This window comes from Triticum urartu, chromosome 2A (assembly GCF_056163025.1).
Source record: "Triticum urartu cultivar PI428250 chromosome 2A, HENAU_Tu73, whole genome shotgun sequence".
Lineage (NCBI taxonomy): Eukaryota > Viridiplantae > Streptophyta > Magnoliopsida > Poales > Poaceae > Triticum > Triticum urartu.
In genome coordinates this window covers 561043262-561115350 of record NC_141874.1, presented here as the reverse complement: position 1 = coordinate 561115350, position 72089 = coordinate 561043262, and the positions used below count along the sequence as shown (strand labels likewise).

The following is a 72089-nucleotide window of genomic DNA, read 5'->3' as shown; positions in this document are numbered from 1 at the left end:
CCAAAACTTCACCTTGGTGAGTACAAGAATAGTGGGAATCAGAGGAACTGGAATAAGAGAGGAGGACCAGACCTAAGAGACAAGATCAATTACAAACGTGATAGGGATCAAAGAAACTACAGAGATGACAGGAGGGACAGGGGGCAAAGCTGCAACGACAACTCTTTTCACATAACTGATAAGAGGAACTACAAGTGCCATAATTGTGATAATATGGGCCACTTCAGGTCAGAATGCACCAAGAAGAGGAAGCCAAACAACGAAAGGAATAATTTTCACAAGGATGACAGCCGCAAGGGGAATCAATCCCCTGAAGGTATTACTGATGTTTATGTTTGCACTGAATCCTTATTTACTACTACTTTTCAGAATAGTTGGGTAGTAGATTCTGGTGCAACTTCACACATAGCTAGAGAACTTAGCTCTTTTGCCACACTCAAAACAATTCCAAAAGGAACAAGACATGTCTATTTAGGAACTCAAGCTAAAGCAGACATACTAGGAATTGGAAACTATGTGCTTAAACTCCCTGATGGAGGAAACTTAGTGTTGGAAAATGCACTTTATTCACCCAATATGAGAAGGAACCTTGTTTCGGTGTCCAAGCTAGAGTCAATTGGATATAAAATTCTCTTTGCCGATGGGAAGGTGAAGATTATCTTAAATGGAAGATTAGTACATTGAGGCGATAGACATGATGGTCTCTATTTTCTAAATGACATCATGGAAAATAATTGCTTAGTAGGCGAAGATAACTCCGTTGTGAGGAATATAAATGGACAGAATAATTGTTTAGAATCTTACTTGTGGCATTTGCGTCTTGGACATATATCTAAGAACAGGATTAAGAGACTTATTAGTTCTGGAATTTTGAACTTTAAGTGGGAGGATTATGGTATTTGTGAAGCATGTATTATGGGTAAAATGACAAGGTTGCCTTTTCCCAAAGCAAATAGATCAACAGAACAGCTTGCCATTATTCACTCTGACATTTGTGGGGAATTTTCCACACCCACTTTGGGAGGGCAGAAAATCTACTTTATCACTTTCATAGATGACTATTCAAGATACGGTTATGTGTATTTGCTTAAACACAAATCGGAAGGATTTGATGCTTTTAAAGTGTTCAAAGCGGAAGTGGAAAATCAGCTAAACAAGAAAATTAAAATACTTAGAACTGACCGTGGTGGTGAATACACGTCAGGAATACTAGATGATTTCTACAAAGACCATGGCATTATTCATCACTATACCTTGCCATATACTCCACAACAGAATGGAGTGGCGGAAAGAAGGAATAGGACTTTAATGGATATGGTTAGGTCTATGATGGCTTATCCTGACTTGCCATTGTCTTTTTGGGGAGAGGCACTTCACACTGCTGTATATTTATTGAATCACTCACCTTCTAAAGCTGTAACAGTAACACTCTATGAGCTTTGGAAGGGAAGGAAGTCCTCACTTCGCCATTTGGCGGTTTGGGAGTGTAATGCTCAAATAAGGATACCTAACCAGTTGCGCACCAAACTACAATCTAAAAGTACCCCAGGAATTTTTATTGGTTATGCATCAGGTTTTAATGGTTACCGTTTTTGGGATCCTCAAAGAAAGAAATTGATTGAAAGTGGAGATGCAGTTTTTATACACCTCGCCGTGCTAAACGAGCTAGGGTGGAATTATTAGTAGAACCTGAAGATATATCTTTACCTGAAACTAGACCTCTAGTTCAGGAAAATAATGATGCTAGCCAATCTACTAACTCTATTTTGAATAGCATGCCTAGGAGAAGTGGGAGGAATACACAACCACCTGCATATTTAGATGAGTATTTTGTTTTTCTGGGGGAAGTGCACTCTAAAATTCAGAACTTAGAGGAAGAACCAAAATCATTCAAAGCTGCATTGGCAAGTCCTGAATCAAATCTTTGGATGGAAGCCATGCAGGAAGAATTAAACTCTATGAGGAAAAATAATGTTTGGGAATTAGTTGAATTACCAAACAATCGAAAGTCTATTGGTTCTAAATGGATCTTTAAAAGGAAACTGAATGCGACTGGTCAAGTGGATAAATATAAAGCAAGGCTTGTTGCTAAAGGATTTACACAAATGGAAGGAGTTGATATTATAGAAACCTTTTCTCCCGTTGCTAAATTTACCTCTATACGGATCATTAGTGCGTTAACCGCTTATTATGATCTGGAATTGCATCAGATGGATGTTAAAACAGCATTCTTAAATGGAATGTTTGAAGAAGAAATATACATGAACCAACCTGAAGGTTTTGTGGAAAGGGGGAATGAAGGGAAGGTCTGTAAATTAAACAGGTCCATATATGGTCTTAAACAAGCCTCACGTCAGTGGTATATTCTTTTCGATAATGCAATCACGTCATATGGTTTTTCAATGACGGAAGGTGACCATTGTATCTATTTTAAGATAATGGGAAATAAATTTGTATTGTTATCGCTTTATGTTGATGATATTCTCATTGCTTCAAATGATAAATCTACACTGATGGAAGTTAAAACCTGGTTATCCTCTAAATTTGACATGAAGGATATGGGGGAAGCTTCCTATGTTCTGGGAGTGGAAATACGTAGAGATAGAAGGAACAGAATGTTGGGTTTGTCTCAAAAGGCATATCTCAATAATGTACTTCAGAGATTCTCTATGGAAAATTGCAAGCCTGTTAAAGTACCTATTCTTAGGGGAACTAAACTTAGTGAGGAAATGTGTGCTAAAACTCCTGAGGAAAAGAAACAAATGAGCAATATTCCTTATTCATCTGCATTGGGTTCTTTAATGTATGCTATGCTATTTACAAGACCTGATATATGCCATGTTGTGGGTTTGTTGAGTAGATATCAAGTAAACCCTGGACCTGAGCATTGGAAACAGATTAGGAACACTTTGCGTTATGTCAAAGGAACTATGGACTATTTTTTGTGTTTTAATGGACACGGTCTTTAGCTGCAGGGGTTTACTGATGCTGATTGGCAAGGGGATCTTGATGACCGGAAGTCAACTTCTGGTTATCTGTTTACACTAGCAGGAGGAGCTATTTCCTAGAGTAGCAAGAAGCAAGATTCTGTAGCACTTTCATCTATGGAGGCTGAATATATTGCTACGTCGGAAGCTATGAAAGAAGGTGTGTGGTTAAAGGAGTTTCTTGCGTCTCTCGTGGTGGTGGAAAGCGCTTCATATCCTATTACTCTTTTCTGTGATAACCAGGCGGCAATCAAGGTCTCAAAGGATCCAAAGTTTCATAGCAAAACCAAACATATTGAGGGAAGATATCATTACATTCGTGGCGTCGTTAATAGATTAAGGACAGTTCGTTTAGATTATTTACCTAGTGTGGACATGGTTGCTGATCCACTGACTAAACCTCTTAGTCAGGAAGTATTTTGTAAACATGTTTGCAACATGGGTCTTCGTTTCTGGAATTAGAATGTTTTAGCCAAGTGGGAGATGTAGGAAATACTTTGTGTGGCTTGCAACATTTTTATATACTACATAGTTCCTGGAATATGTTTACCTCGATATGGAATATACAGATGCACTTGAATAGTGCTTGGAATACATGAATGGAATATAGTTCATGGAAGCCGGTACATATATGCTGGAAACAATATTTATTAATGCTGGAATATTTATTATACTATATGTATTTTTTCCCGGGCACATCATATTATGGAATGCCAGGTTGTTCATGGGATTGGCTCCATGAATTGGTAAAGCCTGTGAATTTGAAAATTCAAATTCAGCGTGCGACTCACACGTACGTGCTTATGGGATAGTTTGCAGATGAAACTCCTTGCTGCTTACTAATGATCGTGGTTGGTTAAGTTAACCTGGAGTCTTTGTTTAAACAGATTTTATCTGGACATTTGTCTGCAGTTTATACAGTTTGAAATTAACTAGAATAGCACTATATAAAGGTCCCTAACCTCTAGCCTCAATAGATCATTGTGAGTGGAACCACGGAAAAGGATCGAGGAATAGGGGTTAGACCGCGTGCGTATATTTCTTACATTGGCACCAGAGCCGATTAAGGGTTTGACGATTTTGTTAGTCGTCAAATCAATTACGATGTGGATTAGTATTCCGCTGCGTACTCTGTCTCTCTTTCACCTAAAGCTTTTCCTAAGGATTGCTGCTATCTATGGTGCTTATAAATGACCCAAGTTCTTCTTTTATCCTTCCGGTGAAATAAGTTTCTCGTTCCTTGTTCATATCAATCCAATCTATCATTTCCGTTAGTGGCAGAATTTCACCTCGTAGTTTTGAGATGTTCTCCATAAGCCCACTACAAGCTTAATCTTTTTGTTGTTGGTTTTCCAACAATTACGTTCGACCCTTTCTCCTAAGATGCTTTCAAGCTCATTCGAGATAAAATATATTGTTTTTTCTCCTCCGTTCATTCCATTACATTCTCTCTTTTCTTCCGGAGGCATTGTGATGTTGCTATTTTCTTCCATCTTCTTGTTTTGTCAAGATCATGTTATTTCCTATGCTTATCCATCTAACCGGAGTGTTGTGTCATCTCTTCTAGTTCTTTTCATCTTATAAAGTCTTGCGTCCCTCCTCAACCGGAGTGCTGCCCAAAGTTGTTCTTCCTTGTTCCTCTTTGCTAACGGAGTGCTTTTAACTTTGTCATCTCCGTTGTATTCTTTTCTCGAAATGGCTTAACCTTTTCAAGGTTCTTTGGTCTCACTCATTTGTCAAAGAAGCAACTTAGTTTTACCTCTTCTCTTTCTCTTCCGCTTTCCCTGCCATTCTAGATCTCGGGACGGGATCCTCTCGTAGTGGTGGAGTGTTGTAACGCCCCGAGACCGATGTGCCTGGTGTCTTCCAGTTATTCGCTGTTGTTGCCATGTCATTGCTTGCGTGTCATGCATCTCATATCATGTCATCATGTGCATTGCATTTGCATACATGTTCGTCTCTTGCATCCGAGCATTTTCCCCGTTGTCCGTTTTGCAATCCGGCGCTCCTACGTCACCCGCTGTCCCTTTCTACCTCTTTTCGTGTGCGGGTGTTAAACATTTTCGGATTGGACCAAGACTTGTCATGCGGCCTTGGTTTACTACCGGTAGACCGCCTGTCAAGTTTCGTACCATTTGGACTTTGTTTGATACTCCAACGGTTAACCGAGGAACCGAAAAGGCCTCGTGTGTGTTGCAGCCCAACACCCTTCCAAAGTGGCCCAAAACCCACCTAAGACCTCTCCATCATCTCGGTCGTTCGATCATGATCGCGTGGCCGAAAACCGCACCTCATTTGGACTCTCCTAGCTACCTCTACCTATATATATGTGATCCCCTCCCTAAAAATTCGCGCAGATGAACCCTAAGATTTCCCCCCGCATGCTGCCGGACATGTCCGTCCTGCCGCTGGACGTGTCCGCCGCCGCCACGTCGCTCCAGCCAATCGGGAGCCGCCACCTCAGCACCGCCGCCCCCCCTCCTCCACTCGTGCGCCGCCATGTGTCGCCGCCGCCTCCCCCCACCGCGCGGCCCGCGGGGCCCAGATCCGGCTCGCGCGGGCCCGGTCGCCGCCGCTGTCGCCCACAGGCGCGTGCCCGCACTCGCCTCTCACCGGAAACGCCGTGCTCCGCTGCCGACCATCGCCGGCGCCGCCACCTCCTCGCTGCGCTGCACTCCGCCGCCTTCGCCGGCCATGGCCGTCGTCCGGCGCCATCGCCCCTTCCCGCCGGCGCGGCTCCGCCGCCCCGCCGCGTTGAGCTTGCCTCACCACCGTCCTATTCCGGCTCCCGGCCGCTGCCAAGCCGCCGGAGCTCCACCGTGCCTCGCCGGAGTCGGCACCGCTCGCCGGAGCTCGTGAAGCTCGTCGGAGATCCAATTCCGACCGGATCGGGTCGCTAGGTGGATGAGATCCACCAGCACCCCCAACCAAACGCATCCTCGCCCGATCTGGATCTCGTCGTCCCGGATCCCTCCGTCCCGTTGACTTTCCCCGAGAGGTTGAAATTCTTCTAAGTCCCAAGATTCCAGTAATTTTATACATATTTCATCACATCATAACTCATCATCTGTGGCTCCGTTTTGGATGTGTAGCATATCAAAATGTTCGTCTCGACGAGTACATCATTTCGTCGCATTGCATCATTGTCATTTGAGCTCATCTTGATGCCCGAAATGCTGTTGGAAGAGGGCTATGTGATGAATATGTCAGATCTGTTTCAGCAAATGGCCTTTTGTCATTTTTGCCATGATTAATGTGTGCATGCTATGACCCTGAGCTCTACATATGTTTTGTTATATGCCATGCCATCTTTACAGGGGTGTATGCCATGTATTTTTATGATCTTTGTGGTGACTAGCACAAGCATGCAAAATAGCTTACTCAATGATGCTGATTTCAGGGACTTAGAATTTCACTGAGTCCTTGTCCTGTTTTTGTTGTTATGCCATATGTTCATGTTGTTTCCTAGTGATCCGTGCCTCTTTTGAGGATGATCAGTAAGGATGTTTTGTTAATATTGTGGTGCTCTATCCATCCATGTCTTTGTTTGCATTTATGGAGCACCCTAGCTTGAGTCAATCGAGCTCTACTTTTGCTATAAAATGTTCCTGGCAGATTGTTGACATGTTTAGCGATTTTGCCGAGGATGTTGCTATTGATCCGTGCATGCTATGTTGTTGTTCTTGCCATGTCTAGTTTCTATGCCATGTATTCTTGATGGGTGTATGCTTAGATTATCATGCAATGATTTGTAGTGAGTGCATTGAGCTCGCAAACGTGCCTACTTGTTAAGTTGTTTTGCATGCTCCAGTTTTTCAACGAGTCTAAATCTGTTTATGTTTTTGCTATGTTAACATGCTTGCAATTGTATTTTCTGATCCCTTTTGGCTCAAGGTCACTAAGGGACTTTTGTTAATTGCTTTGAGTAGCTTCATGCCATGCCTTGCTTTGCTCTGATATGTTCCTGTAGCATGTAGTTATCATGCTCTAAACATTGCTTCCTGATGATAAATTCCTGACATGCTGTTAATTCCACTAAGTCTGAAACCTGTTATCTTTTGCATTTTTGCCATGCTTGTTTGAACCTGTTAATGGATGAATTAGCCGTAGCTCAGTGTTCATCTTTTGTCAAGCATCATGAGTGGATCACTGCCATTTATTTTGTTGCCATGTTTGAGTGCTATAGCATATTTATCTTGATGCATTTAGATGGCTACTTGCTGTTTATCGCAGACCGGTGCCATGCTTGTTTTGCTTGCCATTTTCAGACCGTGCATCCGATTCCGGTGATCTTTATATCGATTTCAACCGAAATCAACTCCCCTTTCTAGTGGCACTCTTGGATTTCCATGTTGTGGCCAGGTTCAATCATTCCTTTCCAAATCATGCATATGCATCACATACCGCATCTCGCATATCATACCATGTTCCTGTGTTGGTTGTTTACTATGTTGTGTGCTTCTTTCCGGTGTTGCTTCTTCGGGTTGGTTCCGATAATGTCGCTTTTGTGAGGACCCGTTCGACTACGTCCGTTTGTCTTCTTCATGGACTCGTTCTTCTTCCTTGTGGGATTTCAGGCAAGATGACCATACCCTCGAAATCACTTCTATCTTTGCTTGCTAGTTGCTCGCTCTTTTGCTATGCCTATGCTGCGATACCTACCACTTGTTTATCATGCCTCCCATATTGTTAAGCCAAGCCTCTAACCCACCTTGTCCTAGCAAACCGTTGTTTGTCTATGTTACCGCTTTGCTCAGCCCTTCTTATAGCGTTGTTAGTTGCAGGTGAAGATTGGAGCTTGTTCCATGTTTGGAACATGGATATTTGTTAGGATATCACAATATCTCTTATTTAATTAATGCATCTATATACTTGGTAAAGGGTGGAAGGCTCGGCCTTATGCCTGGTGTTTTGTTCCACTCTTGCCGCCATAGTTTTCGTCATATCGGTGTTATGTTCCCGGATTTTGCGTTCCTTACACAGTTGGGTCATAATGGGAACCCCTTGACAGTTCGCCTTGAATAAAACTCCTCCAGCAAGGCCCAACATTGGTTTTACCATTCGCCACCTAGCCTCTTTTCCCTTGGGTTAGGCCAGCCCAAGGGTAATCTTTATTTTTTAACCCCCCGGGGTCAGTGCTTTTCTAAGTGTTGGTCCAACCGAGCGATGTCCGGAGCTACCAGGGGCAACTCTGGGCTGGCCCACCCGACGTCTTGCTCATCCGGTGTGCCCTGAGAACGAGATATGTGCAGCTCCTATCGGGATTTGTCGGCACATCTGGGTGGTCTTGCTGGACTTGTTTTACCATTGTCGAGGATGTCTTGTAACCGGGATGCCGAGTCTGACCGGATTGTCTTGGGACAAGGAATATCCTTCGTTGACCGTGAGAGCTTGTGATGGGCTAGTTGGGACACCCCTGCAGGGATTTGAACTTTCGAAAGTCATGCCCGCGGTTATGGGCAGATGGGAATTTGTTGATTTCCGGTTGTAGAAAACCTGAAGTTGACCTTAATTAAAATACATCAACCGCGTGTGTAACCGTGATGGTCTCTTCTCGGCGGAGTCTGGGAAGTGAACACGGTGTTGGAGTTATGCTTGACGTAGGTTGTTTTAGGATCACTTCTTGATCATAGTTTCTCGACCGTGCTTTTGCCTTCTCTTCTCGCTCTCTTTTGCGTATGTTAGCCACCATATATGCTAGTCGCTTGCTGCAGCTCCACCTCATACCTTTTACCCTACCTATAAGCTTAAATAGTCTTGATCGCGAGGGTGTGAGATTGCTGAGTCCCGTTGACTCACAGATACTTCCAAACCAGCTTGCAGGTTCCGAGGTTACTGTGCAGATGACGCAACCAAGCTCAAGGAGGAGCTCTTTGAAGATCTTGTCCTTTGTGTTGTTTCGTTCTAGTTGATCAGTAGCGGAGCCCAGTTGGGGTTGACCGGGGATCTGGATAGCATTTGGGGTAGTCTTCTTTTATTTTGGTTCCGTAGTCGGACCTTGAGTGTATTTGGATGATGTAATGCTTTATTCATGTATTGTGTGAAGTGGCGATTGTAAGCCAACTATGTATCTTTTTCCCTTATGTATTACATGGGTTGTGTGAAGATTACCTCACTTGCGACATTGCTTTCAATGCGGTTATGCCTCTAAGTCGTGCTTCGACACGTGGGAGATATAGCCGCATCGAGGGCGTTACAGATTATGAATTTCATCGAGTATGACGTAAGCGCAAATTATGAGCTCCGTCGCGTGAGAGCCCCCCCCCCCCCCGCGCGGGCGGCCGAGGAGCCCAAACCTTTGCCGCCGGTCATTCCCCTTCCCACACCTCTCCTCCGCCGTTGCTGGAGGAAGCCGCCGGTCACTCCCCCTCCCATCCCTCCCCTCCTCCGTCTGGAGGAAGCTGCCCGGGCGCCGCCGCCAACTAAAATTCAGTAATTAAGCATATATTTCATTCATAGATTAAGCAGTCGTTCTTAATTTATACAAACAGTCAACTCGACAGCTGAACCGACCAAACTTTTTTCCAATTGTTGCCAACCACGTACTGAAATAGCAAGTTGAACTATATATACTAGCTAATTTTAAGTACGTTGTACAGTTCCACCACATCTATAGTCAGATGAACTGAACAAAATAGCCCCTAAATACTACTACTACGGAGGGGCTTGTACTCTTCCGGCTGCCTCTCCTCTGCCGATCGCGCTTAGTAAGAGGCAGAGGAGGAGGAGCCTACCGACGAGCTGGACAACTGCAATACGGTGTCTGCCCCTGCTGCAGCTTCAACGACGCTCACCTTGAACGCCCTCTACCGCTCCAGATGACCCCTCTCGAAGCGGTGGTTCTCCTCGTAGATCTCCTAATTCCTCACCTCTGAGACGGCGTGTGTCACGGTCACGGCGGCGGTAAGGCTCTTTGCGTGCTTGACGAGGCGCTTGATACGTCTCCGACGTATCTACTTTTCCAAACACTTTTGCCCTTGTTTTGGACTCTAACTTGAATGATTTGAATGGAACTAACCCGGACTGACGCTGTTTTCAGCAGAATTGCTATGGTGTTATTTATGTGCAGAAATAAAAGTTCTCGGAATGACCTGAAACTTCACGGAACATCTATTCAGAAATAATAAAAAATCCTTGCAAAAGATGAAGACCAGGGGGGCCACCACCTGTCCACGAGGGTGGGGGCGCGCATGCCCCCTAGGGCGCGTCCCCTACCTCATGGGCCCCCTAGAGCTCCTCCGACCTCAACTCCAACTCTATATATTTGCTTTTGGGGAGAAAAAAATCAGAGAGAAGAATTCATCGCGTTTTACGATACGGAGCCGCCGCCAAGCCCTAAAACCTCTCGGGAGGGCTGATCTGGAGTCCGTTCGGGGCTCCGGAGAGGGGAATCCGTCACCATCATCATCAACAATCCTCCATCACCAATTTCATGATGCTCACCACCGTGTGTGAGTAATTCCATCGTAGGCTTGCTGGACGGTGATGGTTTGGATGAGATCTATCATGTAATCGAGTTAGTTTTGTTAGGGTTTGATCCCTAGTATCCACTATGTTCTGAGATTGATGTTGCTATGACTTTGCTATGCTTAATGCTTGTCACTAGGGCCCGAGTGCCATGATTTCAGATCTGAACTATTATGTTTTCATCAATATATGAGAGTTCTTGATCCTATCTTGCAAGTTTATAGTCACCTATTATGTGTTATGATCTGTTAACCCCGAAGTGACAATAATCGGGATACTTACCGGTGATGACCATAGTTTGAGGAGTTCATGTATTCACTATGTGCTAATGCTTTGTTCCGGTACTCTATTAAAAGGAGGCCTTAATATCCCTTAGTTTCCATTAGGACCCCGCTGCCACGGGAGGGTAGGACAAAAGATGTCATGCAAGTTCTTTTCCATAAGCACGTATGACTATATTCGGAATACATGCCTACATTACATTGATGAATTGGAGCTAGTTCTGGGTCACCCTATGTTATGATTGTTACATGATGAACCGCATCCGGCATAATTCTCCATCACCGATCCAATGCCTACGAGCTTTCCATATATTGTTCTTCGCTTATTACTTTTCCGTTGCTATTGCTATCATCACTACAAAATACCAAAAACATTACTTTTGCTACTGTTACCTTTTGCTACCATTACCACTACTATCATATTACTTTGCTACTAAATACTTTGCTGCAGATATTAAGTTTCTAGGTGTGGTTGAGTTGACAACTCAGCTGCTAATACTTGAGAATATTCTTTGGCTCCCCTTGTGTCGAATCAATAAATTTGGGTTCAATACTGTACCCTCGAAAACTGTTGCGATCCCCTATACTTGTGGGTTATCAAGAATATTTTCTGGCGCCGTTGCCAGGGAACATAGCTCTATTCTTTGAGTCACTTGGAATTTATATCTTCTTATCATTATGAAGAACTTGAGAGATCCAAAAACCAATATTTATCCCTCAACTACGAGGGGAGGTAAGGAACTGACATCTAGCTCCGCACTTGATTCACCTCTGTTTTGAGTAAGCTTGCGACACCTAAACCTGGTTCTGCTATTCGTTCTGATATGTCACATGTTATTGATGATGGCACTTCTGCTATTCATGATACTTATGATGAAACTACTTCTATGCTTGATACTACCGTGCCACTTGGTGAATTTCTTGATGAACAACTTGCTAGGGTTAGAGAGAATAAAAATATTGAATCTGATAATATTGATGAAAGTGATGATGAAGACTTGCCCGTTATTCCCAAGGGTTATGTTTTTGATAAAGAAGCTTCTTTAGCTATTTTAGCTTGCAAACATAGTTATCAACTTAAGAGGTTATTAGCTAAATGGAATAAGCAATCTCTAAATGCCAGGATGAAACCCGACCCTGCATTTGCTACTTCACCTATCTTTGTTACTGATAAGGATTATGAATTCTCTGTTGATCCTGATATAATTACTTTGGTTGAATCTGATCCTTTTCATGGCTATGAATCTGAAACTGTTGTGGCACATCTTACTAAATTAAATGATATAGCCACCCTGTTCACTAATGATGGGAGAACTCGTTACTTTTATATCCTTAAAATATTTCCATTCTCATTAAAGGGTGATGCTAAGATATGGTTTAATTCTCTTGATCCTGGTTGTGCGCGTAGTCCCCAGGATATGATTTATTACTTCTCTGCTAAATATTTCCCTGCTCATAAGAAACAAGCTGCCTTAAGGGATATATATAATTTTGTGCAAATTGAAGAAGAGAGTCTCCCACAAGCTTGGGGGAGGCTTCTCAAGTTACTTAATGCTTTGCCTGATCATCCTCTTAAGAAAAATGAAATACTTGATATCTTTTATAATGGACTAACCGATGCTTCCAAAGATTACCTGGATAGTTGTGATGGTTCTGTTTTCAGGGAAAGAACACCGGATGAAGCTGAAATCTATTAAATAATATGTTTACTAATGAAAATAATTGGACACTTCCTGAGCCTATTCCTAAACCAACCCCGAAGAAAAGAGGTGTTCTATTTCTCAGTCCTGAAGATATGCAAGCGACAAAGAAATCTATGAAAGAAAAAGGTATTAAAGCTGAAGATGTTAAGAATTTACCTCCTATTGAAGAAATACACGGTCTTAATTTACCGCCCACTGAAGAAATATATGATCTTAATCCATTACCTATTGAAGAAGTACATGGTCTTGATAACCCGACACATGTAGTAAAGGTAAATTCTCTCTATAAATATGATAAAGCTGAAATCCCATTTAGTAAGTTTGCTAGCCCATGCTTAGATGAGTTTGATAAATTTATGGTTAAGCAAGAAGACTTCAATGCTTATTTTGGTAGACAATTGAAATACAATTCAAATATGCTCGAACACTTGGGTGATCATATGGCTAATGTTAAAGGTGAACTTAAACTTATTAGTAAACATGCTTCTATGGTTACCACTCAAGTAGAACAAGTACTTAAGGCTCAAAATGATTTGCTTAATGAATTGAATAGTAAGGATAATGATAATGCTGTTAGAGTTGTGACTAGAGGTGGTAAAATGACTCAGTAACCTTTGCATCCTGAAGGCCATCCTAAGAGAATTGAGCAACATTCTCAGAGAAATAATATAGATGCACCTAGTCCTTCTAAAAGGAAGAAAAAGAAAAAATGATAGGACTTTGCATGCTTCTAGTGAACCTATTGCTCAACCACCTAAGAATCCAAATGATATTTCTATCTCTGATGCTGAAACACAATCTGGTAATGAACCTAAAACTAGTGATAATGTTAATGATAATATTCATGATGATGCTCAACCTAGTAATGATAATGATATAGAAATTGAACCTGCTGTTGATCTTGATAACCCACAATCAAAAATCAATGTTATGATAAGAAAGACTTTGTTGCTAGGAAACATGGTAAAGAAAGAGAACCATGGGTTCAGAAACCCATGCCTTTTCCTCCCAAACCATCCAAGAAAAAGATAATGAGGATTTTGAGCGCTTTGCTGAATTGATTAGACCTATGTTTTTGCGTATGCTATTAACTGATATGCTCAAAATGAATCCTTATGCTAAGTATATGAAAGATATTGTTACAAATAAAAGAAAGATACTGGAAGCTGAAATTTTCACCATGCTTGCTAATTATACTTTTAAGGGTGGAATACCAAAGAAATTTGGAGATCCCGGTGTACCAACGATACCATGCTCCATTAAAAGAAACTATGTTAAAACTGCTTTATGTAATCTTGGAGCCGGTGTTAGTGTTATGCCTCTCTCTTTATATCGTAGACTTGATTTGAATAAGTTGACACCTACTGAAATATCTTTGCAAATGGCTGATAAATCAACTGCTATACCTGTCGGTATTTGTGAGGATGTGCATGTTGTAGTTGCAAACGTTACTATTTTAACGGACTTTGTTATTCTTGATATTCCCGAGGACGATAGTATGTCTATTATTCTTGGAAGACCCTTTTTGAATACTGCAGGGGCTATTATTGATTGCACTAAAGGCAATGTCAATTTTCATGTTAATGGTAATGAGCATACGGTACACTTTCCGAGGAAACAACCTCAAGTTCATAGTATCAACTCTATTGGAAAAATTCCATCGATTATATTTGGAGGTTTTGAATTTCCTCTTCCTACTATCAAGAAGAAATATGATATTCTTATTATTGGGGATGTGCATATCCCCGTTGAGGTAAAATAGTGTTATTCGAAATTTCTCCAGTTCCATGTTATTCAGAATGAGTTCGTTAACAAGACTTGATCAACCTTGTTAGTGGATTCCTTTTGATGAGCATGAGATGGATGAAACTAGAAGGCACAACCTTCTGTACCCTCTTCTTACTTTCTGTTATTTATATTAAATAAAATAAAAATAGTATTTTCTGTCTGTTATCTGATTTATCCATGCAATATAAAAATACCCCGAAAATAAAAGTTCTCCAAATGCCCTGAAATTTAAATATGATTTTTTCTGAAATATTTGAGAATATTTGGCACCGAGAACACATCAGGAGGAGCTGGCACCTGGCCACGAGGATCAGGGGCGCGCCCCTGCCTCGTGGGCCCAGGGTGGCCCTCCTCCACTTATTCCTGCACCCACCCACACACTCCTTCTTCCTCCCACAAACATGAATATCCAACTCAAACCCGAGTCCAAGATCATTTTGCTGCCATTTTCGATCTCCTTGCTCAAAGCACCTCTCACAAAACTGCTTGGGGGAATTGTTCCTTGGTATGTGACTCCTTCATTGGTCCAATTAGTTTTTTGTTCTAGTGCTTTATTCATTGCAAATTTGTGCTACTTAGGTGACCCTGTTCTTGAGCTTGCATGTCAAATTTATATGGTCAAATGTAGTTTTGATGCATGATATAGGATCTAGGCACTTGTAGGAGTAGTTGCTATCAATATTATTGAGCTTTGTTCACTTTTATTTTGAAGTTACTAAAAATTTCAGAATTTTTCAGAAAATAATGAAGAGATTTTTGAGGGGCTCATCGAGCCGAAGCTCGAAGGAAAAGGCACAGAAGCCCAAATATAATCTGCCTCGCACCGCGGAGGTTCGGTCGTGTGAATGGCCTTCCGATGATTTCTTGAGAGCAGCCGGGATTTATGAAGATTTTTATGAATTGGCTAAGAATGCAGGCCTCACCGCTTTCCTCCACGACCAACGCGACCAGTATCTGTTACTCACAAATATCTTTGTGCAAAACTTTCATTTCCATTCTAGGAGCTCACCACCTATGGTGGAGTTTTATTTATATGATGAGCATAAGGAGATGTCACTTTATGATTTTTGTCGGGTTTGTTTGGTCCCTTTTGACGGCACGACAGAGGAACCACATCGCGACGATGTGGATGGGTTTATTGATACCATCACTGTAGGGGAAACGAGGAAGGTTTCTGATGCACGAATCACTAGCATACATTCTCCTGTTTTACACTACTTTGCAATATTTGCTAGTCGTTGCTTAATTGGTCGCGGAAACTATGGAAACCTTAGTGTTCCTGATATTATTATTTTGTTCCACGGTTTATTTGGTGATAACTCTGTTAGTATGGTGGTATTATTGCTAAACGGTTAAGTCTGAACCGTACAAAGGGCCCCATCTTTGGAGGAATCTATGCTTCACGCCTAGCTGCACATTTTAACATACCTATTAGGCATTATGAGAAGGAAGAAAAATTGTTGCCTCGTGTTTATTTAGATTATAAGAGTATGGTGGCACGCGATTTTATTGTTAAGAATAGGGAAGGGAAGCTTAAATACAAATTGTTCTTTCATAAACATCATCCTGAGACTTACCGTGCCTGCTCCTTCCTTGTTTGATTTATCTTCAGGCTAGTACGTTGTTCCGTTAGAGGCTATTCACGCCTACCGGAACCCTACATCAGCCACAGAGCCAGAGTCAGAACCACAAGTTGATCCTCCACGACAGTCTAATTACCATTGGGATCCAGAGATGATTGCCAACCAGTGGCAATCAGAGTCTTCTTCATCACAGTACGACTCCAATTATTATTATGGATATCCGTCAGGCCAACCGTGGCCATAGACCAACTTAGGCCAAAAGCCTAACCTTGGGGGAGTACGCATTTCTCACCGACATTACATTTATGTTCATACACTCATTGCTAGATGTCGGTGCTCGTACTTTTTCATTGTATCATCCATGCTAGTTTATTTTCCTTTTTATGCTTTCTTCTTGTGTGTTTAATAAAACCTTAGGAAATACCAAAAAAATTGGTTGTAGTTTTTAATTAGTTTACTTTCCATGCTTGTAGTAGTAATTAAAAAGAAAAGCTAAAAAGATTTCATGTTCTTCTTTTGTTTGTTAGGAGCTTTCCCGCGTAAATAGTTTTATTTCTTTTCTTTTCTTTGGGGGTTGATAGGAGAGAAGACCATGATTAAATTGTTGAAGTGGCTCTTATATGCATTATTGTTGAACTGACAAAAGAGTCCATATCACCTTGTCTTCTCTCTTGAATTGAATGCTTGCAGATTCCAGCGCAGTCCAATGCACGTGCACTATTATTATTCACATCGTTCGGTCGTGCAAGTGAAAGGCAATTATGACGATATATGATGGACTGACTGAGATGAGAAAAGCTAGTATGAACTCGACCTCTCTTGTTTTTGTAAATATGATTAGTTCATCGTTCCTGATTCGGCCTATTATGAATAAACATGTTTTCAATGACAACTAAAGATCATAGTTTCTTGTTTCATACTTGATTAGCTAGGAGCTTATAATGGTTTACCTTGCGTGCAACATGCTATTAAAATGGTTGTGATGTGGTATGATAGGGTGGTATCCTCCTCTGAATGATTTAAGTGACTTGACTTGGCGCATGCTCACGCATGTAGTTGAAACAAAATCAACATAGCCTTCATGATATTTATGTCCATGGTGGATTATGTCCTACTCATGCTTGCATTCGGTGTTGATTAATTTTAATGCATGTTCATGACTGTTGTTGCTCTCTAGCCGGTCGCTTCCCAGTCTTTTGCTAGCCTTCACCTGTACTAAGCGGGAATACTGCTTGTGCATCCAACTCCATAAACCCCAAAGTTATTCCATATGAGTCCACCATACCTACCTATATACGGTATCTACCTGCCATTCCAAGTAAATTTGTATGTGCCAAACTCTAAACCTTCAAATAAATATCCCGTTTTGTATGCTCGAATAGCTCATGTATCAACTAGGCCGGTCCGTATCTTCCATGTTAGGCGGGTTATTCTCAAGAGGAGTGGACTCCGCTCCTCACTCACGAGAAAATGGCTGGTCACCGGGATGCCCAGTCCCATGCTTTATGCAAACTAAATCAAAATAATTGCAAAAAAACTCCCCCTGGGACTGTTGTTAGTTGGAGGCACTCGTTGTTTCGAGCAAGCCATGGATTGATGCTTGTTGGTGGAGGGGGAGTATAAACTTTACCATTCTGTTTGGGAACCGCCTATAATGTGTGTAGCATGGAAGATATTGCCATCTCTTAGTTGTTATGTTGACAATGAAAGTATACCGCTCAAATATTATTCATCTCTATTTCAAAACCGAGCTCTGGCACCTCTACAAATCCCTGCTTCCCTCTGCGAAGGGCCTATCTATTTTTACTTTCATGTTGAGTCATCATCTTCTTATTAAAAAGTACCAGTTGGAGAGCACCACTGTCATTTGCATTCATTATTGTTAGTTTACATTGAGTATGACTTGACTGGATCTCTTTTACCATGAATTACAATGTCTAGTCAGTCCTTGATCTTTAAAGGTTCTCTGCATTTATGTTTTGCGGTCTCAAAAAGGGCTAGCGAGATACCATCTTATTATATTATATTATGATTGTTTTGAGAAAGTGTTGTCATCCGAGATTTATTATTATTGCTTGCTAGTTGATTATGCCATTGATATGAGTAGACTTGAGACCTAAGCGTTATTGTGAATGTGGTTAGTCATAATCTTTGTTGAAAACTTGAATGCTGGCTTTACATATTTACAACAACAAGAGCAAACAGAGTTTGTAAATTTTTTTCTTTATCTCTTTCAGTTTATCAACTGAATTGCTTGAGGACAAGCAAAGGTTTAAGCTTGGGGGAGTTGATACGTCTCCGTCGTATCTACTTTCCCAAACACTTTTGCCCTTATTTTGGACTCTAAGTTGCATGATTTGAATGAAACTAACCCGGACTGACGCTATTTTCAGCAGAATTGCTATGGTGTTATTTATGTGCAGAAACAAAAGTTCTCGGAATGACCTGAAACTTCACGGAACATCTATTCAGAAATAATAAAAAATCCTTGCAAAAGATGAAGACCAGGGGGCCCATCACCTCTCCATGAGGGTGGGGGCGCGCCTGTCCCCTAGGGCACGCCCCCTACCTCATGGGCCCCCTAGAGCTCCTCCGACCTCAACTCCAACTCTATATATTTGCTTTCGGGGCGAAAAAAATAAAGAGAAGAATTCATCGCGTTTTACGATACGGAGCCGCCGCCAAGCCCTAAAACCTCTTGGGAGGGCTGATCTGGAGTCCGTTCGGGGCTCCGGAGAGGGGAATCCGTCGCCATCGTCATCATCAACCATCCTCCATCACCAATTTCATGATGCTCACCGCCGTGCGTGAGTAATTTCATCATAGGCTTGCTGGACGGTGATAGGTTGGATGAGAACTATCATGTAATCCAGGTAGTTTTGTTAGGGTTTGATCCCTAGTATCCACTATGTTCTGAAATTGATGTTGCTATGACTTTGCTATGCTTAATGCTTGTCACTAGGGCCCGAGTGCCATGATTTCAGATCTGAACCTATTATGTTTTCATCAATATATGAGAGTTGTTGATCCTATCTTGCAAGTCTATAGTCATATATTATGTGTTATGATCCGTTAACCCCGAAGTGACAATAATCGGGGATACTTACCGGTGATGACCATAGTTTGAGGAGTTCATGTATTCACTATGTGCTAATGCTTTGTTCCGGTACTCTATTAAAAGGAGGTCTTAATATCCCTTAGTTTCCATTAGGACCCCGCTGCCACGGGAGGGTAGGACAAAAGATTTCATGCAAGTTCTTTTCCATAAGCACGTATGACTATATTCGGAATACATGCCTACATTACATTGATGAATTGGAGCTAGTCCTGTGTCACCCTATGTTATGATTGTTACATGATGAACTGCATCTGGCATAATTCTCCATCACCGATCCATTGCCTACGAGCTTTCCATATATTGTTCTTCGCTTATTTACTTTTCCGTTGCTATTGCTATCATCACTACAAAATACGAAAAACATTACTTTTGCTACTGTTACCTTTTGCTACCATTACCACTACTATCATATTACTTTGCTACTAAATACTTTGCTGCAGATATTAAGTTTCCAGGTGTGGTTGAATTGACAACTCAGCTGCTAATACTTGAGAATATTCTTTGGCTCCCCTTGTGTCGAATCAATAAATTTGGGTTCAATACTGTACCCTCGAAAACTGTTGCGATCCCCTATACTTGTGGGTTATCAGCGCTCCTCCTCCTCCCGCAGGAACTCAGTGTAGCACGCAAGGTCGCTGACGCACGTGCGGGCATCCACCTCTGCCTCCCGCCTTCGGGCGGCCATGGCGGAGCGGTAGATGACCCCGGCGGTCGACGGTGGGCTGGCGGCCACGGCAGCCGATGATGGGGTGGCGGCCAGGATCACCACCTACCGCCTTCGGGCTGCGGTGGCGGAGCGAGTGATGGCCACGGTGGCCGGTAGTGGGGTGGTGGCCACGACGAACACCTCCCGTCTTCGGACTGCGGCGGCGGAGCAGAAGATGGCCCTGCTTTTGACGGTGGTGTGGTGGCAACGGCGACCGGCAACAGCTGCCTACGGGCAGCGGCGACAGTGCTTGTGGTGGGTGTTCCGCGCACACCCAACAGGACGCCACGCGCACTACACTATGCCGGGGACTGCGCCGCCGCCGCGGTGTAGCCTCCCAGTTGAAGCTGTCCTCTGATGATGGCGGAGTGACTGAGCAATGACGACAGACCGGTGCCATTGGCGATTGTGGGAGAAGCAGACGAGATAATCTACAGGGAGGGAGGGGAAAATGCGACGCAGGACGCGTCGGCCGTGAGGGTTTATATAGCAGGCCGATAAGCATTGGGATTTTGGGGGATTTCACCGAACCGGGCAGGAAGCTTGCGCGGGAACCTGCGAGGTTGCGCGGGAACAGGCTCACCGATGATTCATTGGCGTCACCGTTTGGCCAAAAAAACGCCCCCGCGCGCTGCGCAAGCTTGCGTTGTAAACCGTATGCGGCAACGGGGTGACAAGACGTGCGAGAGAACGACGAAAGGCCACATACACATACGGTTAATAAAAAAACGTTTGTGATTTAATGATCTATTATACTCCCGTCCTGGTTTATATGCATAATTTAACTAATAAAATATAAACGCATATCGCCAAAGATTATATAGTTAGATTTATATTTAAACATAGTGTGCAATGTCCATGGCCAGGCTGTTTACGGGCGGTGCCCACTCCATGGCCGTGGCCCCTTGCGGCCCAAGAGCATAAACGGTGACGTTCTTGGAGTTCGTCTTGCTTGTGGTTAGAACGACAACAGTGTGCAGATCGTCCGACACCACCACCTTGCGGATGTCCTTGTGACACCTGAGCTCCAGGTGATCTGGGTTGATCTGTAGAGGGATTGTCTTCCCGGAGGAAGGGCTCATGAGGGAGCACCTACCGTCGTGGTCCACCAGGAAAAGCATGCTGCCGATGGACACGCGGTAGAGGACGTCGTCATCGTCGGGGACAGGCATGCGCTGGACTGCACCGTCGGGGAGGCTGAGGAAGTTGCCCTCGCGTAGGGCGAACCAGGGGAGCAGCGGGGGCAGCGGCTGCAGCCGCGCACCGGAGCGCCACGAGCGGCAAACAGCGCAGATGCGGACGCGGTCGGCGCGCGATGGCATGCGCGAGAGCACAAGGCCCAACAACTCTGGCGGGAGGTTCGGCCAAGGAGTTATCCTGATTGGCGCAGCGCATCCAAGCATCCGGCGGAGCCGGGCTGCCATCGCCGCCTTCTTTCTCAATGGACCGAGGGCGACGCCGAGCCACTGGAGCAGGAGCACCATCAAATTCTTGCTTGGCCGAACGGAAGCGAGGGAAAGGCCAAGCAAGAGCCACTGTGTCATCGCGCCCAAGATGCTTGGTTCACGGAAGGCGGTGTCAAGGGTAAAGCCGAGACAGGGCAACCGGAGCATGTTTGCGAGCGGCGAGCGCTGCCATCGCCGTCTTCTTTCGACCGTCTAGGAAAGGGTGTTGGATAAGGATCTGTCTCCCCTTCTCTTGGCCATATATATACAAGCTGGCCTTCAGGCTCAGATATGAACTCTGTCGCGTATGTCATAAGCGCAGATTATGAATTCCGTCGCGTATGACATAAGCACAAATTATGAGCTCCGTCGCGTGAGAGCGCCGCCGCCGCCCGCTGCTTCCTCCCTTCCTCTCCTCTTCGCCGCCCCCCGCGCGGGCGGCCGAGGAGCCCAAACCTTTGTCGCCAGTCATTCCCCTTCCCATCCCTCCCCTCTGCCGCCTCGAGGAAGCCGCCCGGGCTTATGGCTAGCGGAGGAGCCTCTTCTTCTCGCGCGCGAGGGTGGCGCGCACCCGGGCGAGCGTAAATGTGCCTTGGATCCAAGCCTCCGCGGCGGTGGCTCGCTCCCGGCAGCGAGCGGCGACGGATGGCCGCGGCGTTGTGGCACCTCGGCTCGGCGGCGGCGACGTAGAGGGCTTTGGTGGACTGGTCGGCTGCGGGCGTCATTGGCCCTCCGGTCAGATCTGATCTGCCCAGAGTGGCTTGCTCGCTCCGCGGCGGCAAAGATCGGTGGCGATTCGTGCGCACGATGCGAGATGGAGGTTCATCGAGCGGATTTGGATGAAAACCTCGTTCTCGGCTCGTTACCAAGACCGACGATGGTGGCACAATTTTCTGTTGTTACCTTTTAGAAGGCATCGCCGTGGAGAAGCTCCAGACCTTTGTCCGCTATCACCGGGGGAAACCCTAGATCCGTAGATCGGATGGCAGTGACGCTCTGGTGTCGTTTCCCTCTTCGGAGCGTCATTCTTGGAGATGTATACGGGCTTAAGGGACTAGTGGACGACTTCTTTGCTGAAGTGGTGCTTCATCTTACTCATTGATGGCGGCGAATCTTGGCGACGTGACGTAGTGGAGACTCGGCATCCGATGAGCGGAGACCGACTCGTGTAGAAGGAGGACGCTGTCTGGCGTCATTATGGCGTCGATGACAGAGGTCTGGCAAGGTCGGTGCGTTAGTTTCTTCTCTGAAGATAGATTGGTGGAAGACGGCGCCGATGACACATGAGAGCGCGTAGGACCGTTTTGTACCCCAAATTCAGTATGTGACTCGGTTGGGGTATCCAGGTTTAGTTGTTAGGCTTTGGTGTGATGTTTGTTTGGTATTGGGCTCGGACTATCGACACCCTTTCATCAAGTGAATAGGAGTAGCGACAGTTGTTGTTAAGATGGTGATTTTAGACTACCTAATGTACTACTTTATAAAGTCTCGGTAAATAATTAATAAAACGGATGCATACAAAGGCCAAGGGTAATCACCATTTCATAAAAAATATGAACTCCGTCGCGTATATAGTACTCCGTATAACATAAGCACACACAGAGGACAAGAAAAACCAATTGAAGTAAGGCGTGAAAAAGTAAAAAAGAATGCGTTAAGAGCATCTCCAAACTTGACGTGATATAATTCTTTTACAGTGTCAAAGTAGCTTTTTTACGTGTTGGAACAACAAAGAGATTTTTAAGATGCAAAAAACACGATGCCCAATCTGGCGGTCTCACCTGCAGCAGACCGCGCGCACAATTCAATGTCCCAAATTTACAGTCCAGCAGCTCGCACGTACATCCATGTGCTAAAGTTTTATCAAGATTGTAATAAGGCCTCTGAAGGTCAAAACGGGCCGCAATTTGCTTACTTTTTTCCTGACAGAGAGAGCCATAAGGCCTTGGCTGTATTTGGCCCAGTATTTGCCTGACCTAAGGACAAAGAGGCGCTTGGCCCGATCTCTTTTATGCCCTAGCTGCAGCTCGCCTCTGGTCTCCCTCGTTTCCTTTTCCCGGGAACTCCTCAACTCGCCTGGCGCCGATCTCATCTGTTGTTCAGACATGACTGCTTGCAAGCAGACCGCATCCACGGGCGCCGCCGCCACGTACGAGGCCGACAGCAAGTAAGAATCAAATCTGAATCTTGTTTCTGTGATGCACGAGACATCCCTAGTTTTGGTGCGTCGATCCATAACCTTGGATTCCTACGCAGGTCGGCAGCGAAGAGAGATGGAGCGGAGGAGCGGAAGCCCTCGACCAAGTGCAGGAAGGGGAAGAAGGCCAAGGGCAAGTAAGAATCCAATCGATTTGTGTGATGCAATAGAGGTTAATTTTGGTGCGCCGACCCATGGCCTTTTCGATGTTCCACGCAGGTTGGCGGTGAAGAGCAATGGTAGGGAGAAGCCCAAGACCCATGACCTTTCCGATGTTACACGCGGGTTGGCGGTGATGAGCATTGCAATGGAGAAGCCGTTGGATGAACAGCTCGCCCAGCACGCCCTGTTCATCTACCAGTGAGATTTGATCCTCCACACGTTTTCAGATTGTTGTTCTGTTTCTTGCTTTTCTGGACGGTGCTGATTTGACCATCATTTTGTAAGGAACTACTTCTGGATGGACAACTTCAAAGGCGTCTATGACAAGCCGTCCGTAGATGCTGTCAGTTCGATCCTTCAATGCCTCGTTACAGGTTTCTTTCCATTGTTTTGTGGATGAATCGATAATTTGTTTCTCGTGGAAAACTTTCAGATTAAAAGGAAAGCTGCTGAAAACTGGAAATCCTTTAGCGATTCGGTAAGTGAGTGTCGAGTGGTAGGTGCGACATATGCCAACGGGTGGCTTATCATTGTGGGAGCCAGTAAGACGTCGCCGGTGCCTGGAAACGGGATGAGGCGAAGACATGCACGCCGGCGAATCTTACCCAGCTTCGGGGACCCCCGCAGAACAGCAGTAGGGTTGTTATATTCATGGAGAGCTCCGAAGCTGGGTAAGATTCGCCGGCGTGCATGTCTTCGCCTCATCCCGTTTCCAGGCACCGGCGACATTTTACTGGCTCCCACAATGATAAGCCACCCGTTGGCATATGTCGCACCTACCACCCGACATTTGGCGCCCACTGTGGGCCAGGTGCACCGTCGTCCGGAGACCTGTTCTGGACGGGAACCCTCTTCCTCCCCAGCAAGCGTAGCCAGCCCGGCACGCCCGATGGCGCTTGCCACGACGCGCTGCAAGGCGTCACAAGCATCTGCGCGGCGAGCAGCCTCGCCAATCTCCTCGACGAAACCCTCATCTCCGACGAGCTCGCCTCCGATGCGGGCACCGACCACCTCGCCAACCTCCTCGGCCAGCTCCATGTCTCCAGCGAGCCCGCTGTGGATCTGGAGTCGGTTGGCTCCACCGACCCGATGCCTGTCGACTCCGACGCGGCCTCCTTCGACACCTTCCCCACCAACGTCGCGATCTACAACGACCCGCTTCCTCGGACCGACGGTCGCGATACTGTCACCACCGAAGTGATGGTCGTCGGGCACGGCGGCCCGGCCGACGAGAGCGCCCATGACGCCCCGCACGCGGCAGCCCACGACTTGTCCACCCCCCTCCCGGCTGATGCCGACGACGAAGCACTAGAGGCGCGCCGCCTCGCCCTCCTCGCAGAGGGCCGGAGGCTGGCTTCTGTGAGACGCCTCACTGAGGCCTACCAGCGCGAAGCTGACTGCGCCGCCTTCGGCACGCCGGCCCCGGGCGGGCCAAGCCGGTCCGGCATTGTCAAACAACGCGGCACCGTCATCGCCGACATGCTGGGAGCCGACCGCCCGGTCTATGCCACTCCGCTCGAGAACTTGCGTGCCGCCCAGGCGGCCATGGACGAGTTGGACGGCTTGGAGGCCGAAGAACTCCCCCACATGACCCGGCGCATCCAGCAACTGATTGACGCGGCCGCACGGCGGCACGAAGCCGTCGCCCGCGCGGGAAGCCCTCCCCCGCGCCGAGATCACGGCGCGACGTCCCGGACACCGACTACGAGCAACGCCCGCGCGCGGCGCGAGAAAGAGCCGGCGGCCAGCCGAAGCCGGACCCGAATCTCCATCGAGCGAGACGCGGACGGCCATCCCCGAGCCATGGAATGGCGGGGCAACCCGCCTCCGCCTCGACCCCGTGGAGAGAGATATCCCACCCCGCCGCCAGTGGCGCACCCGACTCTCAGCGGCCGACTAGGTCGCCGTGAAAGAGTCGGCGAGAACGACGCCCGCCATCGGATCGACCGCCTGGCGCGATCCCTGGCGCTGGAAGAAGAAGACGATGTCGGCCCGCCTTGTTTCGGCCCCCGCATCCGCGATGAGCCTTTCCCCAAAGGGTTCTCGCTCCCAAGAGACACGCCCAAGTACAACGGCTCCGTGAAGCCGAAAGATTGATTGATCGACTACTCCACGGCGGTCAGCATAGCCAACGGCAACCGGCGCGTTGCCGTGAAGTACGTGCCCCTCATGCTGCAAGGCACGACGCGGACCTGGCTCAACAGTCTCAAGCCTCTCAGCATCAACAGCTGGCTAGATTTCACCGAAGCTTTCATCCGCAACTTCACCAGCACCTACAAGCGGGCCCCCAAGCCCAGGCAGCTCTCCCTGTGCGTACAGGGCCCAGCCGACTCCACTCGCGACTACCTCACGCGTTGGGCCGAGCACCGCAATTCTTGCGAGGGGGTGCACGAGGTGCAAGACATCGAATACTTCACTGCCGGGTGCCGAGAAGGTACCCTCCTCAAGCACAAGCTCCTCTGCGACGAGCCGACTACCCTCGACGAGCTTCTGGACATAGCAGACAAATACGCCACCGCCGACTCTTCGATGAAGACCGAGCTCCGGGTAGACGCGTCCGGGAAAGTACTCAACCCGGCGCCCAAGACGCCGGCAGGGGATTCCGGCCGACGCCCACACCCGAACGACCACAAGCGCAAGGGCCCTGCGCCGCCTCCCGCCAGTCGGCAGGTGGCCCCGGTCGAAGACGCGCTGCCTGAAGGGCGACCCGCGCCCAAGAAGCCCAAGGGCGGCCGGCCGGCTTGGCAGCCGGCTTTCTCCTACGAGCAAACTCTCGACGCCCCGTGCAAATTCAATAGCGGCGCGAAGCCGTCCAACCACACAACCTGGAAGTGCCATTGGCTCACCCGAATCTCTAAAGGCGAGGGGCTCGCGCCGCCTCCGCCTGCCGGCCCGCCGCCTCCGGCCGCTCGGCCCGCAGTCGGAGCCGTGCACGACGAATTCCTCGACGAGCAAGCAACCTACATCGTCTTTACAAGCCAGCTCGAAGACCGGCGCGGCAAACGCCGAGAACACCAGGAAGTCAGCGTGGTCGCTGCCAACCCCGCCGGACACATGCATTGGTCAGAAAAACCCATCAGCTGGAGCCGGGCCGACCATCCAGAGGTGATGCCGTCTCCCGGCTGTTATGCGTTGGTCCTGGAAGCCACCCTCGCGACGGACAGACGCGCTGCCCGCTTCTCCCGCGTGCTGATAGACGGCGGGAGCAGCATCAACATCCTGTACCGTGACACCCTGGAGAACCTAAATGTCAAGACGAAGCAGCTCATGCCTACTCGGACAGTGTTTCATGGCATCGTACCCGGCTTGTCCTGCGCCCCCATTGGCAAGATCAAGATTGATGTACTCTTTGGGGAGGAGCATTTCCGCCGGGAAGCAATATGGTTTGAAGTGGTGGACCTGGAGAGCCCCTACCACGCGTTGCTTGGCCAACCCGCCTTGGCCAGGTTCACGGCAGTTCCCCACTATGCATACCTCAAGATGAAGATACCAAGTTCCAAGGGCGTCATCACCGTAGCCGGCGATTACAAGAAGTCTTCCGAGTGCGCTGCCGCCAGCAGCCGGCTAGCCGAGTCCCTTGTGATTGCCGAAGAGAAGAAGATGTTGGACCGGGTCGTGGCCATGGCCAGCAAGCAGCCGAACCAGTCCCCCGGCCCCAAGGAGTATGATGCCCAAGGATCTTTCCAGCCGGCCAAAGAAACCAAGAAGATACCCCTTGACCCCGAGCACCCCGAGAGGTTTGCCGTCATCGGGGCAAGCCTGAACAGCAAATAGGAAGGCGAGCTCGCCGATTTCCTCCGTGAGAATCGGGACATCTTTGCATGGTCCCCCAAGGACATGCCGGGTGTTCCGAAGGAATTCGCCGAGCACAAACTACACGTCCGAAAAGACGCGAAACCAGTCAAGCAGCCCCACCGCCGACTATCAGAGGAAAAGAGAAGGATTGTAGGGGAGGAGATAGCCCGGCTTCTGGCAGCCGGCTTCATTATGGAAGTCTTCTTTCCAGAGTGGCTTGCCAACCCGGTCCTCGTGTTAAAGAAGAACAACAAGTGGCGCATGTGTATAGACTACACAAGCCTCAACAAGGCCTGCCCTAAAGATCCCTTTACCCTGCCGAGGATTGACCAAGTGATAGACTCCACGGCCGGATGCGAGCTGTTGAGTTTCTTGGATGCTTACTCAGGATATCACCAGATAAAGCTAGATCCGGACGACCGCCTGAAGACCGCCTTCATCACGCCATTTGGAGCCTTCTGCTACCTGACTATGACACTCGGCTTAAGAAATGCCGGTGCCACTTTTCAGCGTTGCATGCAGAAGTGCCTCCTCAAGCAACTCGGCAGAAACGCTCACATCTACGTGGACGACATTGTGGTGAAGACGGAGAAGCGCGGCACCTTGCTGGAAGACCTCAAAGAAACGTTTGAGAACCTACGTCGGTTCCAAATCAAGCTCAACCCCGAGAAATGCGTGTTCGGAGTGCCAGCCGGCCAGCTCCTAGGCTTCCTGGTCTCCGAACGCGGCATCGAATGCAACCCGGTGAAGATCAAGGCCATCGAGAGAATGGCGATCCCCACCAAGCTCCGAGACATCCAAAAGTTCACCGGATGCTTGGCCTCCTTGAACCGCTTCATCAGCCGGCTCGGAGAGAAAGCTCTCCCCCTCTACCGCCTCATGAAGAAGAGCACTCACTTCGAGTGGAACGACCAAGCCGACCAAGCTTTTCACGAGCTGAAGAAGATGCTGGCCACGCCGCCCGTCCTAGCGGCGCCGACTGAGAAAGAGCCCATGCTCCTTTACATTGCCGCAACCAGCCGGGTGGTCAGCACCGTCATCGTAGTCCAACGCCCAGAAGAAGGCCGAGCCCAGCCGGTCCAGAGGCCGGTGTATTATTTGAGCGAGGTGTTGTCCGCTTCAAAGCAGAACTACCCGCACTATCAGAAGATGTGTTACGGCGTGTACTTCACCGCCAAGAAGCTGAAGCCCTACTTTCAAGAGCATCCCGTCACGGTCGTATGCACCGCCCCGCTAGCCGAGATCATAGGCAACCGGGACGCATCCGGCCGGGTGGCGAAATGGGCCATCGAGCTGGCCCCTTACACAATCTTCTACCAGCCCCGCACCGCCATCAAGTCCCAAGCACTGGCCGACTTCCTCGTCGACTGGGCCGAGACCCAGTACCTGCCACCGGCTCCCGACTCCACCCATTGGCGCATGCACTTTGACGGGTCCAAGATGCGCACCGGCTTGGGAGCCGGCGTCGTCCTTACCTCTCCCAAAGGCGACAAGCTCAGATACACGCTGCAGATTCACTTTGCCGCCTCCAACAATGTAGCCGAGTATGAGGCACTCATACACGGGCTCCGGCTTGCCAAGGAACTCGGCATCCGCCGGATCCTATGTTATGGCGACTCAAACTTGGTGGTTCAGCAATCATCCGGCGACTGGGACGCCAAGGACGCAAATATGGCAAGCTACCGCTTCCTGGTTCAACAACTCAGCGGATACTTTGAAGGATGCGAGTTCCTCCACGTACCGCGAGCCGACAACGAGCCAGCCGATGCCCTGGCTCGAATAGGCTCCACTCGGCAAGCAATACCAACCGGCGTCGCTCTACAACGCCTCCTCAAGCCGTCCATCAAGCCATCTCCAGAGTCCGATTCCATCTTCGTACCGCCTGACCCCGACGCCGCCGGGTCCGGCTCGAAGAACCAAGCAGGCGACCCCGGGACTTCAGTAGTCGGCCCGGGGACTTCGGCAACCGGCTCGGGGACTGCCACACCCGGCTCGGGGACTGCAGTAGCCGGCCCGGGGACTGCACCAGCACAAGAGCCGGCGGCCGACTCTAGCATTTCACCACCCAGCCCGCCCACCCTGGTGGCAGTAGCCACATTGGCAGTAGGAGAAGTCGCGGCTCCGTCATGGGCTCAGTCCATCCTCAACTTCCTAGTAAACCAAGATCTGCCGGCTGACGAAACAGAGGCAAGACAAGTCCAACGTCGAGTCGGAGCATACACAATCGTCAACAGAGAACTCGTCAAGCGCAGTGTCACTGGAGTCCTCCAACGGTGCGTCCAGCAAGAGAAGGGCATTGCAATCCTCAGAGACATTCACCAAGGAGAATGCGGCCACCATGCGGCTTCAAGATCACTCGTCGCCAAAGCTTTCCGCCATGGTTTCTTCTGGCCGACTGCTTTGGATGACGCCAAAGAATTAGTTAAATATTGCAAAGGGTGCCAACTCTTCAGCTCCAAGCAACACATGCCGGCTTCAGCACTCAAGACCATTCCCCTCACCTGGCCCTTCGCCGTTTGGGGACTGGACATGGTGGGCCCATTCAAGACGGCGCGCGGCGGCATGACGCATTTGCTCGTCGCCGTGGACAAATTCACCAAGTGGATTGAGGGAAAGCCGATCAAGAAGCTGAATGGGCCGCCTGCTGTGACATTCATCGCAGACATAACAACTCGGTACGGTGTGCCACACAGCATCATCACCGACAATGGCACGAATTTTTCCAAAGAAGCCTTGGCACGTTTCTGCGCAGCCCAAGGTATCCGACTGGACTTAGTGTCCGTCGCCCACCCGCAGTCAAACGGCCAGGTCGAGCGAGCCAACGGCCTCATCCTCTCCGGCATCAAGCCCCGACTGGTCGTACCACTGGAGCGTTCAGCCGGCTGTTGGCTCGATGAGCTGCCGGCTGTCCTCTGGAGTCTGCGCACTACCCCAAACAAGTCAACCGGCTTCACTCCTTTCTTCCTCGTGTACGGTGCCGAGGCGATCATCCCAACCGACATCGAGTTCGACTCGCCCCGGGTAACCATGTACACGGAGGCGGAGGCCAAGGAAGCACGAGAAGACGGCGTCGACCTGCTGGAAGAAGGCCGTCTGTTAGCCCTCAGCCGGTCTGCCATCTACCAGCAGGGTTTGCGCCGCTACCACAGTCGGAAGGTCAGGCCAAGATCTTTCCAAGAGGGCGATCTTGTGCTCCGGCTGATCCAGCGAACAGCCGGCCAGCACAAGCTCTTGGCCCCTTGGGAGGGCCCCTTCGTCATCAGCAGAGCTCTAGGCAACGACTCCTACTACCTAATCGACGCGCAGAAGCCCAACACACGCAAGAGAGACGACTCCGGTAAGGAGTCGGAACGACCATGGAACGCCAACCTCCTTCGAAGATTTTACAGTTGAAATGCAGTATGTATCACGCTAACTTTTGTACTAAATACGAGACAATAGGCCCCCCGAGGAGGGCTCGGGGACTGCCATCTTTTATCTATGAATGAAAAGTATCATGCTTATGACCTTGTCATTTCATTTACTTGTTCCGTCCGGCACCGGGTTCGACTAGTCGGCCCGGGGACTGGCCGACTGGAGTTATATTAGAAGTCCTACCCGCGGTCAGACAAGTAGTGTGCCGACACCCAGGCTTAGCTCTTGCCAAAGTCGTAGTTCGAAGAACCGGCTGTCCGGCTGACAAGAGTCAAAAGCAGGAAAGGATGCCCACATGAAAAATGGCCAGGGACTAACGGACTAATATAACGAAAGCCGGTTTGCCGCCTACCACCGACCGACTACCAAAGTAGCCGGCCGGCCGATTTCCATTCACTTCACTTCAATCCAAGAAAGCTCGAGTACTTGCCTCCCCAAAGAGGGAAGGCGGCAAAGGAAAAAGCCTAAGGATAAAAAGCATACGCGAATGGAAACCAAACATGCACATAATAATATTTACATAAAAGACCTCCAAGAGTCCAGCATTCAACATAGTTTGGATACAGCCCCAGTGGGTGGAACTGCGAAAGCTTAATAAAGATTGTTCAAAAGGCAACAAGCAGGAAAAATAAGGACGGCAGGTCAAGCTGGCGGAGCGACCGACGAGCCGGGCTGGTCGGCGGAGACGGTTGTGCCGGCTGAAGGAGTGGCCGGCTGGCGAACCTCGGCTTGATCACTGCCTCCCGCAGAGGGCGCGCTTCCACGCGCCTCGTTGCTGGATGCACGGTCAGCCTGAGGCCGGCCGGTTGTTTCACTAGCCGGCTCGACGTCTTCACCGTCCTCTTCTTCGTTATCCTCGCCCTCGTTGCTGGAGGCGATCTCCTCTGCCGAGTCCTCGCCCACCGCCGGGTTCAGCCCGAACCACTCCTCCGGCTGGGCAACGCCGTCATCATTGATTTCAGGTGCAAAAACATTGATGTCGGTGCACTCGGCGATCGTCAAAGCACGCTGGGCGATAGCCGACCGCACCTCCTCCAGCTCCGCGTCGGCCTCCAGCCGCCAAGTGCGCAGCTGGTCCAGGTTCAGCCCTAGGTACCAAGCTCGAACGAACTCCAACGCCCGCCCGGCTCCAAGACGGGCCGCTGACGCCTTCCAAGCTTCAAAGCGACCGACTACGATCTCCAGCCAGTCGGCAGTCCGGCTTGGGGTGCGGGGGATCGTCTCGCCGGGCCAGAGGGCGGCCAACACCTGCGCCCCGGCACGTTGGAGCCGGCGAAGCATCCGGTGAGCCGGCTGCAGCCGCGCTTGGACAGCCAAGAGCTGCTCCTCAAGCGTCCGATTCGCGTCCGGCGCGATGTTGACCCCCGCCTGACGGCACGCCTCGCGATGGGCCTCGATGGTTTGGGCGGCGAAGGCGGAGTAGCCGGGAAAGTAGTCTGCACAAGAAAATAGGCAGCAGCACAAGTCAGGCCAAAAACCAGGCGGCAAGGGGCAGGAGAGGAGCGAGGAAGGCGGTTTACCGTCGATCAAGTCCTCGATGCGGCCGAAGCCTTCATCCAGCGCTCGCCGGGTCTCAGCCCAGCTCGCCGCCTCGGTCTCAAACTCTGCCTTCAGGGCGGCCTCGCTATCCTGCGCTTTCTGCAGGGCCGCCTTGTGGCTCTCCTCTTGGTCAGCCAGCTTCTTGGCCAGGCGGTCATGCTCCTGGACCAAGGCAGCGTACTCAGCATCCTTGGTACGAAGGGCGGCCTGCGCTTCACCGAGCTCCCTCCTCAAGTCGGCGTTGGCCCCTGAAAGCACGAAAAAAAACCAATAAGGAAAAAGTCGTCAAGGAAGATCCGACCCGACTGCTCAGCAGTCGGCCCGAATCTCGGGGACTACACCCAGTGGGTGCGCTGACGCGCCCCCACAGGAGACAGACAAGATCAAGCACTTCGGCTGTTGGCCAGGTCGTTGGTCTTCCGACCCAACTCCTGAGCCTGGGAGTTGAAGGCGGCATCTCGGGAGTTATGATATTCCTGGAAGTTCAGACAGGAAGCAAAAATAAGGTAGTCGTCAAGAAAGATCCGACCCGACTGCTCAGCAGTCGGCCCGAATCTCAGGGACTACACCTAGTGGGTGCGTTGACGCGCCCCCACGGAAGAAATCAAGAGATCAAAGCGGCCAAGAATGAAAGACTCACCCGGATGGCGGCCCGCGTCGACAGGAACTCCTGGGTGTACTGCTGCAGCAGGGCGGCCTGAGCTCGAAGCCGGCTCCGGACCTCTTGAGCCGCCACATTCAGCTCGCCAGTCCCCCCGCTGGGAGTCCACTCGGACGTGGCGGTGCTGGCCGCCTCCAGAGCCTCCGCCGATTGGCCGGCGCCCGCAACTCGGCGCGACTCCGGCGGAGCGGCGCCTCCCCCTGCGCGCCGACGCGTCACCGGCTGCACCTCGAAGCCGGCTCCGTCCTCCGGCTCACCCCCGGCCGGCTCCTCTGGCGCCGCTGACGATTGGCCGCCTTGGCCCGCTCTGGTTGGCGCTGCCGGCGGCGCTCTCCCCGCGAAGACCACGAGGTCCTCCCTCCTCTCCATCAGCGGCGGGTCTTGGACGATTTCCTCCGCCAGGGGCAATGGGGTGTCAGGGGCCACGACTCGGAGGGGAATGGCGAGCAGCGGAGGCTGGTTACGCGAACCCTCCGCCTCCGTTTCCGCGGTCGCCGCCTCCGCCTGGGCCTTGGCTGCCGCGTCGGCCTGCTCCCTCGCCGCCTGGGCGGCCGCTTTTCCCGCCGCCTCACGCTCCTCCCGCGCCTCACGGGCGTTCCGCTCCGTGGCCTCCCTGAGGTCGGCGCGGGGGTCCACGCTGCAGGAGCCCGAAGACCCTCCAGTCGGCCCAACTACGGAGCCGCCCGGACCCCGCTCAAGGGAAAGCAGCGCCTTGTCCAGTGAGCGGGAAAAGGTTAGGAAGAATGTTCGAACAGGAGAGAACGATGAAAAGCATGCGACCAGGCAATCGACGACTTACGCTGAGACCGCCTGAGGCTGCTTCACTGCCTTGCGGAAGCGGGCCGCTTTCGCGGCCGCCTCATCTCGTTTGGTCGCCGCGGTGGAGGCTTTGGACTTCTTCGGCCGACTGCCAAAGAGGATTGACGCGGCCCGGCGCTTCTGTGCGCCGCCGCTGGCAGCCGGCGCGGTGGACGAGCCCGCGCCCTGATGGTCGGCCGCCGGCTGGCGACGCGGGGTGACTTCGGCTTCGGCATCATCCGGCCAGTCCTCGAAGCTGGCGGTAAGCCTTGTGCCTCCGGGCTCGGCGTCGTCCCCCACGACGGCGTCTTCCATGGCGGCCGCCCCCTAATCCGGGTCGTCGACGTCGTCCACCGTGCGGTCGGGGACGTACTGGCGTTCTATCCCTGCTGCCCTGGTCGTCGGCGGAAGAAGGGGGTTCTGCTAAGAACCGACCGATCAGAAGCCGGCCATCATAAAGCCGGCTACCAACAAAAAGAAGAAAGAGAGGAAAGCTTACCACGGGCGGAGGGTTGGCGCGAGAATACGGCACCTTGCCGTATTGCCAGTCCTCAGCGAGCTTGCAATTGGAGATATAATTTACCATGTACGACACCTCCGCATGAGGCATCTCCCTGGTGCTCAGCCAGCTTGGGTCGAAGCGGCCGCTCATCTGACACATCATGTGGGGCCGGCTTTGGAGAGGAAGTATCCGGCGCTCCACGAAGGCGGCCACCAAGTCGGCCCCGCTCAGGCCTTCCGACTGGATCATCACCCGAAGCCGGGAGACGGCAGCGTTCCCGGCCTGAGACAGTGACCTGGACCGGAAACTCCATGAGGGCTGCCTCCCAGCCGGCGGGCCGGCTACGTAAGCCGGCAGGTTGACGTGGTCTCCTTGCTGGGCGACGTTCTTCACGTAGAAGTACGACTTCTGCCAGATCTTCACCGACTGGATCAGGGGGATGGACGGGAACGGGTTGTTCTCCATGAGGAGGTCGGGCGAGAACAACCCGTCGTGGGGGATCTGGCAGAAGAAGAGCGACGCCGGTTGGTATTGCTTGCCGAGTGGAGCCTATTCGAGCCAGGGCATCGGCTGGCTCGTTGTCGGCTCGCGGTACGTGGAGGAACTCGCATCCTTCAAAGTATCCGCTGAGTTGTTGAACCAGGAAGCGGTAGCTTGCCATATTTGCGTCCTTGGCGTCCCAGTCGCCGGATGATTGCTGAACCACCAAGTTTGAGTCGCCATAACATAGGATCCGGCGGATGCCGAGTTCCTTGGCAAGCCGGAGCCCGTGTATGGGTGCCTCGTACTCGGCTACATTGTTGGAGGCGGCAAAGTGAATCTGCAGCGTGTATCTGAGCTTGTCGCCTTTGGGAGAGGTAAGGACGACGCCGGCTCCCAAGCCGGTGCGCATCTTGGACCCGTCAAAGTGCATGCGCCAATGGGTGGAGTTGGGAGCCGGCGGCAGGTACTGGGTCTCGGCCCAGTCGACGAGGAAGTCGGCCAGTGCTTGGGACTTGATGGCGGTGCGGGGCTGGTAGAAGATTGTGTAAGGGGCCAGCTCGATGGCCCATTTCGCCACCCGGCCGGATGCGTCCCGGTTGCCTATGATCTCAGCCAGCGGGGCGGTGCATACGACCGTGATGGGATGCTCTTGAAAGTAGGGCTTCAGCTTCTTGGCGGTGAAGTACACGCCGTAACACATCTTCTGGTAGTGCGGGTAGTTCTGCTTTGATGCGGACAGCACCTCGCTTAAATAATACACCGGCCTCTGGACCGGCTGGGCTCGGCCTTCTTCTGGGTGTTGGACTACGATGACGGTGCTGACCACCCGGCTGGTTGCGGCAATGTAAAGGAGCATGGGCTCTTTCTCAGTCGGCGCCGCTAGGACGGGCGGCGTGGCCAGCATCTTCTTCAGCTCGTGAAAAGCTTGGTCGGCCTGGTCGTTCCACTCGAAGTGAGTGCTCTTCTTCATGAGGCGGTAGAGGGGGAGAGCTTTCTCTCCGAGCCGGCTGATGAAGCGGTTCAAGGAGGCCAAGCATCCGGTGAACTTTTGGATGTCTCGGAGCTTGGTGGGGATCGCCATTCTCTCGATGGCCTTGATCTTCACCGGGTTGCATTCGATGCCGCGTTCGGAGACCAGGAAGCCTAGGAGCTGGCCGGCTGGCACTCCGAACACGCATTTCTCGGGGTTGAGCTTGATTTGGAACCGGCGTAGGTTCTCAAACGTTTCTTTGAGGTCTTCCAGCAAGGTGCCGCGCTTCTCCGTCTTCACCACAATGTTGTCCACGTAGACGTGAGCGTTTCTGCCGAGTTGCTTGAGGAGGCACTTCTGCATGCAACGCTGAAAAGTGGCACCGGCATTTCTTAAGCCGAATGTCATAGTCAGGTAGCAGAAGGCTCCAAATGGCGTGATGAAGGCGGTCTTCAGGCGGTCGTCCGGATCTAGCTTTATCTGGTGATATCCTGAGTAAGCATCCAAGAAACTCAACAGCTCGCATCCGGCCGTGGAGTCTATCACTTGGTCAATCCTCGGCAGGGCAAAGGGATCTTTAGGGCAGGCCTTGTTGAGGCTTGTGTAGTCTATACACATGCGCCATTTGTTGTTCTTCTTTAACACGAGGACCGGGTTGGCAAGCCACTCTGGAAAGAAGACTTCCATAATGAAGCCGGCTGCCAGAAGCCGGGCTATCTCCTCCCCTACAATCCTTCTCTTTTCCTCTGATAGTCGGCGGAGGGGCTGCTTGACTGGTTTCGCGTCTTTTCGGACGTGTAGTTTGTGCTCGGCGAATTCCTTCGGAACACCCGGCATGTCCTTGGGGGACCATGCAAAGATGCCCCGATTCTCACGGAGGAAATTGGCGAGCTCGCCTTCCTATTTGCTGTTCAGGCTTGCCCCGATGACGGCAAACCTCTCGGGGTGCTCGGGGTCAAGGGGTATCTTCTTGGTTTCTTTGGCCAGCTGGAAAGATCCTTGGGCATCATACTCCTTGGGGTCGAGGGACCGGTTTGACTGCTTGCTGGCCATGGCCACGACCCGGTCCAACATCTTCTTCTCTTCGGCAATCACAAGGGACTCGGCCAGCCGGCTGCTGGCGGCAGCGCACTCGGAAGACTTCTTGTAATCGCCGGCTACGGTGATGACGCCCTTGGAACTTGGTATCTTCATCTTGAGGTATGCATAGTGGGGAACTGCCGTGAACCTGGCCAAGGCGGGTTGGCCAAGCAACGCGTGGTAGGGGCTCTCCAGGTCCACCACTTCAAACCATATTGCTTCCCGGCGGAAATGCTCCTTGTTCCCAAAGAGTACATCAATCTTGATCTTGCCAATGGGGGCGCAGGACAAGCCGGGTACGATGCCATGAAACACTGCCCGAGTAGGCATGAGCTGCTTCGTCTTGACATTTAGGTTCTCCAGGGTGTCACGGTACAGGATGTTGATGCTGCTCCCGCCGTCTATCAGCACACGGGAGAAGCGGGCAGCGCGTCTGTCCGTCGCGAGGGTGGCTTCCAGGACCAACGCATAACAGCCGGGAGACGGCATCACCTCTGGATGGTCGGCCCGGCTCCAGCTGATGGGTTTTTCTGACCAATGCATGTGTCCGGCGGGGTTGGCAGCGACCACGCTGACTTCCTGGTGTTCTCGGCGTTTGCCGCGCCGGTCTTCGAGCTGGCTTGTAAAGACGATGTAGGTTGCTTGCTCGTCGGGGAATTCGTCGTGCACGGCTCCGACTGCGGGCCGGCAGGCGGAGGCGGCGCCAGCCCCTCGCCTTTAGAGATTCGGGTGAGCCAATGGCACTTCCGGGTTGTGTGGTTGGACGGCTTCGCACCGCTATTGAATTTGCACGGGGCGTCGAGAGTTTGCTCGTAGGAGAAAGCCGGCTGCCAAGCCGGCCGGCCGCCCTTGGGCTTCTTGGGCGCGGGTCGCCCTTCAGGCAGCGCGTCTTCGACCGGGGCCACCTGCCGACTGGCGGGAGGCGGCGCAGGGCCCTTGCGCTTGTGGTCGTTCGGGTGTGGGCGTCGGCCGGAATCCCCTGCCGGCGTCTTGGGCGCCGGGTTGAGTACTTTCCCGGACGCGTCTACCCGGAGCTCGGTCTTCATCGAAGAGTCGGCGGTGGCGTATTTGTCTGCTATGTCCAGAAGCTCGTCGAGGGTAGTCGGCTCGTCGCAGAGGAGCTTGTGCTTGAGGAGGGTACCTTCTCGGCACCCGGCAGTGAAGTATTCGATGGCTTGCACCTCGTGCACCCCCTCGCAAGAATTGCGGAGCTCGGCCCAACGCGTGAGGTAGTCGCGAGTGGACTCGGCTGGGCCCTGTACGCACAGGGAGAGCTGCCTGGGCTTGGGGGCCCGCTTGTAGGTGCTGGTGAAGTTGCGGATGAAAGCTTCGGTGAAATCTAGCCAGCTGTTGATGCTGAGAGGCTTGAGACTGTTGAGCCAGGTCCGCGCCGTGCCTTGCAGCATGAGGGGCACGTACTTCACGGCAACGCGCCGGTTGCCGTTGGCTATGCTGACCGCCGTGGAGTAGTCGATCAACCAATCTTCCGGCTTCACGGAGCCGTTGTACTTGGGCGTGTCTCTTGGGAGCGAGAACCCTTTGGGGAAAGGCTCATCGCGGATGCGGGGGCCGAAACAAGGCGGGCCGACATCGTCTTCTTCCAGCGCCAGGGATCGCACCAGGCGGTCGATCCGATGGCGGGCGTCGTTCTCGCCGACTCCTTCACGGCGACCTAGTCGGCCGCTGAGAGTCGGGTGCGCCACTGTCGGCGGGGTGGGATATCTCTCTCCACGGGGTCGAGGCGGAGGCGGGTTGCCCCGCCATTCCATGGCTCGGGGATGGCCGTCCGCGTCTCGCTCGATGGAGATTCGGGTCCGGCTTCGGCTGGCCGCTGGCTCTTTCTCGCGCCGCGCGCGGGCGTTGCTCGTAGTCGGTGTCCGGGACGTCGCGCCGTGATCTCGGCGCGGGGGAGGGCTTCCCGCGCGGGCGTCGGCTTCGTGCCGCCGTGCGGCCGCGTCAATCAGTTGCTGGATGCGCCGGGTCATGTGGGGGAGTTCTTCGGCCTCCAAGCCGTCCAACTCGTCCATGGCCGCCTGGGCGGCACGCAAGTTCTCGAGTGGAGTGGCATAGACCGGGCGGTCGGCTCCCAGCATGTCGGCGATGACGGCGTCGCGTTGTTTGACAATGCCGGCCCGGCTTGGCCCGCCCGGGGCCGGCGTGCCGAAGGCGGCGCGATCAGCTTCGCGCTGGTAGGCCTCAGTGAGGCGTCTCACAGAAGCCAGCCTCCGGCCCTCTGCGAGGAGGGCGAGGCGGCGTGCCTCTAGTGCTGCGTCGTCGGCATCAGCCGGGAGGGGGGTGGACAAGTCGTGGGCCGCCGCGTGCGGGGCGTCATGGGCGCTCTCGTCGGCCGGGCCGCCGTGCCCGACGACCATCACCTCGGTGGTGACAGTATCGCGACCGTCGGTCCGAGGAAGCGGGTCGTTGTAGATCGCGACGTTGGTGGGGAAGGTGTCGAAGGAGGCCGCGTCGGAGTCGACAGGCATCGGGTCGGTGGAGCCAACCGACTCCAGATCCACAGCGGGCTCGCTGGAGACATGGAGCTGGCCGAGGAGGTTGGCGAGGTGGTCGGTGCCCGCATCGGAGGCGAGCTCGTCGGAGATGAGGGTTTCGTCGAGGAGATTGGCGAGGCTGCTCGCCGCGCAGATGCTGGTGACGCCTTGTAGCGCGTCGTGGCAAGCGCCATCGAGCGTGCCGGGCTGGCTACGCTCGCTGGGGAGGAAGAGGGTTCCCGTCCAGAACAGGTCTCCGGACGACGGTGCACCTGGCCCCACGGTGGGCGCCAAATGTCGGGTGGTAGGTGCGACATATGCCAACGGGTGGCTTATCATTGTGGGAGCCAGTAAGACGTCGCCGGTGCCTGGAAACGGGATGAGGCGAAGACATGCACGCCGGCGAATCTTACCCAGCTTCGGGGCTCTCCGTGGAGATAACACCCCTACTGCTGCTCTGCGGGGTCTCCGCATGATCACTAGATGGACAAGTAGCTACACAATGCTCCTTGAGCTGTTCGGTGGGAGGAGGAAGAAGGACACGGCTAGCTTGCTTCTTCTCCTTGTGTGGTGTCTAAAACTAGCTGGGGGTCCCGCCCTTTGCATGGGTGCCCCGGGGGGTTTATATAGGCCTACCCCCCGGGGGTACAATGGTAATCCGACTGGGCGCGGGGCCCAGCCGTCTGTGATTGCGCTCGCCGGCCGCTGGGGCCCGCCGACTGGTGGGTCCCGCCGGCTGCCGGCTCCTCGGTCGACAGGCAGGCCCCACTGTCCGGGACCTGGTCGGCAGCTGGCTACTGTTGCTCCATCTTGGTGACGTGGGCTTCGTTGTGGTAGGCGTGGCTACAGTACCGCCGCCCGGCGGGCGATTACTGTAGCCTCACCACGTCTTGTCTCCTTAATGGGGCGTCTCCTTCGAGGAAGATGGCAAGCCGGCTGCGGGGGGCCGGCTCTCTCTTGGGCCGACTGGGGGAGGTGTGGCCGCCTTCGGGTGTCTCTCTGCCCGAAGGGACCCACCGCCCATGGGCCGCGCTGGTAGTCCGTTGTGGATGGCGTCAGGGTCGGCGCGGCAACAGTGTTGCGCCGGGCGGGTCATGGTCACCCGTACGGCGCACTGTGCCGATCGTGCTCCGGGATTTGGGGGTGGCAGGCTTTACTGTAGCCACGCCCCGTCTCATCGCTTCTAGGTGGATGCAAACTTTGAGGGTACGGTCTCGACCGCTTTATGGGAGCCGGCTTCTTGGAGTCGGCCTCCTCGCGGCCGGCTTCTTGAAGTCGGCCCTCCCATGGCTTTCTTCATGAGGGCTACAGTCGGGCCGCCTTCCGAAAGCCGGCCTGGTTGACAGCCAACAAGGGGAAGGCGGCCCCATGTCTTGGATTCTTGAGAGCCGGACGGGCTCGTAATTTTTTCAGAAGGGCCAGGGAAGCCGGCTAGGCTACCCATGGCTACTTACTCCGACAGCGAGCTTCTAATCTTCTGTAACTTTTGCCGTGCTGATTTATTGTTGATGAACATACATGGATGGATCTGTGTTGCAGGACAAAGCCCCTTATGTGGCCATTGCACATGTGAACAGAATACTCCTTGCTGAGGCATATGAGTTCAAGAAGGTTGAGACAAAGGCCTAGCGGTTTTACCTATCTTTAGATGACTTTACCCTGCTAAGCTAAGCATCCTCTGCAGATATAACAATGCTCATTCATCACATATATTATTTCCAACAACAATAGATAATCTCATCTACTTTACCTTTCATTGAAAGGATAATTGAACTATTTGTGTTTGCACATTTAATTTTCTTTCTTGTTGATCCAGCTTAATTTTTATAGATTTCTTTCCCTTATAGACATTGAAGTTGACGCTCGCGATGACGGACAAGATGATGAATATGAAAATGTGAACAGACAAGATCTCTAAGATGTGTTTGAATAGGTGATTTGCGTTTTTATTTTTGCTGTCTGTATCTTTTTGATTGGTTGCTCAATTAGCAGGTAATGCATGTTCTCTTGTTTAGTTTTCTATAAAATGTCTGTTGTATGGATTTGATTAATTTCTGAACTAGCTAGTTATTAGATTTATACATATGGCTATGAGTTAGATACCATACGCTCCTGCTTTCTACTCTGTGAGCCTCTCATATGCATGTTAATACAAAGTCAGGCTCACATGGCCTGATTATCTTGAAAGTTAAGTATTTGTCTTTGATGGAGGCACCCATGGTATCATATGTTACCAAAAACAGGAGAACATGATTGTCAGCAATAATAATAGAAGTAGAACGTGTGCTGACGCATTAACTTAGTTCTATTCTTGTTCATTCAATTTTTCTATTGTTGGTTTTGTCTAGTAATAATGCTGAAATAATTCAGCTTTCGATCGTATAACCTTTTTTATAATTTCCACAATGAGTTAGATACCATAGCTCTCTTGCTTTCTAGTCTGTGAGTCTAATTCTCACTTGACTTGATTATCAACCTGAAGCCTGGGATCATATCTAGCCAAAAACACGAGTACATGATTGTCTACAAAAGAAGTTGATTTTTTGGTAGCATAAATAGACTGATCTTGTTTGTTTAGTGTTTCTATTGTTGGTTTTGTCCAGTAATGCTGAAACAATTCAGCTTTGTTTTTTTTGTTATAATTTTCATGTTAACTTGTACTGTTCCAACTCATGCAAAAATTGTGAGATATAACCTTTTCAGCTTTTCCATTAATGGGCAGTAGAAGTTTGCATTTATTATTTCCACATTGGTTTATGTTGGTGCAATACCGTTGAGCAGTGTCTACCTTATGTGAGGATTATGCAATGGTTTTATAGGTGGCATGCTATTGGAATTGTTATTGTTTTGGCCTTGTAGTTGCCAAGGAAGAAGGAACTAAGCTTAGTACTGATTAATTTTGTCGTGTTTCTGTTCCGTAGAACAAAACAATGCTCTTTTGCTATTGCTTACATCTTGTGTTGATAATATCATCCTTTGATCACCATCACACATCACTTATATAGCAGTTTCATTTGCTTTTGGCATTTGTTTGTTGTTAACCGCCATGTTATTAGACTGCATATGAGAAAGGCAAACTCTTTAAAAATGTAACTGATTGTTTACGTGTTGAAACTTTTACACGTTCTAGCAGAATTTTTCATGTGTGAGCACCGGAGTATTGTTTGCTTGCAGAAATGTCTTGGTGGATGGCACAATTAGTACAACCAACTCCACAACCTGATTCTGTCTTGGCCGGCACTTGGAGGGTTGAGATGCAGGCGCAGTTGAAGCTGCCATATGGACAATGCATAGTATTGAATATGTTTGTGCTCCTGGCTTTATATGTTGAACTCTTTGTGATGTTTGCTTAGTAACTGCTACCACTGTATCAAAATGTAAGGCGTTTTTTGGTTTCGCATAGGGCATGAAAAATGTTTTACATTTTGTTTGGGAGGGAGTAATTTTTAACATCTTATAACTTATTTTACTATTAGATACGCTATGATGACATTGTGAGATTGCAATGGGATGACTGCTTAAGTTGTTTTTTGTTGTTGTTGTTGTTGAGAGAAACAGCTCTGCTTGCTGCGTGCGTAAAATCCAATGGACCATCTGGCCGTCATGGGTTGTAGGCTCACGCTGGCCCAGATCCTCCAATCCAAAACTTCCAACAAGTATGCAAGTGTGTGGCACTCATGTTTTTAGAATGAGGCCCGTAAACTTGCCCCGGGGTGGCCACTTTAGTCCTTGTGGTTAGAAATACCTGAAATACAATCCGTAAACTTTCTATAGGGGTCACATCCGGTCCGTCCTACGGGTTCGCTGACTCCCATGTTCGCTCTGAGAAGGTTTTTTCTTTTACAAAAATGCCAGAGAAGTTTTTTTTTACAAAATGCCAGTGATTAAAAGATCTACCCCTGGTCGGACCGAGCCAGCCGTACCTTGGTCAGACTGAGCCACGCCCACTCGTGCTTCTTTCCCCACTCGCTCTTCTCCCTGTTCGTCGTTGCTATCGAGGTCACCGGCGTGGGCAAGTGTGGCGATGGCGCCATGAGCTCGTCGTCAGACGCTGAGCCGTCACTGTCCGCGCCGTTTGGGAGGGGCCTGCGTGACGTACCTCTCGCATTGACGTGGCGTCAGGACCATGCCTCGCCGCCCCCTCTACGATACGTCACCGTCGACAACACCTTCTGTGGTCGATCTGTCAGTTTTATCTTCGGGAAAGAGTGCGTGTTCGATTCAATTGCGCACACGTGTTACGGTATGGGGCCATTTCTCTCCCCTTTGCCATTGATGGTGCGTGTAGGGTTTTAGCAGTGGATGTTGAACATATTGTTAGAGCAAAGTTAGGGTTTCGTCTGGGCTATGGATGGGGTGTTTGCAGATGATGTAGGGTTTGGAGAGCAAAATTAGGGTTTGATTTTCTGTTGGATATGTTAGGGGAAGGCCATGCCCTGTCAAATTGGCCCAAAATGTTTGCTTTATATGGCCTGGTTGTTGATCATAAGGCGTTGTGCCCATGAGATGACCGTTTGCTTGTGAGATCCACCTAAAAAACATGCTTTTGGACGTGAAAGCTCATATATTTGTTCAGCGGAGGCCATGAATCAGTGCTTTTGTGCTGAAAATGTCTGAATTTTGTAATGTCTGAACCTGTCTAAAATTTCTATTTCTGAACATTGCCACTTTGGTTGGTTTGGTCCAATTACACTGTGTACTGCTTGCTTAGTAGCCATGATTCTGGCATGCTTACTTAATTTTCTGACAAAATCCAGTTATAACGTAGTAATTAACTAAACTTTCTTAGTTAACTAGGTAGTTTCTTTGATTCTTTCACAATACTTGCTATGATTCATTGTTAGTACTTTTAACTTAGCTTTTGGAGTTAACTAAAGTAGTTGTGGTTTGATGCAAAATTGCTAGTTAACTGAACTCTTGGAGTTAACTAAACATTCTTAGGTTAACTGAACTTTTAGTTTATCAGAAATGTCTGAATTAATTATTGTCTCTGTCTGTCATTACTGTCTGAACCTGTCTCTGTTTTTCTGGTTTGAACATTGTCACTTTGATTGTTTTGCAGGACCCCTAAGCGACCACTTCTATATTGAGGTCATACATGGTGGCTATTTCCTTTGTGCATGCAAGCATAGGGATTATCACAAAGGCCACTTCATTTGGTATGACTACTGTAACATATATAATTGGACACCTACTGTTGTTGCCAATCTAATGGAGGAAATTGGGTTTGAGTTTGAGGGAAGGATCATGGCTTACTGGTGCGTTCCTGGGTTGACAGTGTACAAGAATGGATTAAGAGAGATTAAGATAGGGAACAACACTATGACAGAGAACATGAAGGATTGTGCTCTAAATGGGAACTAGCTCCAGTAGATATTTCTTGATCATGACGAGAGCATGAGATCATTTATTTCATCTGTTCCTGTTCATTCTGATGATGAGGATCCTTCATTGGCCAAATTCAGTGGAATTAGGCCAAAGAAAGAGCAAGTGAAGAGGATCAGGCACATCAACAGCAAGAGGAGCATGCTGAGCAAGTTCTGGTGATACAAGAGTAGACTGAGCAAGATCAAGAGCATGAGGCACATCAAGGTCAAGTTGAAGATGCACTATCATAAAGTGAGGAAGAGTCAGAAGAAAAGGATTACATACCAGGACCACCTCAACCAGGAGAGTACATGCATACATTTCAGTTTGAGTTTAGGGACAGAAGAAAAACCTGTAGGGTTTTAAACATAGATCCAGAAGATACAGTTGGTGATTCAGTAACTCATGATTCAGATGAAGATTTCAATCCACAGCTTGTTGATTCATATATTGATCTTCAAGATGATGATGACTTGTTTGACAAAAATGTTGATTGTGAGAAAGGTAAAGGTAAAGCAGTCCAAGAAGAACGTGATGATCCCACTGGTACAGCGAGGTGCTATACAAACGGTTTTAACCCCTTTTCGCGATGACATTTTGAACCGTCGCCAAGTGAGGGTGTGCGATAGGGGGGGGGGTCCTTCCACATGATCCAGTATCCGTCGGGGATAGGCCCTCTAGTCACACATGCTCGGCAAAATGACGTCGTGTGCGAAAATACGATTATACATACAGTTGTGCTAAAAAAAATACAATTATGCATGTCAAATCATTTCCAGTCGTAAGTACATCCTACACAGTCAGTCCCAGCTAAACGTTTCCGTTCGTATGTACATTCCACACAATCAGTCCAAGGAATACGTTTCCGTTAGTATGTATATCCCACATAGTTAATCTAAGAAGTATGTTTCCGTTCATATACACATCCCACACAGTCACTTCAAGGAAATTGTTTCCGTTCGCAGGTACATCTGTTGGGGAACGTAGCATGCAATTTCAAAATTTTCCTACGATCACGCAAGGTCTATCTAGGAGATGCATAGCAACGAGAGGGGGAGAGCATCTTCATACCCTTGAAGATCGCAAAGCGGAAGCGTTTATCAATGCGCTTGATGTAGTCGTACACCTTCATGATCCGTCCTGATCAAGTACCGAACGTATGACACCTCCGCGTTCAGCACACGTTCAGCTTGATGACGTCCTCACATTCTTGATCCAGCAAGACGGGCAAAGTAGTAGATGAGTTCCGGCAGCACGGCGGCGTCGTGACGGTGTTGGTGAAGAACAATCTCCGCAGGGCTTCGCCAAGCACAACGGAAACTATGACGGAGGATAAACTAGAGGGGATGGGGTTGTCGGCACACGGCTTGGTGATTCTTGATGTGTTCTAGGTGCTAGCTCTACCCCTCTATTTATATGTTGAGCCCTAGGGTCGAAACTTGGAGTAAAAGCCTCCTCAAAGTCGGTTTTGCCCGCAAGGAAGAGTCCTTCTCGGACTTCCAGGACCAGATGCCATGGGCCTCGGCGTCTGGCCCAGGGCCAGATGCCAGGGTCTCCGACGTTTGCCCCCCCGGCCTCCGCAAAACTCCTTTTGCACCGACCTAAAGCCCCGTGGGCTTCACCCCTTGGCCGAACCATATCATCCTATATATCAATCTTTACCTTCGGACCATTCCGAAGCTCCTCGTCATGTCCGTGATCTCATCCGGGACTCCAAACAACATTCGGTCACCAACATACATAACTCATATAGTACTATATCGTCAACAAACGTTAAGCGTGCGGACCCTACGGGTTCGAGAACTATGTAGACATGACCGAGAAACCTATCTGGTCAATAACCAATAGCGGAACCTGGATGCCCATATTGGCTCCTACATATTCTATGAAGATCTTTATCGGTCGAACCTTGTGACAACATACGTAATTCCCTTTGTCCATCGGTATGTTACTTGCCCGAGATTCGATCGCCGGTACCTTCATACCTGGTTCAATCTCATTACCGGCAAGTCTTTTTACTCGTTCCGTAATACATCATCCCGTAACTAATTCATTAGTCACTTTGCTTGCAAGGCTTCTTATGATGTGCATTACCGAGTGGGCCCAGAGATACCTCTCCGATACTCGAAGTGAAAATCCTAATCTCGATCTATGCCAACCCAACAAACACATTCAGAGATACCTATAGAGCATCTTTATAACCACCCAGTTACATTGTGACGTTTGATAGCACACAAGGTATTCCTCCGGTATCCGGGAGTTCCATAATCTCATAGTCAAAGGAATATGTATAAGTCATGAAAAAGCAATAGCAATAAAACTTAATGATCATTATGCTAAGCTAACGGATGGGTCTTGTCCATCACATCATTCTCCTAATGATGTTATCCCATTCATCAAATGACAACACATGTCTATGGTTAGGAAACTAAACCATCTTTGACCAACGAGCTAGTCTAGTAGAGGCTTTACTAGGGACATTGTGTTTTGTCTATGTATCCACACATGTATCAAGTTTCCGGTTAATACAATTCTAGCATGAATAATAAACATTTATCATGATATAAGGAAATATAAAATACAACTTTATTATTGCCTCTAGGGCATATCTCCTTCAACATCACACATAATTTTCCCCATTAAATCGTTTGTGATAACGTTGCCATTCAGACGCTATTAACAAATTTATCTTTTGCGTTATTGAATGCATCACACACGGTGCGTAGAAGAAATTGTGTGGCATAGGCTGTCCATCACACACACTTTTTATGTGGTAACCGTTTGCGCAAGGTAGCCTAACACAAACAGTTTTTAAGAGGAAGTCGTGTGTGATTGTTCATTGACCCAACACGGTTTATTCCTAGAACTGTGTGCGTTACCTGAGGTCATCACCCACGGTGTTTTCTCAATAACTGTTTGCAATAGAAAAATCAAATTAGCAGGCTAATTGTCCTATTATTAATAATACATTTATTAATCTAATTGACATTTCATATATAGCACACAATATATTTCATTTTCGTATTAAGGAAGCATGATTTCATAATTGAAATACATCAAAGTACAACATCATATAGCTTCAGCACTCAGCTACCCCATTACACAACTGCACCAGCACCAAGTTTCAGATGCAACATCTATAACCTTTCGAAATTAGCATCATAGACGGTACATAGAAAGATGAATCTCATCTGGAAAACTGCTAAAGTGGAAGGCAAATATTGAGCGTTCATTGATGTTGAAGGTCTTTGCAACTTTAGGCCAGTGCCTGTGGATGATTGACCGTCAATCCTTCATCCTCTCCAGGGACACTTCAATATTGAACCGTGGGTGTTGTATGAATACCTTCCTCGCCTCCTGTCCATACAGGTGGTTTGAGAGGTAATCATCAGTGAAATGCTTTGCAAAGGCCTGAAAACAAGGATGTGCATAAATATCTTCTCTAGATTGGAAGTGGGGCAAAGGAATAAAAAAGCCAAGGTATAATAGTTAGTACCATCCTGTAGTGAACTGATGTCTTCTTCATTGTGCAGACAAAGATCTTGTTGTTTTTTCTCGCTAATTTCTTTATCCTAAAATCTTTCTGAGTTTCTTGACTTGACTGATATTCATGGGCAACTCATTTCCCCATATGCAAAAAGGGTCGAACAATGGGTCAAAATCTCTGACAACGGGACCTACACATGCAAGACCAAATTGTTAAAAACCTAAATATTTGAATGGTTCCTGCAATTGCACAATAAGGTGCTATTAGACAAAGGACCATGCATGTGCAAACCTCGATTGTAAACCTCAGTGCTTCCCATTATTTCCCTGCAACACATATAAGGTAGTTAGTGATTAGGTTAAGTGAGGGTTTGCATGCTATCAATAAAATATATTGATGAAAAATAAGCACATTGCAGATTCATCAGATTAATTCGAGCCACATGGAAAGCCCATTTATCCAAACCAAGCATGATTAAGAACTAGGAAATATAGCAATTGTATATGTTTCTCATGTATTAAGTGCATCCAAATTCGATTTATTCCTCACATGGACAACAATACTAAATTCTACCCATGATAATTGGACATCGCATTGCAGAATTGAACCAAGCAGTTAACTAAACACCTCAACAAATGAACCAAATATTAACTGAGCACCACATTGCACAATATAACATACTCCTAATAGAAGATTAGGCAGTTAACCAAACCAAGCATGCTTAACAACTTGAAAATATAGCAATTGTATTTGTTTCTCATGTATTTAGTACAACCAAATTCGATTTATTTCTCACATGGTATACAATAACAAAATGCACCCACAATAATTGAACATCGCATTGCAGAATTGAACCAAACAGTTAACTAAACACCATAACAAATGAACCAAACATTAACTGGGAACCACATTGTACAATATATACCATACTAGAAGCTCAGATAGTTAACCAAACCAAGCATGCTTGACAACTTGGAAATATAGCAATTGTATTTGTTTCTCATGTATTTTGTAAAGATAAATTCAATTTATTTCTCACATAGAAGACAATACAAAATTGCACCCTGAAGAATTGAACATCACATTTGCAGAATTGAACCAAACAGTTAACTAAACACGACAACTAATTAACCAAACAATTAATAAGTGAGCACCACATTGCACGACATATAGAACATATACACTAGAGCAATATATTGCATGGTAAAAGTAGATAGGACAATTCACTAGAATTTGTTAAGAAAACACAGGAACATCACATGCAACAGGTTGGTTAACTGTCTGAGCATGCTTGGTTGACCTGTTGCATGTGATGTTCCTGCCTTTTCTTAACAAATTCTAGTGAATTGTCCTATCTACTTTTACCATGCAATATGTTGCTCTAGTGTATATGTTCTATATGTCGTGTAATGTGGTGCTCACTTATTAATTGTTTGGTGCTCACTTATCACATGCAACAGTTTGCTAGATCTGGGGGCCGGCGTGAATGGCAGCCATCGCGACCTCATGCACGCATGGGGGCACGATTTTCTTCTCCGCTGCCAAATGCTCCTTGAGCTCCTGGCTATACTGCGTGCACCATGGCTTAGGGCGGTGCTTATTTGGGGGAGGGGTCAGTGATTTGGGTGAAAGGTGTTGCGCCGACAGTCGGATCATGTGGGATGTGGAAGGAGGAGGATGGGTGTCGGGTGTGGATTACCTGCCCGGATTGACGAGGCCGAGCAGCGTGAAGGAGGGTTGCCGGCGAGGAGGCGGAGCTGCAAGCAAGGAGTGAAGGTTTTAACTTGGAAAGGAAGAAGGAAACAGGGGAAATGTGACTTTTGGTAAGGGGGAGGGGCGGGAAGGTAGATATTTCCATGGAAGCCGAAAATTTTGGATCGGTGCGAAAAAACTGGCACGTAAAGTGTCATAAAACACGGTCCCTTATTCAACATTGTGTATGATATGTGAACGTCACAAATAATTCATATAGCTTACCCCGTGTGTGATGAGTTTGAACGTGCAAATTTTGGTCTGAATTTCCCTGGTTATGGTGGTCATCCACGTCATTGCATAATTTGGGTACACAAAGGAGACTACAACACACCCATACTTAATCGAGCAAGTTCAGAAATTAAACAGAGCTAGCTGACTTAAACATTATTCTAACAAATTAAAGACCAGTGCTCTTAATTAAAAAAAACAAAGAGTAATACTATGACTGGTGCTCATCGATCTCCGCCTCCTCCTCCATGTCCAGTTCGCGCCCAACGATCTCCTGGGGAAGGGGCTCTATGGCATCCATCACACCATACTCAGCAAGAATCTTGCCATCCACGTCTGCCATCTCTTGGGAAAAGGCTGCCATGAGCTGGGCGTGGGCGACCGCGATCTGGGATTGTACGGGCTCCGTCGTGGCAAGGTATGCCGCGGATGAATGGACAGCTGCTCGAACGCTCTCGGCGATTGCTAACTCTTCGGCCGTGGGTTACCGACCATTGTCGGAGAAGCTTCGTTTGATTCGTGCTGTGACCACCAGGAGCTGGGCATGGGCGGCCTCGACATGGTCGTGGGCGGCCTCCATCAGGGCTAAGGCCGCCGCTGCGGAACATACAACTATTTTGCCGCTCTCGCTAGTTGCTATCCCCGAGGTAGATGTTGCCGCCACCACTTGAGAAGCAACATCGGCCGTTTGGGCTACTCTGGTCGCCCGGTCGCAGATTGCGGCCGCGCTCACACAGCTTGTTAGCACGCGCATGGCGGCTGCGGTTGCGCTCTCGCCGGAGTGGGTCGCCGAAGTTGTCCTCATGACGCGGGTCCACATCCCCATCTTTCACTGGCAATGATTGAACAGTGAAATGATATTTGGGGAGAGAGCAAGTGTGCTTGACACGCCGGCTGTGGACTGTAGTCGACGCACCTTCTCGCATAAGCCATATGCGTACTATACTCTGACGGTGCTCCAAGATATTTTGTACTATATCTCACACGGTTGGTGCTAATAAACTGTGTGCGATCTACTTGATTTTTCATCTTCATTTGAATTACATAATGGGGTCATGGCGGCAAAGGAGGGTGTTTGAATTGCTAGAACTTTTATCTGCAGTGGACATGCAACTATAGGTGTGTCGTGAAATTTTTTGGAATTATTCAGGGTTCGTTTGGACATTTGTATACATTAACTTGGTTTTCTAGACATGCTCTGGTGCACCAAAATGGGTTGTAAAATGATATATGTGTCCATGGGTTGATGTTTATGTCCCATGCAAGAAATGGGGATGAATTCAAACACCACGACACTGTGGCTCTCTAGAAAACGTTAAGGTACTTGCTTTTGTAATTCTAGTAAATCCAAAACTAATCTGAAATTCATGAACCTTGGCATGCTATCATGGAATGGCATCAACATGCTGGGGTAAAAAATATTGTCCCATTTGGGGCAGGTTATGGTACAAGCTTCTAACAAACCAAAGCTTCTCGCATGAAGTCTCATGGTTTCGGTAGGGAAACGTGTCACCTTTGTGGACAAAACGATATTCGTCGTCTCTTCTTGCTTTCAATTTTTTTTCTAGTGTCAACATAGAACAACAAGAGTGTCGTGTTAAATTTTGGAATTTTTCGGGGTTCGTTTGGACATTTTTATATGTTAACTGAGTTTTCTAGGCATTTATGTGAATAATTCAAAATTGAACTACATGCACATGCTCCAGTGCATAAAAACGGGTTGAAAAAACAAATGTGTGTCCTTGGTTGCAAGCTTAGGTCACATGCAAGAAATGAGAATGAATGTCAAACACCATGATATTGTCGCTCGGCCGCTAACATTGAGATACATGGTTTTAAAATTCTAGTACATCGAAAACTCGTCTGAAATTCATGAAACTTGACATGATATCATGGAACGGTATCAACATGCCGCGGTAAAAATATTGTCCCATTTGGGGCGTGTGTCCTTTGTGGACGAAACGATATCTGTTGCCTCTTCTAGCTTTCAATTTTTTTCTAGTGTCAACATAGAACAATAGGAATGTTGTGTCAATTTTGGGGATTTTTCAGGGTTCACTTGGACATTTTTATACATTAACTGAGTTTTCTATGCATTTATGTGCATAATTCAAATTTGAACTACATGCACATGCTCCAGTGCATATAAATGGGTTCAAAATTCAAATGTGTGTCCTTGGTTGCATGCTTAAGTCCCAGCAAGAAATGGGAATGAATGTCAAACACCTTGCCACCGTCGCTCGGCCGCTAACATTGAGATACATGGTTTTTAAATTCTAGTAACTCGAAAACGCGTCTAAAGTTTATGAAACTTGACATGCTATCATGGAACAACATCAACATGCCGTTGTAAAAATATTGTCCCATTTGGGACAGGTTGGGGTATAAGCTTCTCACAAACCAGAGCTTCTCACAACAAGCCTCATGGTTACAGTAGGGAACGTTTCACCTTTCTGGACGAAACGATATCCATTGCCTCTTTTTGATTTCAATTTTTTTTTCTAGTGTCAACATGGAACAACATGAGTGTTGTGTTAAAGTTTGGAATTTTTTGGGCTTCGTTTGGACATTTTTATACATTAACTGAGTTTTCTATGCATTTATGTGCATAATTCAAATTTGAACTACAAGCAGATGCTTCGGTGCATATAATTTGGTTGAAAAATCAAATATGTGTCTTTGGTTGCATGCTTAGGTCCCATGCAAGAAATGTGAATGAATGTCAAACAGCTTGCCACCATCGCTCGGCCGCAAACATTGAGATACATGGTTTTTAAATTCTACTAAATCCAAAACTCGTCTGAAATTCATGAAACTTGGCATGCTATCATGGAACAGCATAAACATGCCGTGGTAAAAAATTTGTTCCATTTGGGGCAGGTTTGGGTATAAGCTTCTCACATACCAGAGCTTTTGACAACAAGCCTCATGGTTCCGCTAGGGAATGTGCCTGCTTGGTGGATGAAACGATATTCGTTGCCTTTTCCTATTTTCAATTTTTCCCTAGTGGCAATATAGAGCAACATGAGTGTCGTGTTAAAATTTGCAATTTCACGGTTCGTTTGGACATTTTTATACATTAACTAAGTTTTCTAGGCATTTTATGTGCATACTTCAAATTTGAACTACATGCACATGCTCTAGTGCAGAAAAATGGGTTGACATAACAAATGTGTGTCCTTGGGTGCATGCTTAGGTCCCATGCAAGAAATGAGAATGAATTTCAAACACTAGGGCACTATTGATTGCCGACAAAATGTTGAGATACTCTGTTTCTAAATTCTAGTAAATCCAAAATTCGTCTGAAATTTATGAAACTTCGCATGCTATCATGGAATGGCACCCGACATGCTATGGTATTTTTCGTGTCCATTTTGAGAGAAGGCGCACTCAAATAACATCCAACAAAGGAATTTTGAAACAAATACCTGCCACTTTAACATCTCAAACGTTTGTATAATTTAAATCATGTGCATTCTGTTAACCATACATGTGACGCCACGCGTCACACTTTTAATGGCTAGGAGGTGCCGTGCAGACAGCTGCTTGACTGAACAAGAGGCGTGCGAGTGCAGTCCGCTGCGTAGGCTGACCGAGAGGTGTGCAAGCTGTCCTCCAATGCGCAGGCTCATCGGGAAGCATGCGAGCTATACGCTGCGCATGCTCACTGGGAAGCGAGCCCTTTGACTTCCATGGCCACCCGCCTTGCTCGCATCCTGTACAGTAATGGCGCCCGAGCCGCTGTTTAATATGGGCGGCCTTACTGTTCACCTCCCATTCCCCTCCCAACATACCTCCACCAACACCATGGCGCAGAAGATTATCTGCCACTACTCTTCTAGTTTGGTGAAGTCGATTCCGAGCCGAACGAGATAGAAAATAAGGAGGAATGGGGCCTCATGGACATGGCCCTGAACGAGCTGTCCGTGGCGGTTGCTGCCCCCGCGCCCGCACCAGCGACCATCCCAGTAGTATTGACGGGTAGGTCACCGAGCACTATCGCAGAGCTGGAAGCCACGGGCATCAGCGAGGTCTCCGCAGACCCGCATGAGCTCGTGTACATGCTAGCGCCAACGCCCGTGCCCGTGCGCGCCCCTGCACCCACCGCGGCGCCGGTCCCCGTGTGTTTGCCTGCACCCGCCGCGCCCGCGCCCGTTCACACACCCCCTCAGCGGCATGGGACGCAGCCGTCGACTGCTACCTCGTAGCGCCGCGAGTTGCCGTCCTCCCACGCCCCGCCAACATGCACGATGACATGGTGTTTAATTTCCAAGTGAAGAACATTCTGTGCTACCTTGAAGGCTTCAACAACGGCGTCCCGGAGGACGACAACTACAACGCCGGTGTGGCACACCACCGCTGGAATTAATTTTTTGGGTTTAATACTATATCTCTATCATATGAATATAAATTCACAGTGTGACTGAATGAAAGATATGGTTTGAATGAACTTGCATTTTTCTCTTTGAATGTACAGACTTATCAAACGATTTTCTTTAAAAAAGCGTCAATGATTTTTAAATATAAAACACTCATCACAAACGTTTTAGATAGAACACTCGTATGCAAAACCGACGGCTTCCCCAGGAAGCCAAGGGAAAATGTGCCGAGTAGGATTTGTGCAGCTCTTGATCGCAGACATTTTAGATAGAACACCCGTATGCAAACCGACAGCTTCCCCAGGAAGCCAAGGGAAAATATGCCGAGCAGGATTTGTGCAGCTCTTCACCGCAATCGTTTTAGATAGAACACCCGTATGCAAAGTGAGAGCTATGGTCTTCCCTAGTAAGCTAAGGGAAAATTCGCTGCGCAGGATTATTGCATCTCTTCAATGCAAACGGTTCAGACTGTATATGGTATGCAAAGCAAGAATTCGGCACTAAGCCAAGAGAAAATCTGGCACACAGGATTTGTACATCCCTTCACTACAAAAAAGTACACTTCCGTGATGATACGTGTTTGTCACAGTAGGTCGCTTTTTTTGTCATGCATGTACATCCATGACAAATTTATGACAGAATCAAGATAGTCATACCTGTGCTGTCGTAGAAGTATTCCATGACATTACCAAAATTATCATCACGGAAGTGTCCACTTCCATGACGATAAATCGCGCGTCACAGAAGTGCTTTCGTCAAGGGTGACCGACACATGGCATCCACCGTAACGGAACACCGTTAAGCTATCGGGTCGGGTTTTGGATCCGATAACCCGTTAACAGCCCCGACCAATGGGGATTTTCCACGTGTAAATCATCATTGGCTAGAGGAAACACGTGTCGGCTCATCGTTGGGACAGATGTCAACTACTCATTGGACGGAAGGCGCCTATGATACGTCGACACGTGGCACGGCCCAACAGAGGCCCATTCCTGTGAAAAGGCCGGCCCGTTTGACTTGGTCAAAAGCTGGCTAGCCGGCCCATGGAAAGCCTGTTAACGACCTGTTCGAATATAGCCCATTTACAACCCGCTAACCCAAGGCGCGTTACGCCCTATCCGAATTAGGCCCAGTAGCGTCATCTGGGCCATCCAATATGATTCCAGCCCGTTTTCACTTCTGGCCCATGTATGGCCCATGACGTCTTTCGGCCCATATTAGGCCCTATGTAACTCTTGGCCTACTAACGGCCCGTGGTGAAACTGGCCCGTAATGAACAGTGCATCACTTTACACCCATTAACGGCCCGTGGTGAAACTGGCCCGTAATGAACAGTGTATCACTTTATACCCATTAACGGCCCGTTATTCCGTTGGGCCGTTTCCAGCCCATGTTATCTTTCAGCCTTCTCAGAGCCCATTTATTCTTGGGCTCATTTCCAGCATTCGTTTACTTACGACCCGTTACTGTCATTTTCTGCTCGTGGGCCAAATTCAGCCCGTGGTTACAGTCGGCCCGTTTGTGATCTGTTAATACGTTGGGCCGTTTTCATAGCGTCATCAAATACGGCCTATTAATGATGGCCCGTTATGGTCAGCCCATGAACGGACGATTCCAACTCTAGCCCGTTTACGGCCATAATGCGGCCTGTTATTGGCCCATGTTTGGTCATCGATCATACTGCCCGTATAAGGCTCATTGATGATACGGCCCGTAGAAGGCCCATTGTTTCTACGGCCCATAGAAGGCCCACTGTTTCTACGGCCCATAGAAGGCCCACTGTTTCTACGGCCCGTAGGAGGCCCAGTGTCACTACAGTAAATATTAGCCCATGGTTATTGTGGCCTAGTTTTAAAAAATAGGTTATTGCAGCCACTAGCAAACCACGGAAAAAGAACTGCAATGACTAGAAGCAAACAAATAAACAAGACAACAAGGAAATAAATAAGAAAGCAACTTACGCTACGCTATCACGGCTATCACACATATTACATCCACTAGGCATCAAAGTTCGCCACCAGTGCAAATAAACGCGCCAACAAAAGAATATACAAAACTGAGAGCACTTCAGAAGGCACTAGGCCTGGCCAGGTCGCCCCCCCAAACAGCTGAAGAAGCTGAGTAGACCTCAGTTGTGTCAACGATAGATGCATCAACACTAGATTTAAGGCATGATGGTGCGCACGACAGTCCTCTGACATCTTCATTGCATCTTTGACTTCAAGTCAGAGCTGAGCTGAAGCAAGCCTTTCCGCTTTAAGTCGAGACTGAAGAAGTCGAACTGATTGAGGCAGCGACTGCATAGAGGTTGTCTCACACCTGCTGGTGAGTAGCTTCAACTCACTGTCTTCATCAAGACAGGACCTTGGGGTCATCTCGCTGTCCTCAAGATGGTTTGGCTCACTATCTTCCCTAAAGTTCTGCCTGGCGTAAGAGATACGAGTCTAAAAGAGAAACAAGGAGACACGTAACAAGTTTCACAATTATATACGCAAATAAATGGATCTGTTCTGCATAAGGAACATGTTTTTACAACTACAATTTGGAACTGGTAGTTGTTGCAAACATCCAATCAGATGTAAACAACAAAGCAAACAACAGTGGAGGAAATGATGCCTACCCAAATCTATACTAGAACAAAGTTTGAAGGCTTGAGATGGATGAACTTACATTACATGTTAACACAGGCTGGACAAAGCCCTTCTCCATGTTGATGGAAGGATAATTCAATAAATTCCCCAAAGAAAATTCTTTATAATCGTTGCCATTATTCTACATTTTGCAAAGAGTAAATATAGATCAAATAATATTGGAAGAAACAGAGGATAATGAAGCTCAGGTGCAGACTAATGATACATAATCAAATAGCAATTAATTCATTACAAGGCAAAAGGGAGAGAGGTACTGGCAAGAGCAATGCAAAGCCCATTATTGTTTTGAGATCGTATGATCCTTTGAGCAAGGAGATTCATCTGAAATTAGTTTTCATACAAGAGAGAAGGTAAGGCACAAGCAGAAATTTAGGAGTTCAAATTTTGAATTGATATCATAGACAGTACGTGACGCTGGGCTCCCAGCAGTTCTAATAGGGGTTTGGCCACTGGAGTAGGGGTAAAGTGTGGTCCAGTTGGGCCTGTGTTTTCTGTGGCTGCTGATCTATCTGATTTAACAGGTATCACTACCTTTTCCAAATACCTAGTTTGTACTCCTTGACGACCTGCACTCACCCTCTTCCTTTTGGACACCTATTACAAAAGAACAACATTTGACTAGAAAAACATAGTGTGATGACACATGGAATAGGTACAGAAAATGGATAGGTATGGCATATACTCATATATGATGCTTAAACTAAGCAGATGGTGTAACAAAGTAGAAGTAATGCAAGAGGTCAGAAGCAAAATATGTGCGACCAATACAACTTTGCAAAGTTAGAGCAAGCACCTTGATGGGTGAATAAGATAGGCCATCCTCCACCATGCCAAGTTTGTTAGGCAGTGGATCATTCCGCAATATTCCTCTCATGCGCCCATTCTCATATTCATTTTGATAATGTTCAATATCTGACATGCATGAAAACATAAAAACAAGTGAGATTTTCTTTGTAATGCAGAAGTGATTCTAATCCAATACTGCCTCCCTGTAAACCCCTTTGTTCTATCTCTGCAATTCTTTTAAAAGATGCCATGCATGCTGTAATTTGTTGTGTGCATTAATATAATGTGGCCTACTACTCAAAATATGAGATCTCCAGAAGTGATGACACTTCGCAGATGATAGCTTCAACATATAGTAAAGAAGAACAAGTCGACCTGACCTGACAGATTCAAAATATACTAAGGGAGAACAACTCGACCTGACCAGTCGACCGCAAGAGAAGAGTATCATCTTAAAGAAGAGCAGAAGAGCAAGCAGATTGAAGATATTACAAGTCTTTTAATACAATGTCAGTTGGCCACCCATGATGAACCAGAGCGCACAGAGAAATACTATTCTTTCCGGTCTCTCCATATGTGGCTCACATGCATTTCAAAACTAAAGTAGGAACATTTAGCTAACCAGTTAAACATCTCTCAGTTTTACTAATATCAACAATAATATCAGATATGAATTTGTACAACTAAGCTTGTTTAGCTCGATGGGTGGAGCAGTGCTATTATGACACGAACCACGTAGGCTGAATTGTGGTCATCATAAAATGGAGAAAACATAAGCATGATGAGTACAGTGTTGACCATGGCAGTGGGATGGCAGATCTGAAGCTGCAAACCGCGCAAAGGGTAGTTAGCAACCGATGTTTGCTTTGAAATAACAACTAAGATTTGGTATGGACAAGAAAGTACAGTTAACAAGTGATAAAGAAATGCAATTATGCTGTCTCTCTATATGTCGCGACATGCATTTGGAAACTCAAGTGGGACCTTTAGATAACCAATTAAATGTGTCGGTTAACTAATATCAGTATCATATCACAATCATATTTGAACAACTAAGCTTTCGAATTCTGAGTGTTGTGTTGTTTAGCTTGAAGGGTGGAGTAATGCTAGTACGACAGAAAGCACCTACGCAGATCATAGTAGAGTAGGTAAAAGGGGAAAACCCTAAGCATCAAGAGAAAAATCAGGAAAGTGGAACTAGTTGGACCAGTGGGTGGCGCACATGCTTTTCGAAACGAATATAGGAACATTAGGTGACCAATTAAACGTTCTCTGTTTTAGTGATATGAGCATCATATCAGATTCGTATTTCAACACGTAAGCTTTGGGTTGAGGTCTTGAGGAGCAGTGCTAGCACGACACGAAGCACCTACGATGATGGTAGTGAATATAAAGGGGGGGGAAACCATAAGCTTTATGAGTATAGTGCCCATGCCATGGCGGATCTGAAGGTGCAAACCGAACAAAACTACTTCACAACCAATGTTTGCTTTCAACTAGCCACTACGATTTGGTACGGACAAGAAAAGTATAGTAAACAAATTATGATCTATTTTCCGGGTGAGATCAATAACTTAAGCACATATGGAAGAGTACCACCTCTCTTGAGATGCCGTGTAGGCCTATGCTGATACGTTGAGGGTGCTGCGGGTGCGATGGCTGTCGGCGGCGGGGAAGAAGACTTTAGACGGCAGACTGCTGGGTCGAGGGATATATCCTGTTGCCATGGACGAGGCGGTCGTAGGAGCGGCAACGACAAGGTGGACGACGGCGCTGATGAAGCGAGAGGAGGCAATGAAAGGATGCTGGTCCAGCGCCGTGGATGAGAGACGTCCATCTCTTGCAGTGGACGACGGGGTAGGGGTAGCGGCTTCGGCAAGGTGGAGGATGGGGTGGCGGACGGAGGAGGGTGGCCGCAGTGCGGAGGTTGTCGTGCCACCGACAGTGTATGAATGGGGAAATGGAGGGGAGGGGGGATCTCAAACTTTGGGACGCGCTTCTCTGAAATGGGGGAAAGTTACGAACTTATCCCCCGTTTAAAATTTCGGACATCGCGTCGGTTGGGGATAGGACGGTAATCTTGCATCTCCCAAATATTTGCCGGTAACTATTTCGGGCGAGGAAAGGGTGTTTTGCCGCCCACGGTTGGCGCCCATGGTGTATGAACGGGGCTGGCAGGTAGGGTGGCTGTGTCACAGCTGATGGAAGTTACACATCTGCCCCTATTTAAAATATAAGCCTACATCGATTTCGGACGAGGAGAGTTTGTTTTGCTGCCCACCATGTATGAATGGGGAAATGGAGGAAGAGACACATGTCTTTCAGACGAGCTTGAATCAAATGTGTTTTGCCACCCACGTTTGGCACCCATCGTGTCTGAATGGGCTCAGAGGCCGTCGTGTCACGTCTGATTGACGTTACTAGTCTATCCCTATCGACAACAGTGTAAATCATGTCGATAAGGATGTCAAGTGTCAGGGGTATATAGTAATTTCCATCTCGCAAACACTTGCTTCGAGGAGCCCACAAATTATAGTGGGTGTTTAGCCGCTTCGTTCAAAACTTGGGAGAATTAGCATTCAGGTTTGCCCTGGGACCTGGCAAACTAAATTCAAATCCAATTTGTATTCAATTATGAATATCCACAGATAATTATACGTTTTGTTATTTATTTCTTCAAAACCACAACAAAGATTTATTCCACCTTTATATATGATTATGATTTAGAAATGCCGTGATCTTTGAATTCAGTAGGTTGGATACACTTTGAGTCAAACAGTTATTTCATCCAATACAATATGCTCACACGACAAATAGTTCACCTTATGTCAATCATACAAGTTCTGAGGATTACCTCGCCTAAAAAATTCGGATCATTAAAACACATGGACAACATAGGGGGTCTTGCAACATAATACATTCAGAGACATGACACAACATGCAAGTACAATAATCTAATTAAAATTTGAACTGGTATCTAAAGAAGAACCGGGATTATCTTGGGCTTCAGATAGCAGAAACAGCAGGACCTCCTCCGTCTTCAAATGCAACATTCTTACTTCCTCCAATTCTTGGGTTGCTTGCATAATGCATGCCGCTAATTCCGTAATTTCTAGCCTCAAGATAAATATTACCACATTCATGGAAGCCACACCATCTCTTTCTGCCTCTAGTAGAGCCTCAAGCACTATAATATCTGTGCTCAGACTGCTCTCCGACGGTGTTGCCTCTGAACTGCTACCATCTGGTAACATGGATGGCGCACTGCTTCCACAAATAGATTCTGGGGTTGTACATTGTGTCCTAGTGTGAACGGCGTCCTGAAAGGTTTCCGCTGGACATCAGTAAGAGATAGTTATCGTATGATCCAGGTAGTAAGCTTACATGGTAAACGACGGACGAATTATTGCCGAGCATGGCAAACTATATTTAAATGGTTCGAAGCAGCATCAGCCGAAAAGAAATTAAAATGGTAAGATGAAACTAGGGATGTAAGTGGCAAATAAACGAAATCCGCCAGTCCCATCTAGTTAGTTTTTGCTACCTCCCTAGTTCATTTTCCTCAAGAAAACAAAAACTCTTTTGAACTATCATACCACTAGTGGACTTTAATCGGGATTAAACCGGACCCAGTTGACATCCCTAGTTGAAAGGGAGTGTACAACCGCTATATTTAAGTTGCCAAGGCATCTAAGCAGTTGAAATAATCTGAGAAAGCACTTAACAGTGTGGCCTCATATAAACTACGAAGATAGTCATGTGATGAAGTTGAGAGGAAAAGTTAAGGACTCAAATGAAATAGGCATGCATTTCTTTACGATAGTACATTAGGCACTGCTGACATATTGGCCAACTCAGGTATAGGGTAACAACAAATAAGCATTCAAATCAAGCAATACAGCAAAGAAGACAACTGAACTCTTTGTAATTCGGTAGGATTACATGTTGAGGGCACTCGCATTACATTTCACATGTACTAAAACACACTGGCTTACCATATGTTGCTGTGAAGCCTAGCTGCTGTTGCAATGTTCTTTGAAGATATCGTCAGCATCCCGTGGTTGCAAATCTAGTTGTTGTAGTTTATTCTGCACCATCTATTTAGGTAAAATTAATTTTAATCGCATGGACTAGTCTGAATTGATCATCAATGGTTCATCTAAACTAATGAAAGAAGGGTGTGTGCATACACGACAATACTCCCTCTGATTCTTTTTACTTTGCGTATAACTTTTTCTCAGTTTTCTCATATTAGTCTGCGCGTTGCCGATTCCTAGCGCTGGTTTCCTTTTGTGCCCCGCCCCATCCGCCTCTGCCCTAATTAATTGGCAAATTAGTCCAGAAAAATTAAACCAGTGCCCTCCTTGGTATGCAGGTCAAGAGTTATGGGCAGAGTAAATAGAATCGGAGGGAGTATATCTGCTTCCCTCTATTTTTATGCTTGTTCAAGGTGCCAGCCCCAAAAGAACAAATATTTTGCTTGATGGGGTTGGCAGCTCCATAATTAATAGAAGCATCAAATTAGTCATGCAACTTGGGAAGATCAAGAACACACAAGCAAGTAATGAACAGAGGCTCGGAGCAGTGATGTAATAGCTAGCATCAGAAAATGTAGGGTAAAACGAACAAAAAGTAGTGGAACCACATGCTAGTTTGCTGATGTGTAATTAAGCATAGAGAACATTAATCAGTCTGATGGAACCAACAGATGGCATCAGAACAAAACTAAAGCATATTAACTATATGTGCACTGGTATGTAATTTAGCACATGTAACATGTTCACTGCCAGAAGTATGGCCCTACAGGTGCAAGCAGAATAACACGTCTCATGAAAAACTGAATGATGCCCTGAAGAAATTCAAAGGTGCGGTGCTTATGCTAGGAAAGTGAACGTAGGCGCTGGCCGTTGGATAATAGTACCTGATTCTCGGTGGCGTATGGGTATCGTTGTCATACTTGATAGCTAAGGATCGTCGATGGTGCTCGTGTTACGGTTGAGTTTGGGCCGGCTGTCGCCGTCACTGTAGCGGCTCCGGTGCTACGATTGCGGCGCCCGTCGACATACAAGAAAGCTCATCTATGATAATTGAACAGTTGCACGATAAAGAGAAAAACCGAAGGAGTACAAATCGAAATAACCTGATGAGGCTGTGGCGTCGGTAAAGCAGGGCCGGTGGAGTTGAATATGGCGTTCGTGGAGCGGGTCCGGTGCAGTGGACGAAGGCTTTGGCGGACGCGTTGTACAATGCTTTCGGTGAGGCGGATCTGTTGCGGCAGAGGAGGGCTTGTATGAAGGGCCAGCGAAGGGGCGGACGAGGGAGTCAGTGAAGGGCCTACGCTGTGGTGGACGAGGGCGCCGGTTAAGCAGATCCGGTGCAGTGGACCATGATGGCGGTCAAGGAGATCTGGAGCGGTGGACAAGCCAGTCGCTGAAGCGGCTCCGGTGAAGTGGTGAGTTGGCAGTTGGGGGTTCCAAGGTGCGGAAGGTAGATCCGGCGGGGTGTGAGGTCCACCGCTGCGGTGGAGGACTAGATTCAGCAGCTTGCCGTGGTTGGGGGGCGGGTCGGGGAGGGGAAGGGGAGGGGCTCTTGGGAAGAATTTTGGGGGCAAGGAGGGGAAAACAATGGAGTTACCAAAGCAGCCCTTTTCCGTTCATGTGGCAGGGGTAAAACTGGAATATCGCAGGGCTAAACTTTCGGGCGCGTGATATTTCAATGTGAGCGGGAAGTTTGAAAGCTTTTGGCACCTAAAATTATAAGTATTCTACTCTCGTAAGGCCGACAATTTGTTTGTTTTGCACGCAAAAAATGTGCAAGTTCTGAAAATCAATGTCTCCAACTCGAAACTTAGATTGTCCATTCAATTCAAATATGGATCATTGAGCTACTACAAGCAAATACCATCATGTGGTCCAATTCAAATGAAATTCCAAATGTGTTTATCCTAAATATGATGACAAAAGCAAAAATGTGTATGTGTATGAATAAAGTGGATGATTATAAAGTTTGAACATGCCCGTATGTGTATATCTCTAGGTTTGATATATGAATTTGAAATCACGAAATCCCGGCTTAAAAAATGTACCTCCATTTAAATGAATTACAAAAGCTAATGATGGAGTTGAATTCCAAAATTCCAATCTTAGGTTTGTAATTCTGGTACATCAAGGTATATCACGCATGTTCAAAAGTATCGTTATCTCATAGTACAAACTGTGAAACAAATTGATCAACCATGAGTGCACAATATCTCAATTACGCTAAAGTCCCTCAAATATAGACACTTCACTCTTTATCTAAAGTCAACCCCCCACCACACACACACACACAGAGAAGTCGTTTTCTCCCCCAAACACCAACACACGAGCACATTAACACCCCTCTCTCTTGTAAAGTCCGGACCCCAACATAGGTCTCTATCACTTTGTCTCTCGGGCATGCACACGTCTCTTCCCTCACTCTCTAGGTCTCCCACTATCTCTCTTACCCAAGCACACACACTATGTAGAGTGTATATTTCCCATACACACAAAACGTTGCCCCCAAACGTCTATCTCCCTAGTTATGTGGTTCGCGCGCACTCACCTCACACACCACCTCCTGCAAACAAGCACACTTTGTCTCCTTGTCCACCACTCTCCTCTTTCTATCTCTCTCACATGCGGACCCGCCCCAGCTCCTTCCCTGTATACATATATGTCGTGACTCTTTGCATAGCTCCCTAATGTATAATCGTTCTCGATTTCGCACATTGTTCTCTACACCATCTATTCTAGGTCTCTCATGAAGTCCCTATCACACACACGATGACTCGCTTCCCTTGCGTCTCCGTTCATAGGCCAATTTCAGACAACATCAACATTGTCTCCCTATCTATATGCCATTTATGGACACAAACGACCCCTCTCGCCCCCCCCCTCTCTCTCTCTCTCTCTCCGGCACTAGCTCTCTCTTTCTCTCGCTCTCACACCCCTCTCCCCCACACACTCGATGTCTCTTCCAAATAGTCTGCTCCCCCCGCCCGCACCCGTGCTATCTCGCTACTACACATGTCACACCATTCCCCCTTCCCTTATACTAGGTTTACATCATCAGTGGTCTCTCTACTCCACATACACTCGCTCCCTCTCACACACAAACGCGTGCACAAACACACACAGACACACACAAACACCCATTTCCCTGGATCCTCATCTCTCCTCATGTCTGCATGTGTATCTCACACAATCACTCTCTAATTATGTATATGTGTCTCCACGTTACACAACACAAAGCCCCATGTACATGTCTCTGTCTATCCTCCACACACATAGACACAAAGAATCTGTTATCATTGCCTCAGTCTCTAACATATCACACACGCACACACACACTCTCTCTCTCTCTCTCTCTCGCAAACACGCTCAACAAGGGTTTCCCCGTGAATAACTTACCATCTATTCATGAACAGTCGTGGTAGTACGGCGAACACGAGACGTGAAAAAGAATAAATATACACGTGCTTAGACCACCTAGTATGACTACTAGGACTAGAGCAAGCCAAAAAGCGTGCCGCTGTCACCCCCTCCTTGTCGGCGACGGGAAAATCTTCATTTTACACAGTCGAGAAGTCATTGTGCTAAGGGCCCACATGCCGAGGCGTTGAATAGAATGTAGATGCTAGTTTACGGAAGCAAGTATCGACAATACGTTTGTATCTCCATACTTATATTTCTTCTCTTATAAAAAACCGAGTTGGTGATGATGGTACGTGTGCCATCTTGCAATATAGACCGTCCGATCTATATCTGATGGATGGAAATTAAACTAAAAGATACCCACACCCCTCTCCACATTTGCAGACAAGGCCTCCCCTCATTCATCCTTATCTCCAACAAACCTCATTTCTGAGCAATTAAGAAAGGAAGCCTCTCGAACAAACTGGCCTGGTGGCCGCTGCCGGCGTCGTCAATCCCCATGCCTCCACTCAGTTCGACCACCAACCACCACCACACCACACCCCACTCCTCTTCACCTTATCTCATATTTCTCGAGATATCATTAGTTTTTACACATGGGATTACTCCCGCAAGGGTCAATCACAACAAGTGTTTTATAAAAAAATGCATCTTGATGTTCCGTGCAATGCACGGATCTTGCTAGTACTCCTACACAAGACTAAGTTGGTGATGCTGGTGTGTCTGCCATCTGTCGTTTCTGACCATTAGATCTACATCTAACGATTGTGAGGTAAGTTGTTGCCTTTTCTCACCAACATCCCACTTGTCTACCAATTTGCAGAAAAACTCATAATTAGTATCTTAAAACCAACCACATCCCTCCCTGACCTCACCAAAACAGCCCAAGGAATATATTCTAATTGAAACATAATATATCTCTAGTGACATATGTATATCAAAATTAGAGTGTTTTGTACCAAGTTTGTGAATAAGTATTATTCTAATTATGATTCGTTGCAACAGACATGAACATTGCTAGTATTTCCAACCATGCATTTCTTTTCCTAGTATTCCATAGTTTCGAGTTTTCCATCAAGATATTAGTCACTCATGGTTGATATTTACTTTCTCATGTACACATATGCACTATGTAACTAGCCTTGCTTATTGGCTTCCAAAGCTTAACTTCCACTCCTACTTACAATATGTAGAGTATTTAACAAAAAAACTACCACTTTCAACCAGCCCTAGGAGGAATCTGTTGTACAAAAATAGAAAAAACATACCCAAAATTTATTACTCCACGCCAAAAACTACCTAGTACTCCTACCGATTAGGTTCGTTTAAACCCATTTATGACAGGGTTGGCCCACATGTCCGTGCTAACGAGGCAGCTTGAACCAACACATTTTGTTTGACCGTTGACACGAGGGACCCACATCTGACCTTCTATCCTGTTATTCCCCCTCAAATCATTATTTTTCCTAAACATTACTTCAAACAGTACTGATGCGTGTTCGTCGGTGGCACCGGTGATGAGCGAGTTGGCCGCCGCTCCGCCGGACGGGCCGGACGCCACACTGGCCTCCGCACGGGTTGGCAGGCTGGCCCGAATGTGACTCACGAGCGAGCAAGCCGCCGCGCTGGCCTTCGCTCGAGCCAGATGGCTGGCCTTAGCGTGGCGCACGCGAGCAAGCCGCCGCGCTGCCTTGCCAATCTAGCTAGCAAACCTTGCAGACAAGCAGCTGGACGGAGCTATCTTGGCTAGCTAGCGGCCGCGAGCGCCGAATGGAGCTGGCATCTGGGCTGCCGCAACATGGGCTCCGCACCGCCGGCGGTTTTGACCTCGCCTTCTGCCGGCGGCGGTAGCTGCTTCCCATGGCCGAGGATGACTAGGTGGACGGGCCGGAGGTAGGAGGTCACTCGAGGATTTTTGTTGGTAAGAGCATGTACAATGGTTGATAAGGTAGTCTTATCTTAAGTCTGCCACGTATGCAAGTGGTATTAGTTTCTTGGCATTTTAGTGGTTTCTTGCATTATTAGAGCAAGTACAATAGAGCTGAGTCAGCGGGCTATAAGAAATAAACTACTACTACATGTTGGCTATAAGATGGGCTGTAGATGACATGGCACTGGCTTATAGCCAGCAGCTGGCTATACTATTAACAATGCTCTTAGGGGTTTCTTGTAAGGAACAATGTACGTACTACTAGCAACAAAAGGCAATTCTAGGTTGCGTTGTACTCCAACGAGTACTACTAGTGGTTGCGGGAGTGTATACCTCGTTTTGTGGGTTCGATCCCGGCCGAACGCACGGCGGCCTTTAAAAAAATAGTACTACTACACTTCGCTGTGAGCCAATATTTTACACGGGTAGTTTGAGTTTTGAAGTCAAACAGATGTGCGGCCCCACAATCTGGTTGCACTGGACAACCTAGCCATGTGAACGGTTTTTCCTTCCCAGCATCCCGTGGCTCGCGTGCTCGCTCTAGCCGCACCTTGCTTGCAGCTTCCAGCTAGTAGCATATTTAAACTAGTGCCTCCCAATTAATCCTGAGTAGCCGGAAAAGCCTGGTGGGGCATTGGGAACTGTGCAATATGGCTCTGTACGTAAAGTGCTCTACTACTACTCTGTAGCTTGTGGCGTTGCATGCATGGACTTCACTCCATTATCGGCTCTACTATAAAAGAAATTCCTCTTGCCGTGTTTTTTTGAAACGGAGGCAAAAGCTTTGCTTCATCTCATTCATAAAGAAGGAACTACTAACAAAGTTCGACGAGATCCATTACACCTCCACAAATGGAAGCGAAAAGCCTAGTCTCGCTGTATCAAATAACTCAAATGTTCTGCCCCCGCAGTAACCGCCGCTGATAAACAGGCTGCTAGTGTGTGCGTGAGAGGAGCGGCTGAGTAGGCCAGCTACGTGAGAGGAGCAGCTGAATAGAGCACCGAGAGTACCCACTAGGACACTACGCAGGTGTACTTCCCCTGCATTGATAGTACAGCGATGGTTCTAGAGAACAGTAGTACCCTCCACTTCCAACCGTAGCTCCTTGGCCCTGAGATTCAAGAGTTCAAAACTGGTGCACTATACTAGACTAGACTAGAAGTATAGTACATCGCACTACTAGTTGAGAAAAGTAGTACTAGTACTGCTACAGTACAAGTACATACTCCTCCGTCACATAATGTAAGACATTTTTTGACACTAGTTGGCGTGTACAAAAAATGGCAAAAACATACCCAAAATTTCTTAATCCACGCCAAAAACTACTACCTAGTGCCAAAATTTTCTTACTAGTGCTATTATTTATAGTATAATGCAATCCCATAACGTTCCATAATCCCTTTCTTTCAAAAAAAATCACTTCTGGAGAGAAGATTGCTATCTCCACGTGAGCTTCTCATAGGCCAGCGCCACTGCATGCAGTCATGTGAGACAGAGGGAGACATCCATGCAGCATGCAGAGAGAGGAGAACGTGGGCGGACAGCCAATGGGCTGCATGGGGCATTTATATCTGCTAACTCCTCCCATCCATGCGCCAGGGGTATATCCGTCCAGAAAGCATGCAGCGAGCCCCTGCCTTGGTATCCGGGTCTGCTCTTATGCGTAGAGTAAAAAGAATCGGAGGGAGTACTAGTAGTAAATAGCCTCACCCCTTCGCTGAGGAACGATCTATAGTTGGAAGGGATGAGGCCCTGCGGTTACTACGCTCTTATCTCCTCCTCGCCAGTTCTCCTCCCCCCAAAGAGAAGGCAGTTCGTCGCTGCTCCCATGGATTCGCCAGGCGGTTCTCCTCCTCGTCGGGGCTGGGAGACCTTAGACGATGATCCTGTGGGAGAAATCGCACGCCGCTCCGACGTCCTCACCGCTGCAAGACTCGGTGCTTCCTGCACCAACTTTTTCAAGACGCTGCTTAAACAGGCCATGCTTGTTGGTCTTCCATGCATCCTCGTGGAGAAGGTTCTTCTATGGAACAATCCTTCGAACAGTCCACCGCTCCCTGGCCATGGTTGCACGTTGACTCCGCTAGAGTTGCCGACGTTGAGAGGTAGTCGGATTTTGTCCGATGAGCAGGTCAGTAATGGAGTTTGATCATGTAGTACATAGTTATTCCATTTCCATCCCGTAATTTCTCCGCCGCCCACCGTATAATATATAGGTCTGGGTCGGTGCCAATGAAGATTGGCTTGCATACCTCCGGCCGGATACCACCATCATTTTGCACAACATCCACAGCAGTGCGGCCGTTCCGGTAGACCCCTTCTCCACCATTGGGATCGGCCTTCCGGACTGGCTGGGCAAGAATACGTATGATGATGCCTACATGAGATTGAAGAAGATAGCAATTGCGGACCCGCCGACAAAGCGACGCGGCTACGACGATTACTATCTCATCGCGGTGTTCGACATAAGGATTGCCATCAATGCAGGAGGCAGTAACTGTAGAGGCTGGCGCATGTTGGCGGCGACAGATTTGTACCCCTACACATTCAAAGACGCCGTGTGCCATCTAGGCCGCATCTTCACGGTGACAAGCCAGGGGACTTATTTCATCTGGTTGACATCCTACGGTACGGGAGATTACAAACGGAATGCACAAACCATCATTTGCATCCCTAACGGTACTCCATTATTTTGCAGGGACCAGTCATCCCCCGATCAAAATAAGATCGCCGATCCTGGATGTGCATCTGCATCCGCGATTCGGTCTAACCTGGAACCTTGTAGCTGACTTTGGCATATTGGGATCAACTATCTTAGCAGTCGTTACCCATGGTACCACTGATGTGCAACATGGTCACTGTCGGGGGACTAATCCACGAGCACCCATGGGACCGGCGGACCGAGTCCCTTTCGGTTCGGCGGGAGCGAGGGTCGCACGAAGAGCGGATCGAGGCGAAGCACACGAGCCGTTTACCCAGGTTCGGGCCACACGGATGCGTAAAACCCTACTCCTGCTTTGTGGTTTGTATTGAGTTCTTGCTCGGGAGCGCGGAGTGCTACAGTACACCCCAGCAGCTAACGAGACCGAGCGTGAGTGTTCTCTTCCTCCTTTTTCTTCTACCTTGCGCATGGGCCTCCTTTTATATGCTCAAGGGGTCACCGACAGGTGGCAACGTAGACAAGGGTAAAAATGGAAAGGTGCTGCGGTTGGTACAGCTACCTGCTACAGTGTATCATACCTAACCCTGACGGCAGGGGACAAGGGCATTAAATGCCCGTCCGCGTCGCCTAAATAGTGCAAAAGGGACCGTCAGGGACGCCACCGCTCGCCACGATGGCAATCTTGTCAGCACCGCTTGCCACCGCGCACTGCTGGCTGCACAGCCTCCCGCCACGTACGCCTGGAAGGGTCCCCGAGCGACACGTTGGTGGATGTGCTGGAGCGCGGACACAGAGTGGTGGCTTGCCGCGGCAAGCGCCTTGCCACGGTTGTTGTCTTGTCGCGTCCGGGAGCTTGTCGCTCACCGGACCTTGCCGGGACGCGTGGCGCGTCGCTGCAAGTTCCTTGAGATGCCTTGGTTGGCCTTCCCGGCAAGCTCCTCTTGCCGGGTCTTGTCTCCTTGGCTTGGATACTTTGTCCTTGAATGGCTCCAAAGGAACCACGGAGGACCTTGGTGGTCACCCGGCAAGCCTTGCCGCGGGATGCTGCGACTGCCCGTGCACAAGTTCGGGATACTAGGGTACCCCTACTCTAGTACACCGACAGGAGCCCCCGGGCCTGGGCCATACACGGTGCCGAGCGCTGTTCGGCCAGGCCCAAAACAGGGCACGGGCACGCGCAGCCTGGGTTACGCCGTATCTCTCCCCGTATCCACCGCGCCCTCCCCGAACGGCACGCGTTGAATGCGGCGTCGTGGGATAGATCGTGGGTGGTTTCTTTATTCGGAAAGGCGGAACGTCCGCCCCCTCCCTCTTTATAAGCATGGGAAACAGGGGTAGTTCGCCCATTCGCCTGTTGCTACTCCAATCTCGGAAACCTCCGCCGCTCCCTCGTCTTCCCAAAGCTGAAAGAGAGCAGCGCCCCGCCCCCCATCGCCACCAGCACCACCAACGCCGTCGACCTCTTCCACCACTTCCGCCATGGCTCCGAGAGCCGACAAAGGGAAGGTCGTGAAGTCGACCGAGGCGCAGCGGCTTGCGGCGCTGCGAAAGGAGCGGGCAATCTTCCCCCCCAAGCTCGCCGCGAGGGAGCTGAGGGAGAATTACTACCTCTTCTGGTCGACGGAGACGCGAGCGCATCCGCGCACGAAGGTACTTCCAGCCGCCGCTTGGAAAACGGCTCCAAACGGATATCCTTTCTTCGCCTTGTTCTTCTACTGCGGGCTCTGCCCGCCCTTCTCTGAGTTTTTCTGCGATATTATGAACACCTACGGGTTCCGCCTCCTTGACTTCACCCCCAATGCTATTCTGACCATGGAAGTTTTCGCACATCTCTGCGAAAACTTTGTCGGAGTCTATCCCAATGTAGCCCTTTTTCGCCACTTCTTTATGCCCCGAGTAGAGAGAGGAGATCCTTTATCCGGCGGAATCGCCTGGATCTCGAGGGCCGGCAAGAAGGACACTTATCTGGAGGGAGAGTTCCGTGGCAAGTGGGAGGAATGGAGAGCAGACTGGTGCTGGATTGTCGAGGAGAACCCACAGCCGTTTATCGCCCGGCGCCAAGCCCCAGTAGCACGCGGCAGCGATTGGAGTGACGTGGCCCGGAAGACGATAGGCTTAAGATTGCCGTCACCCGGATCCAACGCCTCAGGCTTGCCGGGCTCACTGTAGGCGCTGTTGGCGTAGATTTTCTTCGCCGCCGCATCACCCCCCTGCAGGA

General features: G+C 48.6%; 2 protein-coding genes across 2 annotated transcripts; one reads left to right on the top strand and one right to left on the bottom strand.

The window, feature by feature from the left end:
- Window positions 1–20469: 20469 nt before the first annotated feature.
- On the bottom strand, window positions 20470–21287 carry LOC147985892 (uncharacterized). Its single transcript, XM_087541780.1, has one exon. It carries the CDS (start codon window positions 21244–21246, stop codon window positions 20470–20472), a length of 777 nt encoding a protein of 258 aa, XP_087397906.1. The 5' UTR covers window positions 21247–21287.
- A 1815-nt stretch (window positions 21288–23102) lies between these two features.
- Window positions 23103–42618, top strand: LOC125533643 (HMG1/2-like protein). Its single transcript, XM_048697019.2, has 8 exons — window positions 23103–23245; window positions 23335–23412; window positions 23495–23635; window positions 23723–23780; window positions 23871–23915; window positions 40708–40779; window positions 41016–41101; window positions 42343–42618. Exons 1-7 carry the CDS (start codon window positions 23184–23186, stop codon window positions 41067–41069), a joined length of 510 nt encoding a protein of 169 aa, XP_048552976.1. The 5' UTR covers window positions 23103–23183; the 3' UTR covers window positions 41070–41101; window positions 42343–42618.
- Window positions 42619–72089: the final 29471 nt, after the last annotated feature.

What these genes read in the sequence shown, in the direction of transcription:
- LOC147985892 (XM_087541780.1), bottom strand. Translation starts at nt 21,246, where the DNA reads ATGCTCCGGTTGCCCTGTCTCGGCTTTACCCTTGACACCGCCTTCCGT.
- LOC125533643 (XM_048697019.2), top strand. Translation starts at nt 23,184, where the DNA reads ATGACTGCTTGCAAGCAGACCGCATCCACGGGCGCCGCCGCCACGTAC. An exon ending in CACGCCCTGTTCATCTACCA is followed by an intron (nt 23,636 to 23,722) that starts GTGAGATTTGAT and finishes TCATTTTGTAAG; the next exon opens with GAACTACTTCTGGATGGACA. An exon ending in ACAAGCCGTCCGTAGATGCT is followed by an intron (nt 23,781 to 23,870) that starts GTCAGTTCGATC and finishes GAAAACTTTCAG; the next exon opens with ATTAAAAGGAAAGCTGCTGA.